Genomic DNA, 72,089 nt, shown 5'->3' on the forward strand with positions numbered 1-72,089 from the left:
TAGGGCTCAGTGAAGCTAGGAGGCCAAAAGAAGCATATACAGTGCTAAAAAGCGGGCACGTTCTGTGCTACCGGGGCTTAGCGGAGAGACGAGAACTATGAGTCGGATTCCTGATTAGTAAGAACATAGCTGGTAACATACAGAAACTCTATAGTATTAACGAGAGGGTGGCAGGTCTTGTGAAACTTAATAAGAGGTACAAAATGAAGGTTGTACAGGTCTACACCCCTACATCCAGCCATGATGACCAGGAAGTCGAAAGCTTCTATGAAGACGTGGAATTGGCGATGGGTAAAGTCAAAACAAAATACCGTATACTGATGGGCGACTTCAATGCCAAGGTAGGCAAGAAGCAGGTTGGAGACAAGGCAGTGGGGGAATATGGCACAGGCACTAGTAATGCAGGGGAGAGTTATTAGTAGAGTTTGCGGAACAGAATAAAATGCGGATAATGAATACCTTCTTCCGCAAGCGAGATAGCCGAAAGTGGACGTGGAGGAGCCCGAACGGCGAGACTAGAAATGAAATAGACCTCATACTCTGCGCTAACCCTGGCATCATACAAGATGTGGACGTGCTCAGCAAGGTGCGCTGCAGTGACTATAGGATGGTAAGAACTCGAATTAGCCTTGACTTGAGGAGGGAACGGAAGAAACTGGTACATAAGAAGTCGATCAATGAGTCAGCGGTAAGAAGGAAAATAGAGGAATTCCAGATCAAGCTACAGAACAGGTATTCGGCCTTGACTCAGGAAGAGGACCTTAGTGTTGAAGCAATGAACAACAATCTTGTGGGCATCATTAAGGAGTGCGCAATAGAGGTCGGTGATAACTCCGTTAGACAGGATACCAGTAAGCTATCGCAGGAGACGAAAGATCTGTTCAAGAAACGCCAATGTATGAAAGCCTCTAACCCTACAGCTAGAACAGAGCTGGCAGAACTTTCGAAGTTAATGAACAAGCGTAAGACAGCCGACATAAGGAAGTATAGTATGGATAGAATTGAACATGCTCTCAGGAACGGAGGAAGCCTAAAAGCAGTGAAGAAGAAACTAGGAATTGGCAAGAATCATATGTATGCGTTAAGAGACAAAGCCGGCAATATCATTACTAATATGAATGAGATAGTTCAAGTGGCTGAGGAGTTCTATAGAGATTTATAGAGTACCAGTGGCACTCACGACGATAATGGAAGAGAGAATAGTCTAGAGGAATTCGAAATCCCACAGGTAACACCGGAAGAAGTAAAGAAAGCCTTGGGAGCTATGCAAAGGGGGAAGGCAGCTGGGGAGGATCAGATAACAGCAGATTTGTCGAAGGATGGTAAGCAGATTGTTCTAGAGAAACTGGCCAGCCTGTATACGCAATGCCTCGTAACTTCGAGCGTACCGGAATCTTGGAAAAACGCTAACATAATCCTAATCCATAAGAAAGGGGATGCCAAGGACTAGAAAAATTAAAGACCGATCAGTTTACTGTCCGTTGCCTACAAAGTATTTACTAAGGCAATTGCAAATAGAATCAGGAACACCTTAGACTTCCGTCAACCAAAGGACCAGGCAGGATTCCGCAAACGCTACTCAACAATAAACCATATTCACACTACCAATCAGGAGGTCGAAAAATGTGCGGGATATAACCAACCTTTACATAGCTTTCATTGATTACGAGAAAGCGTTTGATTCAGTGCAAACCTCAGCAGTCATGGAGGCATTGCGGAATCAGGGTGTAGAAGAGCCCTATGTAAAAATACTGAAAGATATATATAGCGGCTCCACAGCCACCGTAGTCCTCCATAAAGAAAGCAACAAAATCCGAATAAAGAAAGGCGTCAGGCAGGGAGATGCGATCTCTCCGATGCTATTCACAGCGTGTTTACAGGAAGTATTCAGAGACCTGGATTGGGAAGAATTGGGGATAAGAGTTAATGGAGAATACCTTAGTAACTTGCGATTCGCTGATGATATTGCCTTGCTTAGTAACTCAGGGGACCAACTGCAATGCATGCTCACTGACCTGGAGAGGCAAAGCCGAAGGGTGGGTCTAAAAATTAATCAGCAAAAAACTAAAGTAATGTTTAAAAGTCTCGGTAGGGAACAGCAGTTTACACTAGGTAGTGAGGCACTGGAAGCGGTAAGGGAATACATCTACTTAGGACAGGTAGTGACTGCGGATCCGGATCATGAGACTGAAATAATCCGAAGAATAAGAATGGGCTGGGGTGCGTTTGGCAGGTACTCTCAGATCATGAACAGCAAGTTGCCATTATCCCTCAAGAGAAAAGTTTATAACAGCTGTGTCTTACCAGTACTCACGTACGGGGCAGAAACCTGGAGGCTTACGAAAAGGGTTCTACTTAAATTGAGGACGACGCAACGAGCTATGGAAAGAATGATAGGTGTAACGTTAAGGGATAAGAAAAGAGCAGATTGAGTGATGGAACAAACGCGAGTTAATGATATCTTGGTTGAAATCAAGAAAAAGAAATGGGCATGGGCAGGACACGTAATGAGGAGGGAAGATAACCGATGGTCATTAAGAGTTACGGAATGGATTCCAAGGGAAGGAAAGCGTAGCAGAGGGCGGCAGAAAGTTAGGTGGGCGGATGAGATTAAGAAGTTTGCAGGGACAACATGGCCACAACTAGTACATGACCGGGGTAGTTGGAAAACTATCGGAGAGGCCTTTGCCCTGCAGTGGGCATAACCAGGCTGATGATGATGATGAATCATTCTTCTCTTGTGCAGCCTCGTGAATTCATTAACTATCATCATCATCATCATCATTATCAGCCTGGTTACGCCCACTGCAGGGCAAAGGCCTCTCCCATACTTCTCCAAATGCCCCGGTCACGTACTAATTGTGGTCATGTTGACCCTCCAAACTTCCTAATCTCATCTGCCCACCTAAATTTCTGTCAGCCCCTGCTACGCTTCCCTTCCCTCGGAATCCAGTCCGTAACCCTTAATGACCATCGGTTAACTTCCCTCCTCATTACATGTCCTGCCCATGCCCATTTGTTTTTCTTTATTTCAACTTAGATGTCAATAACGCGCGTTTGTTCCCTCACCCAATCTGCTCTTTTCTTATCCCTAATGTTACACCTATCATTCTTCTTTCCATAGCTCGTTGCGTCGTCCTCAATTTAAGTAGAACCCTTTTCGTAAGCCTCCAGGTTTCTGCCCCGTACGTGAGTACTGGTAACGCACAGCTGTTACATACCTTTCTCTTGAGGGATAATGGCATCCTGCTGTTCATGATCTGCGAATGCCTGCCAATTGCACCCCAGCCCATTCTTATTCTTCTGATTATTTCACTCTCATGATCCGGATCAGCAGTCACTACCTGTCCTAAGTAAATGTCTTCCCTTACCACTTCCAGTGCCTCGCTACCTATCGTAAACTGCTGTTCCCTTCCGAGACTGTTAAACATTAGTTTTCTGCAGATTAATTTTTAGACCCACTCTTCCGCTTTGCCTCTCCACGTGAGTGAGCATGCATTGCAATTGGTCCCCTGAGTTACAAAGCAAGGCAATATCATCAGCGAAGTGCAAGTCACTAAGGTATTCTCCATTTACTCTTATCCCCAATTCTTCCCAATCCAGGTCTCTGAATACCTCCTGTAAACATGCTGTGAATAGCATTGGAGAGATCGTATCTCCCTGCCTGACGCCTTTCTTTATAGGGATTTTGTTGCTTTCTTTATGGAGGGCTACGGTGGCTGTGGAGCCGCTATAGATATCTTTCAGTATTTTTACATACGGCTCGTCTACACCCTGATTCCGCAATGCCTCCACGACTGCTGAGGTTTCGACTGAATCAAACGCTTTCTCATAATCAATGAAAGCTATATATAATGGTTAGTTATATTCCGCACATTTCTCTATCATCTGATTGATAGTGTGAATAAGATCTAATGTTGAGTAGCCTTTACGGAATCCTGCCTGGTCCTTTGGTTGACGGAAGTCTAAGGTGTTCCTGATTCTATTTGCAATTACCATAGTAAATACTTTGTAGGCAAGGGACAGTAAGCTGATCGGTCTAATTTTTCAAGTCCTTGGCGTCCCCTTTTTTATGGATTAGGATTATGTTAGCGTTCTTCCAAGATTCCGGTAGGCTAGAGGTCATGAGGCATTGTGTATACAGGGTGGCCAGTTTTTCTATAACAATCTGCCCACCGTCATTAACTATATTGCAACAGAAATACGATTAACCAGAGCGAAGTGAACACACAGAGCGCTTCGTTCTTGTCTGTTGTCTATCAGTTGCATTTTAGTTAATAATGAATACACACAAACTCATCTAGTTTTCAGTTATTATGTCGGGCTTATAAGCCCTCTTGTGTCCTGGAATATCTGCATGGCTATGTATCCTGTAATTTAATTTCTGGCCATGTGCTTACAAGTCGCGTGTCAATCTCCTGATTTTCCTGACAATCTTGTGTGATGTGCGTGCCCAGACAGCTTCTGGTGATTCCATGCAGGGTGTTGTGCAGGGTGTAATCTGCACTACAAGTGCTGCTTTGATTGCTTTCAGTTCAGCTTTTCTAGCTATAGGATGGCCTGGAATGGTACTCACTTATATGGGGTTTAGTTTTATCTAGTGTCATACAACTGTTACACTGCTATTGCCAGATCAGTGTACATATTATATGTGCCTTATGTTTGCTTACATCTTCATGATTAGCAGCCTCCTCTGTGTGTTTGGCAGTTGCACATAGTCTCCTGGCCTAATTGTTTGCCCCCATATTTCACGGTATGGGCCTGTTGTGTTTCAAGTTCAGGTACTCCCGAGGTTGTATTTCTGAAGGGAGGGGTAGTCGTCTTTGCATCTCACATGCTAGCTGGCATAGTATCTTGGGACGAGGTTCTGAGCTCTTGAGACAAAGAATTTGTGCCGCAGGCTGCAACTGCACTCTGTCTACGTGCTTGTTCGTTAGCTCTTTCTCATAGAGATCTTCAAGCATGGTAAAGTTGGAAAGACCTGTTATTACTACCCGATGCCTGTATTCGATGAGTTGTCTTTTTTGTGTGCTGCTGGTAATTCATACTGTACCATACCTTGGACACAAGCACCGCATCTGCGATTTTCCATAGTATCCACTCGTCCACCCTCATGATTTTGAGATTATTCTTTTCACCAGGTGTGGAAGTTGCGTCCAGGCATTGCATAAATGTTTCACCTACGTGCCGTCATGGGCTTACACTAGCTGAGGATTTGCGGATGTTGACTTGTGGGCATATTTGTCCAGCTATGTGGATCAAAATGTGCAATCTGGGGTAGTTCTTGATTCTGGTCTTTCTTTTTTTTCCGACGTCAATATGAGCTGACTTATCAGGAAGCGAGAGGCCAGAGTGGCCAAGAAAGTCTACAGTGTTGTCGAGGGCTTGTTGCATCATTCTTGATTTCTATAGAAGATAGCTTTCCCATAGACTGTAATACACCATAGGCTGTAGTGTTTCTTGTAGTATGCCCGTGTTGTTGGTGTGTGTGGGCCAAATGTACCTCCAAATCTCACCTGGAATTTTCTGTCTTTCAGAAAGTTACTGTTTAAGTGCTCTACCAGAATTTTTTTTGCTCATCGTTCCTCTTATTAGAGTAACATGTGGCAGTACTGCTGTTAAAAGCCTCTTCACTGTCTTCATTCTTTCATAAGCGGTATTACGCAATGTCCTGCAATAAAGTTTCTGCTGCTTATGGCCCACTCATATCGGCCAGAAGGGACAACTCTTGAAAAAGGTTTTCTTTGTGCTATGTGTGCGACGTAGTATGAGTATTCATGCCTTTACATTTATACATCTGTAGAACCAGCTTCCTGACAGAGTACTTGCTATACCTTATCATGCTTATTTGTGCAGTGCTGTTGAACAATAAATATTGATGCAATGAATATTTACACACTCGAATTATCACGAAAGATGGTTGTTTTACAATTCCGCCCTTTGCTTTCTATTGGTGTTATATTTTGCATAAGCATGCCCCCCTATGCAATAGTATTTTGAAGTTTAAGGGTTCAATAAAAGGTGATGAACTAAATCTAAGTGCAAGAGCTTTTTTTTACCTGTGACTCCCATCGAAATGCAACTTCCATGGCTGGCAAATTAACCCCTAGCCTTGTGTTAGCAGCAGACTGCTATAGCCACAGTGGCAGGTGAACAAATTGAAGAACAATATTTCTGTCAAATTTTTTTTTTCTTGCCTGTATGTAAGTAAAGTTTGGAATAAGCTTGTCATTGCAAAAAAAGCCCAATTTGTGGTCCTTTATTGAATAAACCACATATTGTGTATAGTTGAAATGCACAAATTTGTTCTAAAATACTCGTGTGATATATGTTCTTGCAAGTAGCATGGTATTTCATTACTTATAAAGATAGTAATCGCAGCGGATATCGTTATATGGTTTACACACTAATATATGTGATCTCAAACTTATTAGAAACTTAGTAGAAACATGTAAGGCATGAATGTTTCTGCACACTTGATCAGCTGTGAACGTGCAAGAACTGCTTGTACTGGCTGACTTCACTGCACAGTTTTGATTTACTTTTCTTCAGCGTGTCGTTTTATACTGTTTTATCCCCACAAGAACAGGCCGTTTGCCTGCTTTTCGCATTGTTGCACGAGTTCTACATGATTGTGCAGGAGGGTACGTTGTCACTGTGCCACTATAGCAAGCAATTTACTTAATCTACTAGCTCTAGAGTTAATTACCTTTCAAAGCAAGTGTTAATACAGATGCAGTAAGGATACAAAGTCCGCAACATAGTCAATGTTTATTGGTTTCTGTGCAAGAAAAAAAAATATCCAGAGAAGAGGTGCAACTTAACATGCATGTAATATTTTATTCAAGCCACGGATTTAATGCTATCGTAGCAAGTTCATTACGATAGCCTACACTTTTGCTCTGTCAAATTTAATAAGAGGTAAGATAAGCTTTCAAGATGCATAGGGGAATTCACGCTTGAAAACCGACAAGAAAATGCAACTGAACGGTACCGCGTTCACCGCAACGTTGAAACTTCGGGTACTTTGCTGTCTTGTCATTTGCCTTTGCAGAGGTTGAAATAATTCAAGCTGCGCCGTAAGCGCGATTTTTGCATGCTACTCAACAAAAAATTGTGACGACCTCGTCGTCTGCTGGGGATCGAACACCTCCTAGCACTGACAACTCGCAAAGGCGTACGAAGCAAACGTGAAAATGCAGTTTATTTGCTGCGTAGCGTGTCAACAAACGTACATATATGGGAGAATCGAATATGCGGTACAAGTTATTTATTCTCCCTTCGCGTACGTACCGAATTCGACGGTCCACGTCTCCGCGCATTCCACTTGTCGTGCGAGACGCCATTTTCCAAAACAAACCAGAGGAATAGCTCCGTTGACAGCTCTCCGCGCAATTTCGACGGAAAATTGCAGCGATCGGTGCGACTGTGCGACCAACCGGTTGGTCGCAGCCGAAAATCGGGGGTCGGCACTGCGACCGCGATTTCCATCGCAAACGACGGAAATCGCACTTCCGGTGCGACGAAATTCGCATCATGTGAAACAGGCTATATGCCGAACAAAACTGAATTTTCTTGTGAATAGCCACAGGCTGCCCCATTCCGAAAGGAATAAAAGATGGCTGCTGCCGACCGCTCAGGCACTGGCTATTCGCACCTGCCGGAGAGCATGGGTTTATTTGCGTGTACTAAAACTTTTTCCGTGGCCGTGTAACGTTTTCGAGCACTTTCGGCACTATTACGACCTCGTTCTGCCAAATCTTCTTTGCTGAGGATCCGTTCTGTAACTGAGCCAGTTGTCGGTGAAAAACGTTTATTGCCGGTGGGACGCTGGTATATACAGGAACAGGAGCGTGACGTCACAGGCCATGCTGTCGCGTCACTGGCAGCTCTGCCACACCTTCCCTTTTTTTAATATAAACAAGTAGTTCGTCTCGAAGGCAATGGGTACAGACAGGGCTTGCGACGCTTCCGTGTGCTTTGTCGTAGCTCTGGGAAAGTAGGTTCGACGTTTGAGACATCAGACTCTAGAGGATCGTGTGGTTGTGGGGCCACGTCGCGTAGATACTCTCGGGTCCGCCTGATCTCCCGGCCGTCTTCCGTTTTCAGGATCGCTGAACGTGGTGCTTCCGCTAGCCTTAGGCAGACAGCAGGCGCCCAGGTCCTGTGAAGAGTGTCGTACGCTGTTACCTGTTGCCCCTGCGATAGGGGCGGCAGCTGTCTGGAGCCGCGGTTGTAGTAGATTATCTGGCGCTGACGGATTTCCTGCAGACTGCGGTGAACAGCTTTGCAGGGCACCGTCTCTGGCACCAGGTGGGTTGTGGGTACTGGGAGCAGTGTTCTCGTCAGTCGTCCCATGAGTCTCTGCGCAGGGGACTTCAGCACTGCATCTCTGGGGGCATTGCGCCACTCAGGTAAAGCCATTTGGAAGTGCGGTGTCCTATACGAGCACTTCTTCAGTAGTTTCTTAGCCTCTTGGACATCCCTTTCAGCCATTCCGTTAGAGCGCGGCGCGGGTAATAAGGGCTCGAAATTATGTGTGCGATACCTAATGTGCTCAGAAACTCTTTGAATTCCGGCCTGTGCAAAGGTGGGCCGTTATCACTGCACAGCTTTAAGGGAAGCCCATGAACAGCAAAAATATCTGCACACCATGATTTCACTAGTTTTGCAGCGACGTTTTGGAATTCACATATCTCAAAAAAGAAGGAATAGAAGTCCACGATTATGGCAAACTGTTGGCTGCCATAAGAGAACAAGTCCAGTCCTACAGTTTCCCAGGGTAAACTAGGCACTCCGTGACACAAAAGCGGCATCTTCGGGTTCCGCGATTGATGCGTTTGGCAGATGTTGCAAGCTCTACAGTACTGTTCAATATCCGCGGACATGCTGGGCCAGAACATAACGCTTCTCGCTCATTCTTTGATTTTGTCTGCTCCCAAATGTGCGGCATGGAGGAGGCTCAATATTTCTGCTCTCTTCGAGTGTGGTACGATTACCTTATTGCTGCGGAACAGTAGACCATCCTAGGTATGTAAGTCCTCCCGGTATGACCAGTAGGGGCGCACGGCTTCCGGGATATCACGTTTATTGTCCGGCCAGCTTGTTTCCGCATATTCTCGTAGCTTGAGCAGGGTTGGATCGCTATCGGTTGCTGCAAGGAGGTCTTCGATGCGTGTTTTAAAAGCAGAAACAAAATCGAGCACATTTACTTGAAACTGTTCGGTCTCTTCAGCCATGCACACTTTGCTCGGAAGTCATGACAAAGCATCTGCGAGAAATAGCTCCTTGCCCGGTTTGCAGATAACAGTGATGGGATAGCGCTGCAAGATAAGCCTCATGCATTGCAAACGAAGGGGGCACTAGTGCAGCTGCTTCTTCAAAATCGACACCAAAGGGCGATGATCGGTTTCAACCGTTACTTCTAGCTGACCGTAAATGTAATCGTGGAATTTCGTGCAACCGTGCACAATTGCGAGCGCTTCTTTTTCAATTTGCGCATAGCGCTGTTCTGTGTCTGTGGGAGACCGAGACGAAAAAGCTACAGGACGGCCGTCTTGAGGAAGCACCGCACCTACACCAAATTGGCTCGCGTCGACTGAGAGGGTAACAACCCTGCGGGTGACCACCCGATGCTTGCGTCGGCGGTTACGTAAATTTGATGTAAGTAGATTGGAATAGTTTTACGTTATAAGGCACCCAGGGTACATTAATCAGTAGGCAAGGGAGCACACAGGATGACTTGGAATCACGTCACACACACACGTGGCAAATTACTTGTCTACTTTTCTGCAATTTGAGCATTCGTAGAGTGAAAAGAACTGTTCCAAACCAAGACTATTTGTTCAATTACAGTAATGACAACATATGCCGAATTCACTGAAACGGCACAACAGACTTGCAGAGATTAGTCAAGGCAGCGCATACTGTCGCAATTTTGTCCAGTTGTGCTACTCTGTCTCCACTTCTTACCATCACAAGCTCGATGGGAATAATTGAGAACAAAATTGCATACTTCCGGCGCAACAGCCCAACGACTCTCTCTACATGTATGCGAACATTGGCTATCTTTCGCGTCTTCTCCACCTCCCAGGCTGTGAGCTGTCGCTTCCCTTTTCTGAATGCTGGCACTTCAAGACGTGCACAATGAATCCCTACAGCATCGGCAATAGTGAAACCTCGATCCGCAAGCACAGTGTCTCCTGGTTGAAGGTTGTTCAGAATAGCACAACGCTCGGTCAGGAGCTTGTCACTTGTACGCCCACCCCATCCTTTAGAGATGTAGGTGATGGAACCTTGAGGTGCAATTCCAATAAAATATTTTACAGTATTATGGTGCTTGTATCGTGACCAAGTCTGACAGCGGGGAAGAACTGAAGATGGCCGTTCTATAAACACTTCGAAGCAGTCAATTATCACAGCCACTCTAGTTCCAAATGCTCTACGAAAGCACATGGGCATGGTTAGTTGCAGCTCCTCCCGATCTGGCCACTCCACAAGTTTGCTCAGGCGCATGTGCATGACATCAAGCCAGCGTTCCAAGATCCTTGTCACTGTGGCTTGGCTGACCTAGAATTAAAGAAATGCATCAGTGCCCACAGCTGCAGGTATCATGTTACATTCTAAGAGTCTTTACATCTTTTCAAATGCTGTTTTATGCAATGCATAACAATGAGTATTTTTCTGCAAAACATTGTCGCCTGGTGTCTACTAGCGCCATCACGTCATGGCCGTCAATTGTTACAGTAACATTGGCGCTAACAATCCAGTCTGTCGTCAAATCAACCGGCTGTATCGGCTTCTCGCTTGATGGAAATGGGGGATTTTCGGCACTTTGATGTGTGGCAACCTTCCCCCCCTGAGGTCGCGGCCTTCAGTTTCCCCAGCGTGGGCTGGTAGACTGCAGTGTCGACATCGGAGGTGGCGGTCGACACTGCAGTCTCCCAGCCCACGCCATATAAATACACTATAAATACACTTACACAAAACCTGTAGGTCAGGTCTTGTAGAGGTACTCCAAGTCTTAGCCTTATCAGTGTCACAAGGAACTCCTGAAACTTGGTCAGGCTATTTCTGCCTCCATGTGACACGCTGCCTTCCACAATGTTGAAAATTGCTATCAACATCGCGTAACTTGGGAGGCCTGTGTAGAATTTCACACGTTTGTCGTCTTCCTGTAGCGAAGACTGTGTCATTTTGAGGCAGCTGACTTGTTTCTTCAGCCTTGATAGCTCGAGCCCCAAGTCCCTGTTATCAGATTCCAAAGAATCAATGTACTCTTTTGTGACCTCTGTCTGAGTCTCTAAATCTTGAACAGCTAAGGTGCAAATGGATAAAAAAATGCATCAGGCTATTGCATTTTTCAAGCAGAAGGTTGTACCAAATCACTTTTGTTAGTAATTCTATGAACGCCACTTGGAACAGTGCTTACATGTAACATCGGTGGTTTGTGTATGCAACTCCTTCCCTTGCACGACTTCCACGGTGGGCATGTCAGGTGCTGTAAATGCTGTGGCTGAAGCATCGGAGGTCGCCACAGGCAGGTATTCAGCAGCCTCTTCTGCCTCAGCTGCACAAGCTGTTGGCACTTCTGCTGGTGCAGTGGTTGCATCTGCAAGCATAAAAACATAATGCCACTCATGCATTAAGTTTTACTAGTGTTGAGTACACGTAGTACTACTGTGATATTGTGACACTTCTTGCATACAAAACAGTACCGATGACTGACCAGCTCGTGCAATGATTATATGCCAAAAACTGTTCAATATTTTTGTTCCTTGTATCATTACTATCAACAGCCTGTCATCTCCACTGCGGGACGAAGGCCTTTCCCACAGCTCTCCAACTGGTCCTATCCTGCACCAACCAGACCCACTCTTTACCTGCGAATAAACGAAGTTAATCCTTCCATCTCTAGTCTTCCCTGGCTGCATTTGCTATCCCTTGCACTCCATCCTATTCTAGTTCTACTGTTGATCTCTCTTTCACAGCCTGTCACCAATAACGACATGGCTAAGATATATGCATTCCTTTACAATGTCTAAGGATTCATTTCCTGTGCAAAAATCCTGTTTTTTTCAGACTATCAGTACGTTAGTTTTCTGCATGTAAACTTTTAGACCTACCACTTGGCTACGGTAGTTCATGTCAAGTGTTTTTTGCAGATCTGTCGCCGAGTTTGACAGTCATTAGCAAATCAAAAGTTGTTGAGGTACTGCCCATTAATTATTATGCCTTGTTCTTCGCAGTCCAGGGATTTGAATACTTCTTGTAAACATGCAGTGAAAAGCAGTGGTGACATTGTATTGTCTTATTTGACATCTTCCTTTATTGCTGTTTTGTGAAGATCATGGTGGTCGTGGGATACTTGCAAACATTTTCTAGGATAGCGACATTGTCACGGTGCGGCATTATTCGATTTGGCGAAGCACCGATCAAGGGGCGCCGAAAGGGTCGTAGTAATGACTTGGATATGGCTGAATGTTGAGTAATATTTTCCAAAGCCAGCCTGTTCTTTAGTTCGGTGGAAGTGTGGACCTTATTCTATTTGAAACCGCTTCAGTGAATAGCTTGCAGAGCACTGACACTTCCTTACCTTCAACACCAATATCTGTGTCTTTCTCCACTTCTGAGCAAGCCTTGCTGCCTCGTGGTTCTGAATTGCAAGGTTGCTGTACTTTGTTGAAGCCTGCAGCCAGCCCTGCAGAAGATTCAGCTGGTTTGTCTACCTGAGCTGTACAAGTAGCTGGCACATTTGCCGGTGCAGTGGATGCATCTGCAAGCTCAAAAACAAAATGCCGCACATGTCTCAAGCATTAGAACTGAAGTAATGTTGACTGCACATGACAGTAGTGCTACATTTAGTGACAGACCACTTTTCACATACAGAGGAGTTCAGCTACGAGCAGCGCTGCTGACTCGTCACCTTGCCCAGTGTGCACCAAAGACCAATCAATGTTTCTACTCGTACTGTTAAGCATGGGAGCTGTCTGAATATGCAACATCTATAATTACAACAGTGCATCAACCGAGAAAAGCAGCCCAAAAATGCACAATGGGATTAAATAAACAAGTTTGTTTACCTCCAAGACGAACTTCTGTGTTTCGCAGCTTTCCCAAGCAGGTCTTGGGACCTTGTGGTGCTGAATTGCAAGGCTGCAGTACACTGTCGTGGCCTGCGGTCACACAATGTGGTGCATTCCGGGCCCTCCTGGAGCGCCGCTTATGCCTGGAATGAAACAATGCAGTCATGCAGGAGAAAATCCTGGAGGGGGGGGCGGGGGGTCAGCCTCCACTGTGGCTACCTCGTGCATTCCTTCTACTAAAGCACCCGCCTTGATAAGTTTAAAGCGTGTCAAAGTACACTTACACTTCGCAATTATGTACTTTCATCACAGCAGCTACCAAATCACAACAAAAAATACTTTCATTTATGACAACCATTCCACAATGTTCATAGTGCATTTGTGGCTTTGCTAAAAACTTGCAGCGATGCATAATGCGCAAATATGATCGCGACAGCAATGCTTGAATGTTGTTCGAGGCGTAGGAGAAAGCAAAAGTGAGCAAAAAGGGCATGCCATATCTGCCCTCTGCAAGATCTGTAGGGTTTCTTGTGTACCCTAACTGCAGACTTGGTGCCCAGTCAGGGTTTGTGTCGTCCATTAAATATGATGGCTTTCCTGCAAGTTAAAAAGAAAATACAGGGTTGCATGTCAGCACCGTGTCTTGCAGGAAGATGTTAAGGTCACATAGAAAAGTCCAAGCGACAGCTTTTTACAAAAGACGTCGCAAGCGAGCTTAAACAATTCAGCTAGTGCAAATTAACGTCGCCTACGTCAACAAAACGGCGGTTAGGAAAGCGTGAATATCCGTAGTACCACAAGTTTAACTGCCCTTTTCTAAGCTCCTTGGTGACGCGACAACACACACTTGCTCAAGCCTAAATTGCGTGGAGCTTAAACAATTCAGGTGCGCACGCGGGCAGTGTACTGGCACTCCCAGAATAATTCGGAACGCAACACACGCGGCCGCTCGCCGGCGGAGCGCACGCGTGGAAAAAGTAGTACCGCGGTCTGCGCGTGCGCGGTCTCCCTAGAAAGCAAGATTGGCTCCCTAGTGTATTGAGATTGTGTTGCGTTGCTGCAAAACGGTATCCCTAGATGCCCCTTAACGTTTTGTCAAGTGGGGCTGGGATGTTGGTGTCTGTGACAAGCTGTCTGCGAATGCGCTCGCGTGGGACCATAAGCGCTCGTAACTGCATGTTCGGGTGCTTGGGCGCCTTTTTTTTTGCATTTTTCATATGGGCCGTATTTAACATTTGCTCAGAATATTTATGGTAGGTAACCATGACCAGCGCTGGCAAAGGGTGGCGTTTTCGTCTGATGCAACCCTGATAATATCGGCGGCTCGATTGAAAATGAGATACGAACATATTTAAACAGTGACAGTTAGGCGAATTCCGCCCTATTCCAATCGAGGCAACATGCCGAAAGGAGTGCCGATGAATTTACGGAGAAATACAACTAAGCTCAGTTCACAAGGTAAACCCAATGTGAGATATGCCGCCTCACAGGAAAGTCTATAAGTGACGTCAACCGAATAATCCAAGCATACAGGGATGAAGACGGCCAACTGAAAGATGCAGCACGATAGGGACGACTCCGATGCACGTCGGAAGAGTCCGACCTTCTCATTGTTGCTGCAGCCGTTGCCGATCCTTTTCAGAGCCAGTGAGGAAACAATTAGAAGGCGCATGCGAGAGGCTGGTCTTCGTGGATTTGTCGCGGCACGAAAGCCGCACCTCACGGAGCGCCAAAAACGCCGGTGCCTTGAGTTTGGCAGGGCACATGAGCGCTGAACGACTGAAGAACGGAAGGAAGTCATATTCTCAGATGAATCGACATTTTCATCTAGATGGGACCAACAGCGCCGCTTGTGGAGACCATACAACAGCAGGAATTTTGTTTTCTTTCTGATATTTTAAGCAAAAACTCTTCGGATGCGCAAAAGGTACTTCATCTGAAAAGACCATTATCTATTCCCTTATTTTCGAGTAGATACGGGCCTAGGTACGTTTCCGAGATCTACAGCAGCGGCCGCTGTGCTGTCAACGCTTGGGGAGCAATTAGCAAAGAGGGCCTCGGTCCGCTAATCCGACTGTCCCCATCGTTCACAGCTGAAGCTTACTGCGAAATTCTGGACTACCACCTATTGCCATACGCTGTGGACGGGCCATTTAAAGATGGCTGCTACTTGTTCCAACAAGACCTGAGCCCGGTGCACACCGCCAGAGCTGTGGAAAAACTTCAAGAACGTGGTGTTCGCGTTCTTGACTGGCCTCCGAAAGGTGCAGACTTCAATGTTATGGAGAACGTGTGGGGCATGATGAAGGAAAGATTATCCAAGCTGAATCTGGGAGGGACCAGTGCCGACGAGCTCTGCATGGCTCGTCATAATGCGCGAGTGCAAACGCCTAGGTCAGAGGAGGGACTTCGTATAGATGCGCTCTACGCGTCAATTCCACGCAGCCTACAAGCTGCGCTTCGCGCGGACGGCGCATTCGAGATATTGATATCGGAACATGCCAACCGCTTTAGACGAAACACAGTTACGTTGCGATTCTTTTTGTTTACTGTGGAAAAACTAATCCCAGTTTTCTTCCTGATTTGCTATTTTCTCCTTACTATTTTTTCTTGCATTCAGCTCACACAGCCTACCCTTGATTATCATTGTACCTCTGAGCAAAAGAAAATGAGTACGAAAATGAGTATCTACGCCAACAAACGCCGACACGCGATCAATACGTAAGGATACTCGCTACTAATGGTGCAGATTCCGTGATTGATTGGCGCACAACATATGCGAACCACGTGACGTGGTGCGCCAATAAATGACTGGAGTCGTGAAGAGTTCATTAGAGTGCGCTTTGCATGAAGTGACTTCGTGTGCGTGAAATTGGCCTTGCTGAACGTGCCGCGTTATTTTGTTTTGTAAACTATTTTATTGCCACTATCACAGGCACACTCGTATAAATAATAATAATAATAATACTCGAAATTGTCCTCGTATTACGAAGGTAGCAGTAACACGGATCGGCAGATAATTTAATAAGAACTAATACTTCGTAGGACAGGCTAACACGGTTCAAAAATAGGCAGCGATGCCGTTGTAGCCAAGCCGCCTCACTAGCACGTAATCACGCAAAGCGTTGCCATCTCCCAGACGGGATGCAGACCATGGCGAGGATATGCTGCAAGGAATCCACAAACCTTTATTTATAGATTACGGTACATGCTGTGCTACAGTTCGCCCAGCCCCATTGCACAATGCTAAAGGGCACCCAGCGTTACCTTTTTGGAGCAAGCCAACGCCAATCTAGATGCACTATACACTGTAAACGAAAATAAACCCACCTGGGAGTTTTTAACAGGTGATGTGCCCTAAAACCTCCCCTCCTAAAATATTTACTCCGATGTATCGGAGCAAAACAGCGCCATTCCCTCGTTTCACTCCGCTGGCTAGCTGCAGGAGTATCAAGGCGACATGACGCGATTTTACTCCGCTTCAATATCTTGTTCTCCCGTGAAACTCCGACAGGGAGTTTTAAAAAACTCCCCTCCGCCGAAACTGATTGGTCACGTGGCGCTTCCCATGAGGCTGTGCGCCTTGCCAGCGACCGGGCGCGTTCGGCGGAGCCGGCAGTGCTCATGGCTGACGGTTTGTTTACATCTGTGAAGTGTCGTTCCGTGACAGCGTTTCGTCAATTTTTTTCCAGTATTTCCTTCCAGAAAGTGTTATAGGCATGCCTGAAGCTCACTGTAGCTCAGCTTCAAGTACGTTAGCTCTGATCACTTTGCTGACAACGATGAATGCAAGAGCAACGTTTTCAAGTGCGGAAAAAGGCTTAGGTATACCTCGAAGCTGCTCACTGGCTCGTGATGTCGGCTCAGGTTCTGACTGTGTTTTCGTGCTGCATAACCCTGGCTTGTGTTCTTCAGTACGTGAAATGCGACTTGGATGTCCTTGTGAATACATGGTGACAACGTCCGGTGTAATGTTTGAAAGGACCGCGTAGCAGTGGCAACAGCAGCCACTGTTCGAGCGACGACATCCATGCTAGTCGCGCACGAATGGCGTACCCCAAGTTCGTTGCGGTGCTGTGTTGCCAGTGAGAAAGACCGAAGTGCAAGCAACTGTTTTTATGTATCTGTGAACGGATATACTCGCCCGAAGAAAAAACGCTAGGACATAAGTATGCGTACTGTAAATAAAGCTTCTTATTGAGCAATGTGAATCGAATTGTTAACGCGCATATAGGTTTTGGTCACGTCGTTGCTTCCGATATTGCATTAACATTACGCTCTATCCGAGACGCTGATTTAGACGCATGCCTGCTGGCTCCGAGTTTAAGGATTCACTCGACAGATCAGCAATGTTGCTCCTTTTCACAACCGAGAGAGATTGCTTGGACGCAGAGCAAGTAGTGCGGTGTATAAAATGTATGACTGCGCATTTTTTGGTGTTACGTCGGCTGCTGCGGGTCATGCTCACACGTAGTAATTTCTTGCTACGCTACCACTATATCGCAAAAGTTTAATTTTGCTATGAAGCACACGCACTTACATTTTACTTGCTTACCGTAACTAACGCACTACTTTTTGGCCGCGAACGCCGGCAGTGTGCGAAGTCGCCTCAGCACTCACAGAATAGCATGATAATTTTGAAAAATTACGCCATTAATTTTTTTTCTCTCACTATTCTGAATTAGCAGTTTTGTGCTGATTAAGGTATTATGTTAATTTCAGCGAGGCAGATCTCGTATGAACGAGCCTGTGAGTCATAATTCTGAAAACAGCACAGCTGCTCCCTAGGCGGTTTCGAAGCACACAGTATCGTGGCTATATATACTGGCACCGTTGCTTCTTGAGTATCGCGTGTACGTAGGATCTCTTTCAAATTTCTGCATTGGGTATTTCTGAAATGTTTGTGTATGTCATGATATATGTGCTTTCATTGACTTCTTTCGTCGAATTTGACGCGGTCTCGTGTGCGTATTTCGAAATTTCACCAGCAGCCTCTACATGTAAAGATGTTCACGCAAACTCACGCGATGCCTGTTTTTATACTCCCGTTGCACCTCGAAAAAACTCCGCCCATTGCAAAGCAAAAAATAAAGAAAAGGCAGAAAAATAAACGCCCATAAGTCCACGCAAAAATTCCGCTCGCACGGAGTAAAAATTCTACTCCGATCATACGGAGCATAATAAACTCTGAACCGGGGGGTCGCTAGAGGACAAGCGGTCTACTCCCACCTCGGAGTTATTTCCGTTTACAGTGTAGGGAGCGAAAGTTGCTCGCTAGGGAGACCACGCATGCGCAGATATTGCCTGTATTTATCCGCCGGCGCGCTCCGCCGACGAGCAGCTGCGTGTCGGGCGTTCCGAATTATTCTGGGAGCACTTGTACATTAACGCCACCTACGTCAATAAAAAAAGCGGTTATGCAAGCGTAAACATCGGAGTACCACAAGTTTTAATTGCCCTTTTCAAACTTGCCAAGGTTGACGACTGGGCGTGTTGGTATAGCATATTAGAGGTTGGATTGCGCAACATTTTTACGAGACACACAGAAGAGACACACACCACAGAGCGCTACTTGCAACTGTCGTTTTATTCCCTTGTCAGTGGAATAAATACAGGAAGATACTCAGGGGGGAGGGCGGTAGGGACCAAAAATTAAACAAGAAACAAAAATAGTTTTGACGAACATTGCCATCTACCAATGCCAAGCCGGCTTTGTCACGTGATCGTTTTTGATGCACTCGACATCACACAAAAAGCGGTCTACTCCCGATAGTTGCAAGTAGCGCTCTGTGGTGTGTGTCTCTTCTGTGTGTCTCGTAAAAATGTTGCGCAATCCAACCTCTAATATCCCTTTTCAAAGCTGCTTGGTGACGCGACAGCACACACGTGGTCAAGAATTACTACGTGGAGCTTCAGCAATTCAGCTGCGACCGCGCGCGATTGCAGTGCACATACATTAACGTCGCCTGCATCAATAAAAAATGCGGTCAAGCAAGCGTAAACATCGGAGTACCGCAACTTTCACTGCCCTCTTCCAAGTTGCTTGGTGACGCGACAACACACTCGTGCTCAAGCATAATATACGCGTAGATGCAACGTTTACAATGTAAACTGGCACTTACCAGAAATGAAATGGACACCGCACACTTTGTAGTTGGGAGAATTTTCGTCGATGTCAGCGCGGCGAATGCAGCGGAACCACTCGGCACGACGCCTTTTTGACAATTCTTGCGTCCTGCTGCATTGGTTGTAGATGACCGACGGCACTCCAAAGAACTTAACCTCGTTTTTGTTCTCGCTGTTCTTTTGCCACCGACCTGTTGCTGTATCCATAAACCGCGCAATTTGCCATGATTGTGATTGCTGCAACTCACTCCAACTGCACTGCTGCTTCTCTGCGAACAGACGAGCTTCGCAAAGTGGCCAAAATCATGGCGCACCGGAAGCGGAACCAGCTCGCACCCTTCCCATCAGCCCGTGCGGCAGCGTGGACGTGTCGTTAGTGGATACAACCTATACCTTATTTCGGTACTCACGCTTGTCGAAAATAGGACGAGCGATTGCCGAGAGTGATAACACGGGAGTGTGTTGCTTGCGCCGGCAGGACGCGTAAATGATAACGCCGAGGTGCTCAAGAACTTGACATTTCTGTCTTCTGAGCGACTGAATACGGGCTTTGCACCCACGAATCTGTCTTGAGTGCGACTAGAAGGAATTCTGCGACCGTGTAACATGGTCTGGGAGAGAGCCTGTGTTGTAGCCACCTCTGTGCAAATGGCGTACCATAGCGTCGACTGAGGCCGAGTTGTTCTGGAAACGCGCAGTCACCCGTGTATTTGTGCTCTTAAAGTACAAGAAATTATGCCCGGGAAGGGGGGATGCTTGAAAATTGGTTATTTTCTTCAGATTCTATGGTATTGTGTGGGGGGAAGTCTATTTGCTACGAAATGTATGTAAAAGTGAATTTATCTGTAATGCCGCTTATTCATCACTTACGCACGTTTCGCCTCTACACGCAATATTCCTGTTAGGTCAATATACCAAAATGATACATGCTTGTAATTTACTCTTTTTCAGCTGATGGCATACGGTGGAGCTTCGTACGCCAACAACTGCTGCTTGCGTGGTGTCACAACTTTGGATGAATGCACAAGAAGCCCTTAACGAGCCTTTTTATAGAGCAAAATAAACATTTCATCGTTTCAGGAGACGTCTTGCGTTTTCTTTATGAAATGGCACGGGACATGGTTTCGGTAGAGGCTTGTAAAGATCGTGCGCAATCATTTTTGCAAATAATAAAATGATTCCGCGCAAAGGCCGCGCGTGGTTCAGCAGTAGAAGCTAAAGATAATAAATGCCGCGCCGATCAGTGGAGCCGGCGCGGCGTGTACCAACTGGCGTTCAAAACGCGCGCGCTGAAAACCGACACCCCAAGGTGTTAAAGGGACACTAAAGGTTACCAGAAACTCAAGTTAAAGTGGTAGAGCAATGTTCTAGAACGTCTAAGGCGTCAATATAATCGCGAACAGAGCTTTAGTAACCGAGAAATTGAGGTAAATGCATGACACCATTTGAGACCCCCCCGCGACATTCCGGTACTAGCCCGATGACGAAAGCACTCTTCATAATTTGTGTTACTAATACTGAACTACTCGTATTAAAAATATAATTTCATTTGATTATAAGACGAAAAAAAATGCTACTTGTCTACGTCTATTCGATTCTAAGAAAAAATTGTATTTTGAGGTTACCCTTCAGTAATATGAGTGTTCGAAAGGTTTCGTTTTCGCTCGACTGTGCGCGCTCGACTCTGCGCCGCGCACGCTTTGGAGTTTCAGTAGTTTCGTTATCGCGTCGTGCTGTGAGGGTTCTGCTGCCTCGCGAAACTTTCATTTGGAACAAGCAGCGAGAATGCCACGTCCATGTGATGTCGTGGGAAGCCCTCGTTGCTTTCCCGCTCCGGAGAGCCGGTGTCGAGGCCGCCGTCGTAGTACGCAACGACGCCGGCAGTGCGAGCCCTCAGCAGCAGGTCGCGCTCGTCGGTGTTCAAATCGCTGAAGTTGAGCCCACCATCGCGAGCCTATCTGTCGGTGTCAGGGTCCATTGCGAGGAGCGTCGAAGTTTGCGTCATAGAATGAAGTACCAGCTTATGGGCGTCTTGCGCTAGAGTTTGAGGTATAGTAGCGGCGCCTGGTGGCGGTGCGGGAAACGACATCTGGGTCGTGCCAGCTTGGGTCGTATTGAGCCCTGGCTGTGGCGAAGCACGTTTCTAGGCCGAGTTTTGCGTCGATTCGCACTTTTTTATGCCCTGTTGCAAGTGCGAAAAGGCTCGTCACTTCTCACAGACCACGTCGACCACGCTGCGAGCTCGCCGCAGCCTATAGTTTAACGAAAACGGACTCTCCGTGTGCCGTGGGACGCAATGTGGGACGTAATTCGTTTCTCCTTCCGCTAGCCACCATACTCCCGCTTTCGCTCTGCTGTCGGCTCTGTCTTGGCTCTGTTTCTGGCCGCGCGTTTGCGTTTTGCGCAGAAAAGCCGTAGCGCCGTCTGCGGACGCCGTTCTACTCACCGATGGCGCAACGTCACTATGAGACCATGATGTCAGTACTCCTCGATCGGAGGGCGGGCGATTTGAACTGTGCTAGAGGTACGCGGACGCTTCAGAACGCATTTTCTCTTAAAATAAGTCTCTCCTTGCCACGAAACAAGCGTTTCGAGGTTTCTGTGATGGTATTTCAACAGTCCACGTTGACTTAATAGTAACCTTTAGTGTCCGTTTAATACCATCCGCTTGGTGCGTTACAGTCAATTCGGCCGCTGGGCTGCATGGGAGTGTCCGCTCTTGTTGAAATTTCTTTCTCTATGGCCTCATCTTGAAAGCGATTTGCGATGTGTGCAGAGTATGCGTAGTGCCGGTAGCTTTGTATGCGCTGTGCTTTCGACGTTCGCGCTGAAGCGACAGATCAACGGAGGTCAAGTGGCTCGCGGCTAATGCCGCGATTCCGAACTCCAGCGTTTTCACAGAGTTTCCGCTGTCATTGAGCGAGATGTGTTCATGTTTACTTGTGCGCGCGTGACACCGTGCTGGTTAATTTAGTTAAAACACGTTGACGGTCTAGTTGGTTTGAACCTATGGTATACTATAAAATGGGCAAGCGCGACTGAACGAGTACGTAGAAAGAAGCAGATATGCAAGGACAGCGCTGTATCTGTGTGTCTGTCTACGTCCTCATTGAATCGCGCTAACATATTCTATCATTGTTAATTTAGTTAGTAAGCGAACGTTTACAAGTCTATGCGGCCGATAAAACTACTATCTTTACTTCGTACAGCTACCTAGTAATTTGCTATCGCAATCGGTGCTTTGCCTTTCGGGCGCAACTGCGAATTTTTTTCAGCAAAGTTGAAGAGTCACTGCAAACTGGTACGGCTAATATTCTAGACCTAAATAAACATAATAAAGGCAATCTGATACGTAGCAGCGAAACACTACTGAAGAAATAGATAAGCTGGACGACTCCACATTTTACGGAGGCACTGGTTTGTAGCTGCTCGTTGTTTTTTTCTTTTTTTTTTCTCAGTAGCCTATATTATTCCGAACAGTTAAACCTGTTTTTCTTTCGTAAAGAAACAGCTGCTGCTTCTGAAAAACAGTTATTCAATACTGAGAGCTCTTTAACTGAATAAACATTGTTTTGATCCTTGTCTCCATGCGGGGACACAGCGACGTACTCACCCTTTCTATATTGTCACGGGGAGTGACGTATGAAGAACACAGTAGCAATACTGTGAAAGACGAAACTAACTTTTATTGGGTGAACCTGTGCCCACAAAAACAGGCTACACTTAAAGAACGGCGACGATGGCGAACACAGTCGCCGATCGTCAAAATCTGATCAGCGGGTCAAGCGCGTCGGCTTTTACGGAGCAGTCGTCGAACGTTCCAGAATAGTCGCTGAGACGCGCGTGCCTTCCAGAAATTCCTACACCATTCGTGTCACGCGTTGAAATCAGATAATACAAGATTCGGCGACAACAGGAAGCGGATAGAAGCACCGATAACATTCCAGAAACTTCCAATACATGCAGGCGCGTCCCGCGCTGGGCGATAACATTTGTTAGGCGGCGAAACGGGGTCGCCCGATGAAGAAAAGCAAGTGCACGTGTCAATATGACGCCGGCGACCCATAGGCCGCGCGCGAAAATGTGGAACAACCGGTACCTTTCGGACCTATTGCGCCATCTAGTTCACTGGCGAATAATTAAACTCTGCTTTTAGGATTCCTTTTAATTTCTAGTAGCGCCAATATTTAAGTGTGGTAAAAAGATGGATGTACGCGTGCTAAAGGTGTTAGACGCTCATGTTTCCGGACCATCAAGCGAACGATATCGGCTTGGCAATTACGTTGGACCCTGAGTGGTTGTCCGGATACTCGCAGTTCGACGCCAGATGAATGGAGAATAGTCAGGATCTGGCAATGCCTGCCGTATGCACTCCAACCTATTCTGTCAATTTCCCTCTCATGTTCAATGTCCCCTGTAAGCAGTTGACCTAGATAGACATACTCCTTTAGGGACTCTAGAGGCCGACCACAAATTCTTGTTCCCTTGCCAGGCTATCAAGCATTGCCTTCGTCTTGTGCATAATAATTTTCTACCCTACTCTTACACTTTCTCGGTTAAGTTCCACAATTTGTTGTCGTTCGTCCCGTGCACGCTCTATAGGACAATCTCATCTGGAAACCTAGGTTTGTTCAAACATTCGCTCTTGATCCTCACTCCTAACCTTCCCTGTCTAATTGACGGAATGCTTCTTTTAAATGAGCATGCCATGAATAAATAGGTTTGGAGAGATTGTGTCGCCCTGCCTGACCTCTTTCTTGATAGATAATCTTCCTTTTCTTTCTCATGAAGTATTGAGGTACCTGTAGAAGCTAATACAGTGGCAGCTGCAGCTACCGGTACACGAGCAATATCGCCCCATCAGAACGCTGAGGTCGGGATCGAACTTGCGGCCTCCAGGTCGGCAGCGCAACGCCACAACTTGGCTGCCGCCGCGCAGGTCCGCCGCACAGCTTACGTAGCCATGGAGTGGTGTTGCAGTGTGTATATGACCGGTTGGCCATATCCAGTGACCCATTCGAGTTGACGATTAATTCAGCCTTGCTCTGCTAGTCTCCCGGCTACCTAAGACTTAAGCTACCGCCAGGAAAACCGTTGTTTCGAGTTATATCTCGAAACGGGACGAACACTTTCAACTTTGAATCTGAAATCTTTGAAATTTTTGATATCATGACATTTTTGTTTTATACATTCTTTCTGCTCCGAGTTGGCTAACAATTTTGCCATTTCGCATGCTTCAGTGAAGGCAAGTGTGTGCGCGTAAACAGCTGAGCGATTATTTTGTGCAAGAAATGCGGTCTGCTGCTTGGTTGCGGTAAAATACAGGTGGCGGCTACCTTGGCGTCGGTCTCCCTGATGGACGTGGTGGGTCGACGTCGCCTGCTCACCATATCCTCTATGGTGTGCGTCTTCTCCATGGTGAGCATCGGCGCACTGCACCAGGTGGCCGGCAGTGGAGACGCTTCGCGCGGCATCGTGACCAGCGATCGCATGCCCATCGTTTTCCTGGGACTCTACGTTATCGGTAGGCATGCTGCTCGTTGCCCCGACAGAAGTTAATCGTGCATCCAGTACCCATGTTCTACGACACTACATTTTGTAATATGCAAGTCCACGTGACCTTCTGCGCTGGCCGCTCGCGAAAACAGCGCGCATCAAGCTTGTGGGAAAGCAGAGCAGCCTTGTCGGCTCGCCTTGGCTTGCTCGTCCATTGCGCTCGAGTGCACGGCAGATCAGATGGCGTCCAACACACGACCCGAGCAGAACGGCATAAGCTGCTTTCACGACTAGCCCGAGCGCCACTTCCTTCAGTGACGTCACGCGCGTGGCAGTATTTTTTTTTGCTCTCGCAGTTGATTTGCGCAACTTCTCCTAGGTGGGTTGTTCAGGTCTGTGGTCCCATGCGATCAGATGAGTTTGCTGACGGGCTATTTTCTGTTATGTGATGCTAAGAACTGCAGCTCATAACAAAAATATCGCAACAAGCGGGACAAGGAATTAATGAATCTAACTTTATTTGAATCGGCTCTTCTCTCCCTACGTATGTCAGACGCTTCGGGAAGGGACAAGCACACTGTTGTTGTTTTGTACTCTTTGCGCTTAGCCTCAGCTGACGCGAAGCGCTAACTTTTGTTGCCGCGGCGCGATACAATAAAGAGGCGCCCATTCCGAGAAGTGTACCAAGTCATTTGGCGTGGAACTATTGCATTGCGTTTCTTCTTGTGCACGGCAAAATAAAAAAGTTTTGCACAAGACAGAAGCAACACCGTTGGTTCTAAAACGGATTGAAGTTAATGGCGAAGTGTCTTTTCAGAATTCTGCTGGGTTGAGTGTCGATAGGTTTTTAGCGTTGCTTGGAATTTTACCTCAACTCTGCCTTCGTCCACTTCGAAGAAGAATTTTGCGTGCAGATAAAGGGCAAATGCATAGGTTCCTGTGTTGCTCCTATCTTGTGCAAAATTTTTAATCGGAATTTGACAGAGCGGTGAATGAAGGGATCGACCGTGACCAGGTTGTTGCTGTGTTTCGTTATGTTCACGATTTTCTTGCACTTTGAAAAAGGCGAAGCAGCTCCCAGTAGCACGACGCCATCGCAGGCATGCTACGCATCTTTTAGCGCCTTGGCGAAGGGTTGACTTTTACTGATGAACTAACAAAGGATAACAACATCCCGTTAAAAAGAATTATAGGGTCTTACGTGCCAAAACCACTTTCTGATTATGAGGAAGGCCGTAGCGGAGAACTCCGGAAATTTCGACCACCTGGGGTTCTTTAACGTGCACCTAAATCTAAGTACCACGGGTGTTCTCGCATTTCGCCCCCATCGAAATGCGGCCGCCGTGGCCGGGATCCGACCCCGCGACCTCGTGGTCAGCAGCCCAACTCCATAGCCACTGAGCAACCACGACGGCTAAATATTCTGTTTTTTGACAACGCTATAACCCTCTATGACAACCACGTGTGCTGACAATATAATCCAAGGTCCCAAAAGAAATTGTTGCCCTACTATTCGGCTCATTCGAAAACGGTGAAGCGGGCTATAGCCACCCACTGCATCAAGTCAGCCTTGAAGAAGTCGTGCACACATAAAATTCAGGAAAGCTTTGACAAACAGATTGTGAGGTTCGAAGAAGCTGGTTTCTCGCAATCAGTAATTTCAGCAGTAGCAGACACCCTATGCTCTCCCCCACCGTTCAATTCATTGAACATGCCCTGGATTCTCCCTGGCAATGTCTTCAAAATTGTGTCATTTCTTCTAAATAATTAATCTCATAATTGATAGAAACGTACGGTTGAAGACATCCAGTGGTAGCCGTATTGAAGATGTCTAAACTATATCTCGACACAGGGCTAGCTACTTCTAGCCTGCTTAAGCTGTATCGAGCTAGTTAGTAAGCGACTTTTGCTTTCTGGGTAAAGTGTAAGCGCGATCTGTCGTTTTAAAACCCCCACTATATTTACTTTGCTGCTTTCTGTGCCAAGTGTTCATTTACTTTTCACAAATAATAGATAGCGAGCGTGTGACCCAGCGCTATCGCTGAAATAGGCTGCAGTTCGCGGCACAATATAGTCATTTAGATTAGCGTAACGGAGTGAAACGCCAACGCAAATATACACGGCGTCATCTAGGCATTTGTTCGAATTAATTTAAGGCGAACGCCTCCTTCGAGAGGTTGTTGTCTTCGGTCGCGGTGCAAACGCATCGTGTCCAAAGCAGCGACCGCCCTTCTGCGTTCTGGCACAGAGGGCGTAACACGTATAGGATTGACTTTGACAGTATCCTTCGAAACGGGTGAATGAAAGAAAAAACTACATACATGCTTTGGCGCCCAATCAATACCTCTACAATAAACATGAACAAACGGTGTCGTTAACTGTGCTGCACGGCTAATCCAGAAGGTACGTCGAAAAAATCTTCGAGGACGCTTAAGCTTCGCCTTTAAGAATGGAATGCGACAGCATTCAAGGTTCCCCGGCTGCACCTGACGCTTCCCGGCAGCTGCAGCTTATGAAACCGCAATGTCTTCCTGGAAACGCTAGCGACGAACGCTATTCACGACGGTTTGCTTCCTGATCAAGGTCTTCTTATGAGGCGCACGATAATGGAAAGCTGCAGATTTATTTTCAGCTACTTGGGTTATTTAACGTGTACGGAATGCACGGTACACGCGCGTTTTCGCATTCTCACCCCGTTGTAATGCGACTGCCGCGATTGGACCTCGAGCTCAGCAGCGCAACACCAAAGCCACTGGGCTATCGCAGTGCGTTGCGTTCCGCGACCAGAAACAAATATTGGCGTACGCAACACTGCTTTGGAACCCCCTAGAAATATAAAAACCAATATATTGCAGTTTCACCCCAATGCTGCATGAACCACTGCACGAACTATTGCACGAACCAAGGTTCGTAGTTTCATCTGCTGAATAAACTGCAGTAAACATTCGCTTACTCCTTCAATTAGCAAGCACTGGGTCACGCGCGCACGTGCAAACAACAGATCTCACTCAATGACCGCGAACATTCGCTGTCACAGCGTTGGCGTGATGAAGGGCGCGAACAGAGCGGACCGAACGCTTCTGCTGCCTCTTCCTTCAAAGCGTCTCCGAAAAATTGCGCTATCTGAGAGCCCCCAGCTTTGCATCCACGGGAAATTATCTCGAAAACAGAGCGAGGGTGGCGCAAGACCGGGCTAGAGCAATGGCCAGAGGAGGAGAAGCGCGCTAAACTAGCGCCTCCCTCTACCGGCTTGCGCGCGTTTTATCACGTGACCTCCTATAGATAATTGACTTGGGGCGCCCACCCAGCCCGGCTCAGCCTCGAACACTTCCTTTAACGCGCACAGCCAGCGCGGGATAGGATCTTATCGCATTTGACTTTATACGTAAGCTCACGGTAACACCGACAGATATATTTCGACGGTTGTGTCCATATAACTGCTATCGCAAAATTCGCAATAAACAGAAAATTTTACTAAGGACGAACAACGCTGCTTCTCGACGTCGTGATACAGCGGTGAACGATATTTCTGGAAAATGTGTTGCTAAATCTCCGCCAAATGACTACGCTCGCATTCGGTGACAGCAGAACGCAGTCGCAAGAAATTGTGGAGGAAATACCGGAGTTCTGGCATCTTCAGGAGCACTAGATTATTCAGTGACGTCGGCAGCTTTATAGTTCTACCTTACATCAAAGCAAACTGCACTCGACAGATATCAAGGGCAGCCGCACCGTTATAGCTAAGCAAATTAAGCACAATTACGCCGCGTCTTCCCACTTCGAGCACGCTCCGACAGCCCAACGATAGATATTTCAAACGTAACCACACTCGGACGAGCAAATTTTGCTTCTGCGAAGTGAACGTAGCGGATATTTCAAGACGCGTGTTAAATTCATGGCTGTTTCATTCGTGAACATTACTTACATGACGTAAAATTAACAGTGAGCAAAACAGTTTTTATTTCAACGCGAGGAAAGAAAACCGAAACTAGCGCAACTGTTTTGCTGAGTTGTGCGGATACAAATGATCCAAAGCCGAAGCCGTCAATAGCATGACGCCATTTTGCAGTTGCGTTGCATATCGCGCGAGTACGTTGTCGTCGAGTGGTGGTTTTTTATTCTATGGAGTGGTTCTGAAAGCGCTGCGTTAGGGGCGACTGCAAGCAGGCGTTGCGCATGTTCCGGTGGGAACTTCCGTCCGTGCTGTGTGATTGCGACGAGGAGGACCGCCGCCAGCAGCGGCGTGTCGCCGATTTCGTCTTTGCCGACATCGAGCAAGTGCAGCTCGCCGGACCGTCACAAGCGCCCGAAGTGTTGCGGTTTGCACTGCGTCTTTCATTGTGGTATGGGAGATCGCAACGCAGAGACGACCAGATGCATACGAAAGACTACCAGCGGAGAGTGACCTGTGCCATATTAACGTGACAGCATTAAGGAGCTCGTGTCGCAGAAAAGCCGGTGTCGTCGGCGTCCGCGGCGTTGGCCGTGAGCTATAAATCCCGGCAGGCACTTCATGAATAAAAAACAACTTGCAAGATGGGCTGGTTGGGAATCGAACCAGGGTCCCCGGAGTGTGAGACGGAGACGCTACCACTCAGCCACGAGTTCGATGCTTCTCTAGCGAAAGCGCCTCTAGTGAATGCGGTGTTGCCTTAGAAACGAGCCGTAGAAAGTTATACTGCAGTGTATATCGGTAATTATGAACATGTAACTTACAGAAGTCGCAGTTACACGAGTAGCGAAGTGCTTTTCCGCTACATTTCTTCTGCGCTTTCCGCACACGCAGAGCCATCTTGCGGCAAACACAGAAGACCCCTTCCTCTCAATGTACGGCGCTGCCCCGACAGGTGGCGCGCCACGCGCGCATTGGGGTTGTGCGGGGACAGGTGCGAGGCGCGTCGCGGCCCGGACTCCCTCTCCCCTGACGACGTTTCTCCTTGCTCCCTCACGGGTGCTGGCGTGCATCGTTTCCCCCTCCGAGACACCGAGTTCTTTCAAAGCCACCTAGAAAAACAGGAAGACCTCCGCACGCCGGTGTGACGTCACGCTAGTCGGATGAGCCGGACAGTCGACGCTATCGGCGTCTCTGCGCCTAGGTTCGTTGCGCTTGCAGGGTGTCTCTTTGCGCGTCGCGGATACTATGGCATGGGAAAATTAGTGCTGTCCTTAAAGTGCCAGCACCTTATAAATGCATATGCTTCGGTTCGAAAACAAGACACGTATAGCTGACGCAAAAAATAAGGGGGAGCCGCTGGTTCACCGCAGTCAACACCACCATAGAAAGCAACATTATTTCATACCTTCCTTAGATTACTTGCCTGGCGACATTTCTTTTTTGCGTGTATCGCAACACGACCTGCCTTATTGTGCTTGTGATGTTTGGTCGGGACTAAGACAAGCAAACTGCATGCAGCTTAGTCACTTTAACCTTAGACGGAAAGAAAGAAAGAGGAAAACTGCATATTGAAGACACAGAATATACTTTATTCACAAATGATAAGAACTGCATTCAGAAACAAACATTTTAAATCTTCCATATACAATTATCATTCTCACTCTTGCATTGCGTAAAACAGTCCTCGCTGGACACACGAATATCGAGGTTCATTTTATTGTTAAAATTTTATTATTATAGGGTCACACACAACTAATTCTCAAATAGAATAAGCTTCCGTCTTTGTTGTACCATTTCTTGTGGTTATTTTATTTCCACCCGCCTTGTTTGCAGGCCTTATTAGTCTTCATAAGATACTGAGATAATGGTGAAAAGTAAGTAAAAAACGAGAGGCCTACTCTCAGTCCTAAAGGAAAACATGCAATTAATGGATTGCGGTAGCATGGAGAGTTCGAATCATAAACAGGTAGCACAATGCACTCAAATAACATTTGAATTGGCCAAAATGCAGGGTTTAAATTTTGATAATGTAGGCAAATAAGTCCTAGCTACGCCACAGGTTTCTTTTTACAAGGGTTCTGTCAACACAAACATACGTAGATGTTCAACAAAACAGAGCTTCATGAATAAAAAATAAATAATGAGAAACATCTCAGGCCTTCAAGGTCTGCAATTTTCGGTCGTTCTTGGCGCTGCGTAATTTGTCGTTTTCTGTGCGGCACAAGTTGTTCAGCAGTGTATTCGCTGCAGCACTTACAACATGCCCCATTACCTCCTGTGCAGGATGACCGAAATCACACACATCGACATCCTCAAAGTCATGAAGGGTAGCGAACACAAGGCCGACAAGAGTATCTTTCTGCCTAGGAAGGCTGAAAAATCGTACGGCATATTCTGGTGTCCTGAGCTTGTCCAATATAATTTCAGTAAAGAGCACAGCATTAACTACAACTGCTCGTGGAAACTTCAGGCCACCCCTTGTCATCTTCGTGATTAATGCATTCTCAGGGTCATCTAGATCGACGTCTTGCATCACAAGGCTTTCAGTGCAAGATGCGCATGTCAGCTTTTTTAGAGCTGCATGGGCACAATAGCCGGCAACATAGGTTAGTGCCGGTAGGCTTGACGTTTTTTTCTCAATGTCGGAGTCGGTCACAGTGACTTGAAACTGGCCGTTTCCTGAATGTACACTTGTCTCCAACGTGTTCGCGCTCGGTGGTAGTAGAATGTCCAAATCTGGCAGGTCCAGAACCTTCTGCAAACGCAATTTGTTTTCAGATTCATATATCTGCCTTATAGACACGTGGTAATTGGCACCAGACAATTGCCGGTACTTTCCAAAGCGATCCTCTAAGCTATCAGTTTGAAATTTGCCCAAAAGAACATACTCGAAATGAAGCTCTTTGAGACAGTATATGGCAAGTTCGTGCAAGGCATGGGTAGTGTGGCTGAAAGCCATGTGCGTTTCACGTGTCAAGCGGCCATTGTCATGTTCGAGGCTTCTCCAGTGATCAAGCCATTGAACTATTCTCTCTAAGAATTCTAGTTGAGGACATGACGATGAAACTATTGGACCTTGCAAATGATCTCGCAACCGCTGTCCTTTTCTTGGCGTCTTGACGTTAACAATGTTCCACCAAGTCAAAATGGTGTCGACATATTGAGAGGTTTCCTTTGCATGCTGGAACGTTGCAACACTGAGAGCAGCAACAGTAGATGAGTTAAAAATCTTTAAGGCCAGTTTAACGTTCTGCCGTTCCATGTTTGAGGGGTTCAGTGCCTTCAAAGTGAGCGTTGGTGCTAGCTTCAAGAGCTCATGCTTTTCAGCTTCGTGCAGCTGGCATAATACCTTGAAAGATGCTGTAAGCATCTTTGGTTCAGCCTCATCACTCTTCGGTTCAGGAAAGTACATGCATTTGCCAATGTTTCTTTGATTCAGCCAGTTATTTTTTATACACTTTAGTATGTGAACTGGGTCCACCACAAAAAACAGGGGTCGTGATGGGTCAGCAGGATGCTGGTAAACAATGCTGACACTTGCCGGCTTAGCGAAGTAGGACATGGCTTTTCTGTTTATGGAGTTCTCAATGTCGGAGTCGGTCACAGTGACTTGAAACTGGCCGTTTCCTGAATGTACACTTGTCTCCAACGTGTTCGCGCTCGGTGGTAGTAGAATGTCCAAATCTGGCAGGTCCAGAACCTTCTGCAAACGCAATTTGTTTTCAGATTCATATGTCTGCCTTATAGACACGTGTCCGAGATCACTGCGATTATTCTAAAACCAGATGCCTCTAGATCAAGAACAATCTTCCGAAGGAAGTCGTGCAGCGCCTTAGCATCGATTTGTGCCACAGGAAAGATGTGGCACAAATCGATGCTAAGGCGCTGCACTTTGGGGATCACTTTGAAGCACATCCTTGTTTGAAGAAAGCAGGCTCTGTATCATAAATACGTGGGCAGTTTTTGCTGCAGTCGATGAATTTACCGCAGCACCAGTAACCAACCCAGCCTTGTAATAAAAAAAAATGATTGAAGGTGAATCTCATCAATCATTAACGTTACAGTCTTTTCATGCTCTTTATATGTGCTTACAATACGCTTTGCATAGGAAAGAAAGCTACATTCTTGCTGCTCCGTTTCAGGGCGTACATCGTACGATGAACACAGTCTTCTGATCGTATCAGGATGCGGCATCTTAAGCTTCATCGAACTTCTCAAGAATCTATATGCATGAGGTGAAATTGTGAACAAAAGGCTAGCAAAAACCAATAAATCGGGGGGGATATCGGCCAGCATCATTCAAAACAAGATCAACTTGACTCTTCAAGAATTTAAGCACTTCCAAATGCCATTCTTGCAACTCGCATGCGAAATTTTTTCCACTTACTTCCTCTAGCAAAGTCGAAACCAATGTGAGTAGATGACGGGCCTTTTCAGAACGCTCAGTGCTGATATCCTTACGTGTCTGTTCAATCATGTGTAGCACACTTTTCAAATCTCTCAAGTCGCACAGCTTTCAAGAACTAAAACATCACCACACTTCCTCACACCCGTTTCACCAAAAAATACTCCGACGCGCAGGTCTGTGGACACGATCACCGAAGTACGGACTGCAGGAGCAGATTGAAGTGACAAGCCCCAAAAGAAAACCTTGGAGCCCTTGTAAAAACTGTCCAGAAGTCCGAACACTGTAAGCTTGGCAAGGCCTTCAGCAAGAAGTAGGTAAAGGCAAGGCGCAGAAGACCAGGACTTAGGAAGAAGAACACAAACGACAAGACGGGCGCCACTCACAACTAAGTTTATTTTCGCAACAAGCCTGCCTTATGTAGGTCATTCACGCCGAGTCACGCACAACCTTTAGAAGGAAAAATAAGACAGCAATCTATTGACCATTCAGGAATGTTATCTGCGCAGCTATCGACAGAGCAAACAAGAACCACACGTGGATCAGCACAGGAGCCAACTGATCTAGTACAGCCTTTTTCAACGCCAACGGGGACAAAAAACCAGACATAAAAAGTACCGTCTACAGTTCACTACCAACCAATCTAACCACAACATAACACACTTCAAACGCCTAAGACCCAGTCAGTGATAAAACCCGCACGACGATGGGAATAATGACCAACGAATAACACGGAAATAACATGAAAAATGCGTCTAAGAACAGTGTCTGCGTCAAAACTAAAATCTCTAATAGTCACTCACCTAAAATTTGATAGAAAATGTAACCGCGCGAAAAAAGAACCACGCGACAAACAATGAAATGGACAGAAGTGATGATGAACGATAAAGGTCTAAGAACAGCGTCTGCGCCAAAAAACAACAAAGGCCTAAGAGCCACTAGAAAATCGTCAGCAAAATAAAAACTAGTTAAATAAAAGGATGACAGACGGTAAAACAAATGAAATCACTCTAACAAGAGGCCTAAATGAAACCTTCTAAAAAAGTCGTCTCCTTGTCACTAAGCATAATGGACGGTCTGCTGACGCATGCGTTCCCCTCTTTTTTTGATGAAAAAGGCTTCCACAATTTCCCGCTCATACCTGTCTTTTCCATACTTCAAAAATTCATACTCTTCTCACCATGGCAAGCAATTCTTGGCGCTGGGATCCTTGTTCGAGGCTGAACTTCGGTCCTTTTTCCAAAAAGCGCTCTACTTGTCTAGGCAGAGCTGCGTCTCCTAGAACGGTGACCTGGCCGGTGCTTGCATCGTGAGACTTTTTTGACCGGGATATTAGGCTCACTAACGCTCGATGCCAAAGAAACTCAGTGGACGTTGCTGCCAGACGCTTCAACTGCTGCAACCGCCTGTTTTCGCTATCTGGTTCTTTCCCGAGAACAACAAGCACACGCAGCCAATCTTGAAACAATCTAACTTGCCTCCAATACTCGGACTTGAGTATCGAGAACAACAAGCACACGCAGCCAATCTTGAAACAATGTAACTTGCCTCCAATACTCGGACTTGAGTATCGAGAACAACAAGCACACGCAGCCAATCTTGAAACAATCTAACTTGCCTCCAATACTCGGACTTGAGTATCGAGAACAACAAGCACACGCAGCCAATCTTGAAACAATCTAACTTGCCTCCAATACTCGGACTTGAGTATCGAGAACAACAAGCACACGCAGCCAATCTTGAAACAATGTAACTTGCCTCCAATACTCGGACTTGAGTATCGAGAACAACAAGCACACGCAGCCAATCTTGAAACAATCTAACTTGCCTCCAATACTCGGACTTGAGTATCGAGAACAACAAGCACACGCAGCCAATCTTGAAACAATCTAACTTGCCTCCAATACTCGGACTTGAGTATCGAGAACAACAAGCACACGCAGCCAATCTTGAAACAATCTAACTTGCCTCCAATACTCGGACTTGAGTATCGAGAACAACAAGCACACGCAGCCAATCTTGAAACAATCTAACTTGCCTCCAATACTCGGACTTGAGTATCGAGAACAACAAGCACACGCAGCCAATCTTGAAACAATCTAACTTGCCTCCAATACTCGGACTTGAGTATCGAGAACAACAAGCACACGCAGCCAATCTTGAAACAATCTAACTTGCCTCCAATACTCGGACTTGAGTATCGAGAACAACAAGCACACGCAGCCAATCTTGAAACAATCTAACTTGCCTCCAATACTCGGACTTGAGTATTCTCGGACTTGAGCGGGTATTGGAGGCAAGTTAGATTGTTTCAAGATTGGCTGCGTGTGCTTGTTGTTCTCGGGAAAGAACCAGATAGCGAAAACAGGCGGTTGCAGCAGATGAAGCGTCTGGCAGCAACGTCCACTGAGTTTCTTTGGCATCGAGCGTTAGTGAGCCTAATATCCAGGTCAAAAAAGTCTCACGATGCAAGCACCGGCCAGGTCACCGTTCTAGGAGACGCAGCTCTGCCTAGACAAGTAGAGCGCTTTTTGGAAAAAGGACCGAAGTTCAGCCTCGAACAAGGATCCCAGCGCCAAGAATTGCTTGCCATGGTGAGAAGAGTGGCTAGCCGCGGAAAGAACCAAGAAGAAAAAGAAAGAATTGTAAGTGACGGTGTTTCCTGCCTGATGGCGAGTGGTGCATCCATTCCGCCGAGAAAGCCTCGCCTCCAGAGGATTTCACAGGATCTGAAGGACAACGACCTTGTGGTGCTACAGGCCGATAAGTAGGGCGGCTTTGCTGTTATGCCGACTGGTGTTTTTCGAGAGAAGGCCTTGGTTGCGATAAAGAAGAACTTCAAACAGGTGGCGTTCAAGGTTCGGAAGCAAAAAAGTCAGGCTCTTCAACTTTTGGGAGAAATGAATTTGGAAAACCTGCACAAGATGGCAAAGGAAGAAAAAGGGAGGTTTCTTGAGATCTTCTTCACTGTGAAGACACACAAGCCTGAATGTCCGCTGCGCACCATTGTTTCAGAAAGGGGAACATGGCAACGTCTGGTTAGCCGGTACCTTCAGACACATCTACGAAACGTGGTGAGCGACGACCCTTTCCTGGTGCGTAGTTCTCTGGAGGTGCTGAAAGATCTGGACAACCTGCCGCCTCGTCAATACAATGCGTTCTCCATAGACATTGAAGATCTCTTCTATTCGGTCCCTCACCAAGGTCTCTTAGCGGCGGTCAGGGACAAGATCCAATCAAATGGTGAAGTCCGCTTCCAGAGTGCGGCAGGTGTAAGCGTGGACAATTTCATTTCCTTATTAGAGTTCTACCTGAACTCAACCGCCATTTTGTTTGAAGGCAAGTTTTATGTGCAGAAGAAAGGGATATGCATCGGTTCTTCTGTAGCTCCAGTCCTTTGCGATATCTTCCTATCTGTTGTAGGAACTGACATCAGTAATAATCTTTGTGATCCTCATGTAGTGTCCATTTACAGATATGTTGATGATTTCTTGGTCATTTTGAAGGACGTCCCTGAGCACGGATTAGTTTCTACCGTTGAGAGAACCATGACTATCTTCTTGAACCACAGTCAGGGTCTCAGGTTTACTAAGGAAGTTCCGAGCTGTGGTCAACTCCAGTTCTTGGATATAAGGCTAGTGTTTCCAAAGAAAGGCCTTTGTTGGATGTACAATCCGCGTTCTTTGAAAGGCCTGCTTCCGTTTGAGAGCGCCCATTCCAAGATTGTAAAGCGTGCAATCGCTACAAATTCTCTGCAAGCGGCTTTAACTAAGTCTTGCATCCATTTGGTGTCAAGTAGCTTTAGCACTCAAGTGCAACGACTACAACAGGCAGGCTTCCCGCCATGACTGATTTCAGCTGTCTGCGAAACGATGCTCCAAAAACTAAAGCACCCGCCTCTTATCAGGGAGCCAGTTTCACGCAGTTCTGTTGCGGTAATTCCGTACATTCATAAGGTATCGCACAACATAAAGAAAGTGGCAAGTAGGCATAACGTTCAGGTTGTTTTCTCGGCGCCTTGCAAGCTGTCTAAGCTTTGTGCCATGAACGGAGAGAAACGCCCGGCCTGTTCAATCCAGCATCAGAAGTTCACTGAATGCAGGACACGTGTAGTCTACCGAATACCCCTAAGCTTTGGGCGCAGCTATATCGGACAAACAGGTCGATGTTTCAATGAGCGGGCAATGGAACATTGTCGTAATCTGCGCAACAAGGAAGGGAGTTTCCTTGCAGAGCATTGCAGAGACTGCTCTAATTGCCGGCCTCAGTTTGACAAAACCAAATTTTTGAAGTATGGAAAAGACAGGTATGAGCGGGAAATTGTGGAAGCCTTTTTCATCAAAAAAGAGGGGAACGCATCCGTCAGCAGACCGTCCATTATGCTTAGTGACAAGGAGACGACTTTTTTAGAAGGTTTCATTTAGGCCTCTTGTTAGAGTGATTTCATTTGTTTTACCGTCTGTCATCCTTTTATTTAACTAGTTTTTATTTTGCTGACGATTTTCTAGTGGCTCTTAGGCCTTTGTTGTTTTTTGACGAGTGACTTAGGTGAGTGACTATTACAGATTTTAGTTTTGACGCAGACACTGTTCTTAGACGCATTTTTCATGTTATTTCCGTGTTATTCGTTGGTCATTATTCCCATCGTCGTGCGGGGTTTATCACTGACTGGGTCTTAGGCGTTTGAAGTGTGTTATGTTGTGGTTAGATTGGTTGGTAGTGAAGTGTAGACGGTACTTTTTATGTCTGATTTTTTGTCCCCGTTGGCGTTGAAAAAGGCTGTACTAGATCAGTTGGCTCCTGTGCTGATCCACGTGTGGTTCTTGTTTGCTCTGTCGATAGCTGCGCAGATAACATTCCTGAATGGTCGATAGATTGCTGTCTTATTTTTCCTTCTAAAGGTTGTGCGTGACTCGGCGTGAATGACCTACATAAGGCAGGCTTGTTGCGAAAATAAACTTAGTTGTGAGTGGCGCCCGTCTTGTCGTTTGTGTCTTCTTCCTAAGTCCTGGTCTTCTGCGCCTTGCCTTTACCTACTTCAAGCATGAACCAACTAGCCCAAGCAAGAGTTTTACTTGCCTTCAGCAAGTCCGCAAAGCTACCAACCAGATTTTTGGCGTTCTCTTCTGCTCGGATTTGCTGAGAAAGCATTATTGCTTTTTGCAAATATGTGGCTTCCAAGCGCGCTCTTTTGGCAGCCAGCGCTTCTCGAACGCACATTTGCGGACGCGATAAATAGGCAGGGCAATTGTGAAACAAGCTCGGAACTGCAGTTTTCTTCAGACGGATGTTTTTCATGGCAACTTCGACCACTTTTCCTGTCTTGACGTCCGTGTAGGATGTCGTCTTCAAGTAATCCGATGGCAAGAAATGCTTTTCACAGAGCTGAAATAATAAAAAAAACAAGCCGTTACAGGTATGAAGCTCGACGAAAACGTTGAATTTACAAACGCGTTGACAGGTGCAGAGACCCATCTATTGTGCACGCGTGCACGAATGCATTGCGCACTATGCTGACGAAACCTATTCGTCTGGAAACCCAGAATAACAATAGAGAGAAGAAATACTTACCACTGTGTACTTCGTTGGCGAGAAGTCCTTCCGAGGAACTGCTCTCGTCCATGCTTCCCGAGTGGCTCGGTCAGATGGGAACTTGTGCACTCGGACACTTTGTCCTCCGTCATAATTGGACTTGCAGTTTGGTGCGCAACAACAGCCAGGCATCGTTGCGCTTCCGTGTACGACGAACCACGCACAATCGAAGAAAAGCAATCGCGTTTACGGTGCAGCATGCCCCACCAAAGCCACCAAGCAAATGCTCCACGCGTTGCCGCTCTAGCGTTGCAGCCACGGAGAAAATTTGTTTTCAGAACGCGCGCCGCGTTCTAGAAACACAGCGCTCCCCCATCCACCGCTACCATCCGACTCTCGTGACGTATTGACAGGGGAGAGGAGGTGATGCGGAGGCCTTACATTTTTTTCTAGGTGGCTTTGGTTCTTTGGTTCGTTCCGCTTGCTCAGGCGCACGTTTCGTTGCCGCGCCGAACGCTGCGTTGCTCGACGCTCACCGCGTCCTATGCGGGGCGCCTCGTAAGTGATCGCTGCGCCGTAGCCCATTGTCTTACACCCCTTGGCGGGTCAACGGGAACGCTGTCGTGTTTTTCTCTTAACCTCTCAGGTAAGCATATCAGCTTTTGTTCCGAGTTTACAAACGGCGCGTACTCGGCCCTTCCGGTACGGCTACATTTTGCGCCACGTTTCTCTTGGCAGTTCACAGACGTTTCATAGGCATACGTGCGCGTGTGTATGCGAAAATACTGCTGGCAGACGGAAGCCTCAGGAGAGCATCTGAAATTATAGCAAAGCTGTACTGCCATAGATAAACACCGTTCTTAACGACTCCAATGACGAGTGGCCTTCGCATCGAAAAATCCGTAGAATATCAAGGACTGCGTAACTTGAAGTGTAAATACAGTACTAGCACCAGTGTAACTTTCGCTGGCGAAGACAGGTTATCGAAAAAACAGCTTGTGTATCCCGAAAATTTACTAGCGCTTTAGGTATATTACCGCGAATAATAGAAACGCTACAACGCTGTATGGCAGTGTCAGGCGATGTGGCAGCACAGATATTTTCGTAGCGGTAAGTCGGCTGCATGCACGAGCGAACAGACACAACGCTTTAAAAGCGCTGAAATAGAACAAATTTAATGTGCATTTGGCTGCAAGTCGGAAACACATTAGCGCACAATATAAGCCGATGTATAATGTTATTATTTTTTATGTAATCTTTATTTTCACGGTTGTAAATATTTAAAAGCACGAATTTGCTGCAACCTTTATATAGTAAATCCTACTAGGCTTACAAAACCTGGCTGTGTTATGTAGAGAATTTGTGGCATTCCTACTGGATTTTCTATTTCGAGTCCAGTGTTTTATGAAAAAGAAGGTCTTTTTATTTGTAGTCTGATGTTAGTGCAGATATTTGGCAAGCAGAAATGAGTTGATTGCAAAGTTGTACCTCCCGGTGAGCTGCATTTGAACCCAAGTTTATCCTGTCTTGGCTATTGTAATGTGCATATAGGTTGTATTCTCATGACGTCACCAACACGCTGTGAGTACAGCTGGCAACCATGGCAGCGCCCTCCGCCCCAGCGTCCGCCATCATCTTGGCCACTTGTCGCGTCCGTATCACCGTGTGTTAGCTGTGTGCCGTGCTCGATTTGTGGTTTAGTCGGCGGATGCTCTTTGGATTACAAATTCTTGGTGTGTACTAGCAGTCACCGCAGGAGCTTTTACGAACGCAAAGACGCTGCGGAGTCATGGGCGATGAGCCTGCAATCAGATATGCGCAAGGCTTAGAGGAAGCAGCAAAGAAGCGCTACGTAGAAAAAGTGAAGCTTTGCGGCGGTGTTGACCCACTGCTGCTGGACACGGACGAGCTGTGCTTTGATGTCGAGCTTGTGCCAAAGGTAGAGGTCTCCGACATCAAGGATTATTTAGTTCACGCGACTAGCTACATTGCACATGAGCAACTGAAAGCAAAAAAGTCGCTCGAAGCGCACAACTACCTGACCAGCGGTTTCGTTCAGGAGCCGCAGCTGAAGAAGGTGTACGACGTGATCATCGTACGTGGAAAGGTAAGAGTTCGTTGTACGTTTAGAATCTCGACAAGCGGTCTCAAAGTCTCTGTGCTAATGCTGACTAACTCCATACGCGCACGGAGCGGCGTCACGATGGGAGGCTGATGGCGAGGCAGGCGTGGCGACACAGCAGTAAATAGTGTGCAGTATTTAAAGTGGTTAAACGAGAGGATAGTCATAAGACTGGATGGTTCAAGGACGCGTCAGGGCTGCGTACGAGCCTGCGTCGGCGGCTGAAAGCCGAGATTTGAAACCTAGCTCGCCGTCGCTTCACAGAAGCGATCGCGTGCTCGTTGCATGGCTGCCGAGAAAAGTATGCACACGCGGATTCACGCGCGCGCGGAGGAACAGAAGTCCAAGGGTTCGCGCAAACGCTGGCTACAGCAGACACGGCGTACACGGATCCCCACAGTACCGCGCAGCAGTGTGTGTTTTAAGGTTCTGATGGAATGGATTGATTAGGTGTTGGAATCGTTTTGTTCGCCAATGTAAACCGCAACTCGTGAACTTGAGATTAGATCTCGCTATGTGGTGAGGGCGCTTTTCGCGGCGATGAGCAGTATGGACAGCGCGCAACATAGCTTGTTTGAACGAGCATTCACTGTAGAACTGAAAGTAAGCAACACTTCACTAAGCATATCGTTGTCAAAGACCATGAATGTGTAAAGTTGTACGGCGTAGCCCACTACATGGAGCGAGCGATGTGTCGCGGGATAGATTTAAATCATCGTAATTCTGAATGTTTATGAGATACTGTACCCATATGGTTTAAGCAGGCTAACCCAGTTCGAAGAAGTTTCACCATTCTAAACAATTATATTCATTGCATTTACAGGTAAACCATTCTCAGGCACTTTCCACACAACCACTGGAGCCATGGAGTATTATTAAAGAAGACGGAATGGTGAAGGCAGCACACTGTACGTGCATGGCGGGCCTTGGTGAGGCCTGTTCTCACATAGGTGCAGTTATTCTTTAATTGGAGGCAGCAGCTTCATTTCGAGAGAGCCAGGCCTGCAAAAACAAGACGAACAAATGGTTGCCACCTTATATGACCAATGTGGCCTGCGCACCAATTGCTGAGATTGACTTTTCTTCATCCAATGCGAAAAGACGGCGTCTCAGTGAAAAACAGCAACCTTCTGCGAAGAAAAGTAAAGCTCGGATCGAGAGGCCATCAAAAGAAGAATGGGCTGCCTTCCTGACCAGCGTAAAGAATACTGGAGTGCAGTCTGCAGCGCTCTCACTCACAAAGGGCTTTTGCGACGACTTCATTCCATTGTCTCAAAAGTATTCTACAGCTGTTCTTGGGGAGCTGACCCGTGACAAACCAGCAACATGGGACAGCATTAAAGAGGAGTGCCAGATGTTTGCACAAGCATTCACTGTAGAACCAAAGGTAAGCAACACATTGTTTTTGACATTATGTGAACAAAAAAGCTTCGTGTGCTTAACAAGCTGTAGCGTAGTGGTACTCGTACGATAGCGTAGTAGTATGCAATTTTGGTGCGCCTGAAGTGTGAAAGCCGCATTTTCAAAAAAAGTACAGTTTACTGGTAGGTTAAGGTTTCCATAAGGCACGCAAGCAGCATGGAATTTATGCATTCCTTCAGGCAGTATTTTGCTAAAGTATTTACTTTGTAAATCTTGGCATAAGGGCTTGTGCCTGTTAGGCAAAATTAGAATGGCAATGTACTTGTATTTTGCATGTCAGTGGTCAACGCGAGTGATGCCAGTTCATAAACTTCTCGCATTGCAACACCTTCACTGTTTGAGTGGCCTTTGTTTTGAACATGCAGGTATGTCGCGCTGTAGAGGCAGCAACAAGGGAGCAGTCAGCATCTTCTGTTTGGTTTACATTCCGAGCAGGAAGGGTGACTTCATCGACCGTGTATGCGGCCTGCCGAACACCCCTCTACAAGCCGTCCATAAGCCTCATCAAGAGGATGTGCTATCCTGAAGAGCAGAAGTTCTTTTCAGCAGCAACCAATAGGGGGAAACAAAAAGAAGTAGTAGCCAGGCAGGCTTACATCTCGGCAAGGACTGGGACGCACAAGAAATTTGTGTGTCATAGCTCTGGCCTACACATTTCTGCAGAAGCACCCTAACTAGCCGCCAGTCCAGATGGCTTGGTTTCATGTCAATGCTGTCACGATGGTGTGCTAGAAATTAAGTGTCCCTATTCAGCAGTCTGTGTGGGCGATGTGCTGAAGCAGAAACGTGGCTGCTTGGAGCTGTGTGATGACGGTGCACGACTGAAGAGAAGCCATGCATACTTCTACCAAGTACAACTGCAACTCTACGTGTGTCAGCGGCAGTACTGCGATTTCGTTCTGTGGACACCATCAGACATTCTGATAGAACGCATCGCTATTGATTCGTCTTTCTGCAAAGAAATGACACAGAAGTCCAAAGCGTTCTTTGAACAGGTTTTGCTCCCGCAGCTTTTATTTAAACACTAGACTACCTTGCCACAGCAAGAAAGAATGCTTACAGGTGAAGAAAGTTCAGCAGACAGTGAATGCTACTGTTACTGCGGTGGTGCTGAATACGGTGAAATGGTTAAGTGCAGTGGCCGACAGTGTTCTGGCAAATGGTTCCATTTTGCATGTGCAAATCTTAAGCGTCCCCCAAAGGCCAAGGCATGGTTCTGCCTAGCTTGTAAGCCTTTCAAGAAAAAGCAGCAGCCTTGATCATGGGCGCTATAACATCATTTCTATTCCAATTTTGCCATCAGCCCTCCACGATTGGTCAAAACTTTTTTTTGACCACCCCCACTTCACCTGTCTGTCACGTGATGTCACGAAAACCGCGACATCTCCTCATCTGATATGACGTGTAGACACTGATTATGCCCGATTTGACTGATCAAAAGAAAAAGTTATTTCTCATTCGACGCCTTTTCACCATTAGCCCTCGACTATTGGTCAAAAGATTTCGGGCTGCACCCACTTCAGCTGCCTGTCACACGATGTCACAAAACTGCAAGAACTCACTGTGTCAAAGTGATGTGTACATGTTAAAAATGCATTAATATGCCGAACAAAACTGAATTTTCTTGTCAATAGCCACAGGCTGCCCCATTCCGAAAGGAATAAAAGATGGCTGCTGCCGATCGCTCAGGCACTGGCTATTCGCACCTGCCGGAGAGCATGGGTTTATTTGCGTGTACTAAAACTTTTTCCGTGGCCGTGTAACGTTTTCAAGCACTTTCAGCACTATTACCACCTCGTTCTGCCAAATCTTCTTTGCTGAGGATCCGTTCTGTAACTGAGCCAGTTGTCGGTGAAAAACGTTTATTGCCGGTGGGACGCTGGTATATACAGGAACAGGAGCGTGACGTCACAGGTCATGATGTCGCGTCACTGGCAGCTCTGCCACACCTTCCCTTTTTTTTTAATATAAATAAGTAGTTCGTCTCTCAGGCAATGGGTACAGACAGGGCTTGCGACGCTTCCGCATGCTTTGTCGTAGCTCTGGGAAAGTAGGTTCGACGTTTGAGACATCAGACTCTAGAGGATCGTGTGGTTGTGGGGCCACGTCGCGTAGATACTCTCGGGTCCGCCTGATCTCCCGGCCGTCTTCCGTTTTCAGGATCGCTGAACGTGGTGCTTCCGCTAGCCTTAGGAAGACAGCAGGTGCCCAGGTCCTGTGAAGAGTGTCGTACGCTGTTACCTGTTGCCCCTGCGATAGGGGCGGCAGCTGTCTGGAGCCGCGGTTGTAGTAGATTTTCTGGCGGTGACGGATTTCCTGCAGACTGCGGTGAACAGCTTTGCAGGGCGCCGTCTCTGGCACCAGGTGGGTTGTGGGTACTGGGAGCAGTGTTCTCGTCAGTCGTCCCATGAGTCTCTGCGCAGGGGACTTCAGCACTGCATCTCTGGGGGCATTGCGCCACTCAAGTAAAGCCATTTGGAAGTGCGGTGTCCTATACGAGCACTTCTTCAGTAGTTTATTAGCCTCTTGGACATCCCTTTCAGCCATTGCGTTACAGAGCGGCGCGGGTAATAAGGGCTCGAAATTATGTGTGCGATACCTAATGTGCTCAGAAACTCTTTGAATTCCGCGCTGTGCAAAGGTGGGCCGTTATCACTGCACAGCTCTAAGGGAAGCCCATGAACAGCAAAAATATCTGCACACCATGATTTCACTAGTTTTGCAGTGACGTTTTGGAATTCACATATCTCAAAAAAGAAGGAATAGAAGTCCACGATTATGGCAAACTGTTGGCTGCCATAAGAGAACAAGTCCAGTCCTACAGTTTCCCAGGGTAAACTAGGCACTTCGTGACACAAAAGCGGCATCTTTGGGTTCCGTGACTGATGCATTTGGCAGATGTTGCAAGCTCTACAGTACTGTTCAATATCCGCGGACATGCTGGGCCAGAACATAACGCTTCTCGCTCATTCTTTGATTTTGTCTGCTCCCAAATGTGCGGCATGGAGGAGGCTCAATATTTCTGCTCTCTTCGAGTGTGGTACGATTACCTTTTTGCTGCGGAACAGTAGGCCATCCTGAATGTGTAAGTCCTCCCGGTATGACCAGTAGGGGCGCATGGCTTCCAGGATATCACGTTTATTGTCCAGCCAGCTTGTTTCCGCATATTCTCGTAGCTTGAGCAGGGTTGGATCGCTATCGGTTGCTGTAAGGAGGTCTTCGTTGCGTGTTTTAGAAGCAGAAACAAAATCGAGCACATTTACTTGAAACTGTTCGGTCTCTTCAGCCATGCACACTTTGCTCGGAAATCATGACAAAGCATCCGCAAGAAATAGCTCCTTGCCCGGTTTGTAGACAACATTGATGGGATAGCGCTGCAAGGTGAGCCTCAGGTATTGCAAACGAAGGGGGCACTAACAAAAAAACATACGTTTACTGCGCAGCCACCGATAGCATCTGTGAAATGTATCCCCCTTCACACGTGCCAGCCGCCGTACCTAAGTCCGCTGCCGCCGAGGTGAATGATTCCTCATAGCTATCTGCCGTACACCAAAACGTCAAAAGCCTATCAATACTATTCACTAATGCACGAAGTGTACTCAACAAACGCATAGCTTTATCATCAGCCATTGATTCCTGTTCTGCTGACATTGTTATCACCACGGAAACGTGGCTGTCAGCAAAAATAAGCAGCAGTGAAATACTGGATTGCGAAAACACTTATAGTTTATACCGATATGACCGCGACATTCGATCAGGAGGGGGAGTTCTTATCGGTGTCAAAGATGCTCTTGTTTCTCACATCATTCCGATTACATCGTCATTAGAACTTGTGTGTGTACGGGTCGTCATTTCCAATCGCGAGTTTATTTTCTCTGCCTGTTATAGACCACCCGCTGCCCCTATTTCGTTTCGCCATGAATTTCATGATGTGATTAATAACCTCATTGTTAGATACCCCACATCACCCTTGTTTATACTAGGGGACTTGAATTTTCCCAATGTTGTGTGGTCAAAGGATGACGTAGTTGTGAAACGGAGTTGTCCTCAATTTTTAGAATTTTTGGACCTGTGCCGCGATTTTAACCTTATTCAACTTGTGCACTACCCCACGCGCACTACACTGACTTCTGCCAATATCCTGGATCTCATTCTTACCACTGCCCCCAACTTGGTTTCACCTCTAACGTTCCTCCAAGGTATAAGCGACCATGTAATGATCCATTTCACTCTTAACGCGCATGTTACTACTAAAAAAAGCTCAAAGATTATACTAGATTACAACAGAGCTGATGCCTCGTCAATAACAGCCGAATTTGAGTCTTTCATTACGAACTACTTAATGAACTTTTCGCAACGAACAGTTGATGAAAACTGGTCTCTCTATAAAAACAAACTTCTATCGATAATTGACCGCTACGTACCTAAAAGAAGAGTGCCTTCTAACTCCCGATCACCATGGTGTAATAATACACTAAAGCGCCTGCGCAACAAGAAAAAACGGGTGTTTCGCCGCGCTAAAACTACAAATCATCCTGATCATTGGTCTCGGTATCACCGCATTGCCAGTGAATATTGTTCGGCAATAGCCAGTGCCAAAAACACATTCCTAAATAATACTCTGCCTTCGTTTCTGGTTTCTAACCCACGGAAGTTTTGGTCTGTTGTTGCAGGTACTAAAAAGAATGTTCTTCAATTAATTCAATCAGACGTGCCAGTTCCAACTCACGAGTGCTGCGAAATTCTGAATAATACCTTCTCGTCATTTTGTCAGCGATCAGTACAGCCAAATTTTCCATTCTTATCGTCCTCAAGTTTTCCGCCTATGGATCCTATCTCGCTTGACTGGATTGGCATCGGCAAACTTATCAGAAATCAAAACATTTCTTCACCCTGTGGTCCCGACTTCATTAATTCAAAAATGCTAAAGTGTACTGAAGTTTTTTCAAGTGTTATTTTATCAAAGATTTTTGACCAGTCCCTACAGCTTTCTACCCTGCCCAAAGACTGGAAGGTGGGAAAGGTGGTTCCGGTCCATAAATCAGGTGACACTCATTCCTCCAATAATTATCGACCAATTTCATTGACATGCGTTCTAAGTAAAATATTAGAGCACATAATTTATTCACACCTCATTAATTTCCTCGAGATGAATTCTTTCTTTACCAACGCACAACATGGATTTAGAAAATTCTTTTCCTGCGAAACCCAACTCTTGTCTTTTACCAGTGACTTGTTTATTAATGTAGATCAGCAATTTGACACTGACTGTATATTTCTGGACTTCTCGCGAGCTTTTGATTCTGTTTCTCATGATTTACTTATTTTCAACTTTCTCTTCTTAATATTGACCCAAACGTATTTGCATGGATTAAGGATTTTCTCTCTAACAGGACCCAGTATGTAACCGCTAATGATTATACCTCTAGACCTTGTTCAGTTACCTCCGGTGTACCGCAATGATCCGTACTGGGGCCCCTGCTTTTTCTCATCTATATTAATGACCATCCTGACTGTATCTCTAACTCAATCATAAGGCTGTTCGCGGACGACTGCGTCATCTACCACAAAATAACTAACCTTAATGATTCCAGTAAGCTTCAAGATGATCTGGTTAGTGTATCAAATTGGTGTAACAAATGGCAAATGCAGCTTAACACAAATAAATGCAAACATATGCGTGTCTCCTGCCGCTCTACCCCTTCTGATCCGCCCCCCTATTCTATTAATGGTACTGTCCTGTCAGTTGTTAACTCTTATAAGTATCTTGGCCTGCATATTACTAGCAATCTTTCGTGGAACATGCATGTTGAATATATCACTAACAATGCTAACCGAACATTAGGTTATCTAAGACGTAACTTTGCATCCGCTCCGACCTCACTAAAGCTTACCATGTTCAAAACACTCGTCCGTCCAAAATTAGAATATGCGTGTGCCATATGGGACCCTGCTCATTCCAATCTCATTAATTCACTTGAAAGCATTCAGAACCGTGCGGCCCGCTTTATCCTCTCTAATTATTCACGTCATTCTAGCGTAACATCCATGAAAAAAACATTAGATCTACCTGACCTTTCACTACGTCGCAAGCATTCTCGCCTTTGTCTTTTTCATAAAATATACTACCTCAATCCTTTCCTGAAAGAAAATCTCTTCACCAGACCCAGTTACATCTCATCTCGCATCGATCATCAACACAAAGTTGAAGTGCCATCTAGCCGCACTAATTTATACCATTCTTCATTCTTACCAAGAACCGCCACTGCATGGAACCGCCTTCCCGCCTCCTTAGTCACCATTGTGACAGCACCAATTTCAAGCTTGCTGTTCAAATTGCCTTATAGTTCCTTCATTATTTTTTATTTTTCTCTCGTTCTGCAAATAATGTACTCTACCACTCCTTTCTGTTGTGCCTGCCGGCCTTGAAAGTATGTACAATAAATAAATAAATAAATAGTGCAGCTGCTTCTTGAAAATCGACACCAAAGGGCGATGATCGGTTTCAACCGTTACTTCTGGCTGACCGTAAATGTAATCGTGGAATTTCGTGCAACCGTGCACAATTGCGAGCGTTTCTTTTTCAATTTGCGCATAGCGCTGTTCTGTGTCTGTGGGAGACCGAGACGAAAAAGCGACAGGGCGGCCTTCTTGAGGAAGCACCGCACCTACACCAAATTGGCTCGCGTTGACTGAGAGGGTAACAACCCTGCGGGTGACCACCCGATGCTTGCGTCGGCGGTTACGTAAATTTGACGTCAGTAGATTGGAATAGTTTTACGTTATAAGGCACCCAGGGTACATTAATCAGTAGGCAAGGGAGCACACAGGATGACTTGGAATCACGTCACACACACACGTGGCAAATTACTTGTCTACTTTTCTGCAATTTGAGCATTCGTAGAGTGAAAAGAACTGTTCCAAACCAAGACTATTTGTTCAATTACAGTAATGACAACATGTCGAATTCACTGAAACGGCACAACAGACTTGCAGAGATTAGTCAATGCAGCGCATACTGTCACAATTTTGTCCAGTTGTGCTACTGTGTCTCCACTTCTTACCATCACAAGCTCGATAGGAATAATCAAGGACAAAATTGCATACTTCCTGCGCAACAGCCCAACGACTCTCTCTACATGTACGCGAACATTGGCTATCTTTCGCGTCTTCTCCACCTCCCAGGCTGTGAGCTGTCGCTTCCCTTTTGTGAATGCTGGCACTTCAAGATGTGCACAATGAATCCCTACAGCATCGGCAATAGTGAAACCTCGATCAGCAAGCACAGTGTCTTCTGGTTGAAGGTTGTTCAGAATACCACAACGCTCGGTCAGGAGCTTGACTTGTACGCCCACCCCATCCTTTAGATATGTAGGTGATGGAACCCTGAGGTGCAATTCCAATAAGATATTTTACAGTATTATGGTGCTTGTATCGTGACCAGGTCTGACAGCGGGGAAGAACTGAAGATGGCCGTTCTAGAAACACTTCGAAGCAGTCAATTATCACAGCCACTCTAGTTCCAAATGCTCTACGAAAGCACATGGGCATGGTTAGTTGCAGCTCCTCCCGATCTGGTCGCTCCACAAGTTTGCTCAGGCGTATGTGCATGACATCAAGCCAGCGTTCCAAGATCCATGTCACTGTGGCTTGGCTGACCTAGAATAAAAAAATGCATCAGTGCCCACAGTTGGAGGTATCATGTTACATTGTAAAAGTCTTTGCATCTTTTAAAATGCTGTTTTATGCAATGCATAACAATGAGTATTTTTCTGCAAAACATTGTCGCCTGGTGTCTACTAGCGCCATCACGTCGTGGCCATCAATTGGTACAGTAACATCGGCGCTAACAATCTAGTCTGTCGTCAAATCATCCGGCTGTATCGGCTTCTCGTTCGATGGAAATGGGGGATTTTCGGCACTTTGATGTGTGACAACCTTCCCCCCTGAGGTCGCGGCCTTCAGTTTCCCCAGCGTGGGCTGGGAGACTGCAGTGTTGACATCGGAGGTGGCGGTCGACACTGCAGTCTCCCAGCCCACGCCATACAGATACAGTATAAATGCACTTACACAAAACCTGTAGGCCAGGTCTTGTAGAGGTACTCCAAGTCTTAGCCTTATCAGTGTCACAAGGAACTCCTGAAACTTGGTCAGGGCATTTCTGCCTCCATGTGGCACACTGCCTTCCACAATGTTGAAAATTGCTATCAACATCGCATAATTTGGGAGGCCTGTGTAGAATTTCACACGTCTCTCGTCTTCCTGTAGCGAAAACTGTGTCATTTTGAGGCAGCTGACTTGTTTCTTCAGCCTTGATAGCTCGAGCCGCAAGTCCCTGTTATCAGATTCCAAAGAATCAATGTACTCTTTTGTGACCTCTGTCTGAGTCTCTGCATCTTGAACACCTAAGGTACAAATGGACAAAAAACATGCATCAGGCTATTGCATTTTTCAAGTAGAAGGTTGTACCAAATCACTTTTGTTAGCAATTCTATGAACGCCACTTGGAACAGCGCTTACATGTAACATCGGTGGTTTGTGTATGCAAGTCCTTCACTTGCACAACTTCCACGGTGCGCATGTCAGGTGCTGCAAATGTTGTGGCTGACGCATCGGAGGTCGCCACAGGCAGGTCTGTGAACACTTCTTGCATACAAAACAGTACCGATGACTGACCAGCTCGTGCAATGATTATATGCCAAAAACTGTTCAATATTTTTGTTCCTTGTATCATCACTATGTCAAGGGATTAGTGGTGGGGTAATCGCACTCTTCGAACCGGAGGGGATGGGGCGACAACAAACCCACCCCGCGTGCGTTTAGTGAGGGTTCGACTGCTGACCGGCGATAAGGTCCACGCCTGATCGACCGTGAACCAGAGGCATGAGACGGAGGGCGATGTGCAACACACACATTCAATTTAATAAAACAAAATCATGCGCGAGACATAATGAAAGAAAAAGAACATACAACTACAAGTAGTGGGTCCTAGCTCGCGGAAGGCGTGCGGGTCACACAACACACGCCCTGACGCCACTCGCGCAACACTAAGCCCACCACGTGGGAATAACAAAAACAAAACAACAAAATAACAAAAAACAAATAACAAAAAATCCGCGACACAAATGAAAAATATACGCGACAATAAATACGGCAACACTACACTAACAGAACATACAAAAATAAACACGCGATGGATAAATAAATGAAAGATTAAACGCGATTAAAAAAAATAAAGTCCGGCGGAAAGTTCTGAGAGCGGGCTGGAACACGAGGTTTAACTGTGGCGTGCTTGCCGAGATCCCGGTCTGAAGAGCGTCGGGCTGCTGGTACCTCGCTGCCGAAGATCCTGACGGACTTGCACCGTCTGTCGGTCGAACGGCGAAGACTTCGGCCTGGAGGTTTCAGCCTGCCGACCACATCTTCAGCTGTCTCCCGGTGCACGACCACCCTCCTCCGTCTTCCAAGCCACTCTGCCGGCTCGCCGAGCCGCCTCGTCCCTCCGCCGCGCTCAGGCGACACACGCGACCAAACAGGTCGTGCGAGCTCGGGACAATGGGAAGCTCTCTTCCCCATCGCCGTTCAAGCGGCGTTGCTGCTGCTGCGGCAATGGCGGCCATCTTGAGAGGGGCGCGGTCATGCACTCTGTGACACCACCCCGACGACGAGAATGTTATTCTAATAACATTCAAACTAACACATAGTCATGCACGCGCACCTTAAGGAGACCGCACTCCCCACGCACTCAAAGGTCACGCGCACAATCACGTCGTCGTGTGGGTCACGGTTCGTGAAGTCCTCCGCACAAGGCACTTCGCCGTGCACATCGCCGCCTCGCTCTCAGCCCGTCAGTGCACTCCGCAACACAACTACACGCAAAAAAGAACAGAAAACTAGCGATAAAATAATGGTCCCGAGAATCCACAGATTCGAAATACATGCGATACGGCATTGTCCCCTTGGGCCCTGTGACTGGCGCAAACCACGGCCGAGCCGGTACGCGCACTCTACAGGCAACACGTATCACACACACAAAAGAAAACATAAACAAAAAAAATCAGAGATCAGCGTATTGAAGGCAGAAAATGAAAGAACAAACGCAGTGAAACATAAAAAAGAATGTAGCGTGGAACTATTACCAAAACTAAGTTATCGATACATGCCGGCTTCCCTTCTCAATACCTGCTTCTTTTCAGCCGTACTCGCTGGGGTCGCATTCCTGCCGTCCCTCGAGCTTTCCCGACGCAAAGGTGGGGGGACGCACTAGCCGCTCCACAGCGACATATCACCTCGCGCCCCGGTTGCCTGCTTTTGGCTTGATGATTGGGGTACACCGAACCCTGCCCGGTCCCCACCCACGCGAAGCGCCTGACTAACCGGGTGCCACGAAGGACGCGGCTCAGTGGCACCTGCCGAAGATAAACTGCATATCTCGCTCGCGCTCTCTTTCGCGGCGACGAGCAACGCTCTGGGACCGCCAGGCTCTGCCGACGCCTCTGTGACCTCTGCGTCGTTTTGCGCGGCCTCTTCCTAACCCTCCGGAGTCTGCCAGGGGTCCGCACCTCGCGCCCCCGCGGTGTGTGGTAACTCGCCAGCCTCCGCCGCGCCACACACTTCGCCGCCTCTCTCGACTTGCGATGTCGGCACCATTTGCCTGCGCGGCGGCTGACGTTTTTCGTGGCCAGCCTCTGACCATCGTCACCCACCACACCGCCTGATTCCCGAAGCAACGGCCTCTCGTTCGCTTCGAGGGCCCCGGCACCGAAGGGCTTAGGCGCGAGGGCGGATACGGGCTGGGCACGAACCTGCGCAAGGTTCACTCCAGAGGGATGAGGTTGGTCAGCGGCGGCGGTCGAGCCTTGCAGGCACTCTATGTTACGAATGATCTCGACACGGTCCTTCCTCGCGCGCAACAGCGCAATTTCCCTCTCTAACTCGAGGACGCGCTGGGAAGACCGTGCCGCATCGCACTCCTCCGCCTCGCGTTGTCGCAGCTCTCGCGCTTTCCTGCGCTCGCGACGATCCGCCTCCTCTTTGGAGCGCATGTCGCGCAAAAATTCCCGGAGCGCTGGCCCCTCAAGGCCCATCTGCCTCCCGACGGCCACGATGCGCTCCAATTCATCGAGCAGTGCATCAGCCATATCTCGGCCTTCTCCCGCTCTCGGCCGCACGCGTCTGTTCCGCCCGCTATGCCTCGTGGTCACGGAAGATCGCGGTCAGCGAGTCCTGTCGCGGACGCCAGTTGTCAAGGGATTAGTGGTGGGGTAATCGCACTCTCCGAACCGGAGGGGATGGGGCGACAACAAACCCACCCCGCGTGCGTTTAGTGAGGGTTCGACTGCTGACCGGCGATAAGGTCCACGCCTGATCGACCGTGAACCAGAGGCATGAGACGGAGGGCGATGTGCAACACACACATTCAATTTAATAAAACAAAATCATGCGCGAGACATAATGAAAGAAAAAGAACATACAAGTACAAGTAGTGGGTCCTAGGTCGCGGAAGGCGTGCGGGTCACACAACACACGCCCTGACGCCACTCGCGCGACACTAAGCCCACCACGTGGGAACCATTAACACTCGCGAAATAACAAAAAATCCGCGACACAAATGAAAAATATACGCGACAATAAATACGGCAACACTACACTAACAGAACATACAAAAATAAACACGCGATGGACAAATAAATGAAAGATTAAACGCGATTAAAAAAAATACAGTCCGGCGGAAAGTTCTGAGAGCGGGCTGGAACACGAGGCTTAACTGTGGCGTGCTTGCCGAGATCCCGGTCTGAAGGGCGTCGGGCTGCTGGTACCTCGCTGCCGAAGATCCTGACGGACTTGCACCGTCTGTCGGTCGAACGGCGAAGACTTCGGCCTGGAGGTTTCAGCCTGCCGACCACATCTTCAGCTGTCTCCCGGTGCACGACCACCCTCCTCCGTCTTCCAAGCCACTCTGCCGGCTCGCCGAGCCGCCTCGTCCCTCCGCCGCGCTCAGGCGACACACGTGACCAAACAGGTCGTGCGAGCTCGGGACAATGGGAAGCTCTCTTCCCCATCGCCGTTTAAGCGGCGTTGCTGCTGCTGCGGCAATGGCGGCCATCTTGAGAGGGGCGCGGTCATGCACTCTGTGACACACTATCAACAGCCTGTCATCTCCACTGCGGGACGAAGGCCTTTCCCACAGCTCTCCAACTGGTCCTATCCTGCACCAACCAGACCCACTCTTTACCTGCGAATAAACGAAGTTAATCCTTCCATCTTTAGTCTTCCCTGGCTGCATTTGCTATCCCTTGCACTCCATCCTATTCTAGTTCTACTGTTGATCTCTCTTTCACAGCCTATCGCCAGTAACGACATGGCCAAGATATATGCATTCCTTTACGATGTCTAAGGATTCATTTCCTGTGCAAAAATCCTGTTCTTTTTCCAGATTATCTGTACCTTAGTTTTCTGCATCTAAACTTTTAGACCTACCACTTGGCTACGGTAGTTAATGTCAAGTGTTTTTTGCAGATCTGTCACCGAGTTTGACAGTCATTAGCAAATCACAAGTTGTTGAGGCACTCCCCATTAATTATTATGCCTTGTTCTTCGCAGTCCAGGGATTTGAATACTTCTTGTAAACATGCAGTGAAAAGCAGTGGTGACATTGAGTTATCTGACAACTTCCTTCATTGCTGTTTTGTGAAGATTATGGTGGTCGTGGGATTCTTGCAAACATTTTCTAGGATAGCGACATTGTCACGGTGCGGCATTATTCGATTTGGCGAAGCATAGATCAAGGGGCGCCGAAAGGGTCGTAGTAATGACTTGGATATGGCTGAATGTTGAGTAATATTTTCCAAAGCCAGCCTGTTCTTTAGGTCAGTGGAAGTGTGGACCTTATTCTTTTTGAAACTGGTTCAGTGAATAGCTTGCAGAGCACTGACACTTGCTTACCTTCAACACCAATATCTGTGTCTTTATCCACTTTTGAGCAAGCCTTGCTGCCTTGTGGTTCTGAATAGCAAGGTTGCTGTACTTTGTTGAAGCCTGCAGCCAGCCCTGCAGAAGATTCAGCAGGCTTGTCTACCTCAGCTGTACAAGTAGCTGGCACATTTGCCGGTGCAGTGGATGCATCTGCAAGCACAAAAACAGAATGCCGCACATGTCTCGAGCATTAAAACTGAAGCAATGTTGACTGCACATGACATTAGTGCTACATTTAGTGACAGACCACTTTTCACATACAGAGGAGTTCAGCTACGAACAGCGCTGCTGACTCGTCACCTTGCCCAATGTGCACCAAAGACCAATCAATGTTTTTACTCGTACTGTTAAGCATGGGAGCTGTCTCAATATGCAACATCTAAAATTAGAACAGTGCATAAACCGAGAAAAGCAGCCCAAAAATGCACAATGGGAATAAATAAACAAGTTTGTTTACCTCCAAGACAAACTTCTGTGTTTCTCAGCTTTCCGAAGCAGGTCTTGGGACCTTGTGGTGCTGAATTGCAAGGCTGCAGTACACTGTCGTGGCCTGCGGTCACACAATGTGGTGCATTCCGGGCCCTCCTGGAGCGCCGCTTATGCCTGGAATGAAACAATGCAGTCATGCAGGAGAAAATCCTGGGGGGGGGGAGGGGTTAGCCTCCACTGTGGCTACCTCGTGCATTCCTTTTACTAAAGCACCCGTCTTGATAAGTTTAAAGCGTGTCAAATTACACTTACACTTCGCAATTATGTACTTTCATCACAGCAGCTACCGAATCACAACAAAAAATACTTTCATTTATGACAACCATTCCACAATGTTCATAGTGCATTTGTGGTTTGCTAAAAACTTGCAGCGATGCATAATGCGCAAATATTATCGCGACAGCAATGCTTTAATGTTAAGAGGAAGCTTTAGCTCGGGTGCTCCTATCTAAATACATGTAAAAAGAGAATTCGTTTTTCTCGGCAACCACAGCACCAAATTTGACGGGGTTTGTTGCATTTAAAAGAAAAACTTATAATCTAGTGACTGTTGGTTTCACATTTTCGATTTAGGTCGTCAATTTTTTATTAAAAATTGGCGAAAATCGCAAATTTTCAGAAAACGAAACTATCAAGTTTACAACTCTGTAACTCAGCAAGAATAGGTGATATCGCAATTTTGTGAATTGTACCTAATAGCACGTCTAAAGCGGACAAATTTGACATCTTATACATGAATCTCAAAAAATTTATTGATATGTAATTACAACTTTTGCAGAACCCTCGTAAACAACGTAACAAACTCACGTAAGATGTCAAATGACATATGAAATTTGTCCGCTTTGAATGATCTAATGGATGCCGTTTACAGAACCACGATATCTGTTCTTGATGCAGAGCTATTAGTTTGTAAACTTCGTGCTTCTATTTTTTTCAAACTTCTGAAATTTTGTAAATCTTTTTAACAAAATTCAAACCCTAAATCGAAATTCCGCTTCCAACAGTCACTAGAATTTAACTTTCTCTCTCAAAACCAACAAATTTCATTAAAATTGGTCCAGGGGTTATCTCAGAAAAACGTTTTTTCGTTTTTACATGTATTTGAATAGGCCGCGTCGGAGTTGGGCCCGAGCTAAAGCTTCCTCTTAATGTAATTTAGGAGAAAGCAAAAGTGAGCAAAAAGAGCATGCCATACCTGCCCTCTGCAAGATCTGTAGGGTTTGTTGTGTACCCTAAGTGCAGACTTGGTGCCCAGTCAGGGTTTGTCTCGTCCATTAAGTGTGATGGCTTTCCTGCAAGTTAAGAAAAATACAGGCTTGCATGTCAGCACCGTGTCTTGCAGAAAGATGTCAAGGCCACATAGAAAAGTCCTAGCGGCAGCGTTTTACAAAAGACGTCGCAAGCGAGCTTAAACAATTCAGCGGCGCACGTGCACGCTGACAGTGCAAATTAACGTCGCCTACGTCAACAAAACGGCGGTAGGAAAGCGTGAATATCCGTAGTACTACAAGTTTAACTGCCCTTTTCTAAGCTCCATGGTGACGCGACAACACACACTTGCTCAAGCCTAAAATGCGTGGAGCTTAAACAATTCAGGTGCGCACGCGGGCAGTGTACATTAACGCCGCCTACATCAATAAAAAAAGCGGTTATGCAAGCGTAAACATCGGAGTACCACAAGTTTTAATTGCCCTTTTCAAAGCTGCTTGGTGACGCGACAGCACACACGTGGTCAAGAATTACTACGTGGAGCTTCAGCAATTCAGCTGCGACCGCACGCGATTGCAGTGCACATACATTAACGTCGCCTGCATCAATAAAAAATGCGGTTAAGCAAGCGTAACCATAGGAGTACCGCAACTTTAACTGCCCTGTTCCAAGTTGCTTGGTGACGCGACAACAAACACACTCGTGCTCAAGCATAATATACGCGTAAATGCAACGTTTACAATGTAAACTGGCACTTACCAGAAATGAAATGGACACCGCACACTTTGTAGTTGGGAGAATTTTCGTCGATGTCAGCGCGGCGAATGCAGCGGAACCACTCGACACGACGCCTTTTTGACAATTCTTGCGTCCTGCTGCATTGGTTGTAGATGACCGACGGCACTCCAAAGAACTTAACCTCGTTTTTGTTCTCGCTGTTCTTTCGCCACGACCTGTTGCTGCATCCATAAACCGCGCAATTTGCCATGATTGTGATTGCTGCAACTCACTCCAACTGCACTGCTGCTTCTCTGCGCACAGACGAGCTTCGCTGGTTTCGCAGTGGCCAAAATCATGGCCGACCGGAAGGGGAACCAGCTCGCGCCCTTCCCATCAGCCCGTGCGGCATCGTGGGCGTGTCGTTAGTGAATACAACCTATAACAATCTTAAGTATATACAGCTGTAGTTGGCTTAGTCGCTGTAGCGTATTTTGTAAAAGTAGAAGGCTATGATTATTTTACTGTTTTCATGCAGAAATACCTTTTTTCTTGTACCAAGAAACGCTCACAGCATTGAATGAAATGAAGTGTGGTGTATTTTTCTACTAATTTAATAAAGGAAATTTCGTCTACAGTGTATCAGAGATTAGTTTACTTTCTTTTACTAAACAATGCGTTATCTCCTCTGCTACTGCTGTTGTTCTGTGTATCTTTGTAATTTTGAAATGTGCTTTATTTTAGGTACTCAAGAAATGGCAACATCCAGAAGAAGACGCCATCTTATCCAGCACGTTATGGGTGAGACAGATCGTAGCAGGCACTTTCGCATATCTCATTAGCATAATATGCTATTTGTTGTAATTTTTGTGTCCACTTTCCTGGCCTTCATTCATTTCAGCATTATTGTGCAAAGGGTAATACTTTTACATCGAGATAGAATAATTGTCCAAAGGAGAGACATGGCTGGAGACGACGACACACATAAGCCTCTTTTGTCCGTATCTCAATGTTGCGCAGTTACTCTGTCGTTATCTACCAACAAGCCCAAGTTCTTCATCAGCTACATTTACTAATTCTCCGTTATGACAATTTCATTGATACAACATTGAAAGTACAGAGGTACACAGGAAGACAGAGACTTGAAATGATGAAGAGCCGTAGAACAAGGAGCATCGCTGGAGCCAATGATTCGAGAAAGAGAAGGAGATAAGTTTTCTTGTCAAAACATTGGCTCCAGTAAAATTTCTTGTTCTATCACTATTTACGTTTAAAAGACAGCATTATTGCTCTTGCTGAAGTGTTATGCATTATGGAATAAAAATTAGCAGGGTGAAATGTCAGGAATTTGAAATTTCTTATGTATTTTAATGCTACAGCGAAAGCCAGAAAAACAAGATGTAGAGAACCACATTGTTATTTGTCACTACCCAGTTTGGCCAGTTTCATTCAGAGCTTGCACTTTGTTGCATTAACGACCATTGGAATTCATTAATTGAATTAGCTTCGTGATCTACTTATGTTTAGAGATGTTGAACTTGTTTTACTGCAGCTTAACATAGTGCGTGTAAAAAATATACAATGATATTTTAAGAGGCTTGCAGTTGACTAGCAGATCACTTATGGTATGAGCTCCGGTTTCCACTGAGCTTCCATGCACAAATCGGCTGCACATTCTTTTTTTTTCATTGCTTGGATTTTCATAAGCATAAGCACCATTTCTTCTTTGTCGACGTTCTAGTTGTGTTGTAGGACCTAACTGTTTACATTTATTTGTATTGGTATCCATGTTACACAGACAGCTGAATTTTTCTTGTAAATTGTGACATGGTAGGACTAAGAGCATTTGTGCAAATTTGCTGCAGGTACACTCTGGCGGCTCCCGCCCCTGCATCCTACCACCACCGTGTCCTGACTACATCCACTAGGGAGTTCGAAGCCTTTGGCGGCTCCTGCCACTGCGTCCTGCTACCACCGTGTCCTGACTACATCCACTAGGGAGTTGGCAGCCTTCGTGATGCCAAGCAAGCTGGGAGCCGACAGAAAGATTAAGGTAAATACATGTAATTAAGTGGCAACTTTTTGAGTGAAGTGGCTTGTAGCCACTCAGCAATGAAACAATTAACTTCAAAGCAGTTTAGACTCCCTGCTATCGGTGCAGGAATGCTCAAGTCCATGCATGTTGCCTTAGCCGCCAAGAGGCTATGTGGATTAGACGAAACGCGATGCAAATTTTGAAACTAGTAGGAGACTACTTGTACAATTTTTTTTCTTGCTTAACACAAAACTGCTTTGATAAAGCTTTAGCAATTTAAAAACAATACAGTGTACTCTCATACATGGTATTGGGCATAAATTTACTAGGACTGCCTCAATAGTAAGTATGCCGATAAACTTACACCAAAACTGACTTTTTTTGCTAGTTCATCCTCACCTCTGTGCACTGCTGCATAATTTATCTTCCTGAAACCAGTTTTTGCATGAAGCACAAGTCCTAAATACGTGGATTACATAAATTTGCAGGTTTTTCCTGTAAGCAAGTTCTGTGAAAATAAAGTTAATAAGCCATTTTTTCCATTTTAATGACCCATAATAAACTGAGCAGTGGCTAATAAGCAGTTCAATTTTTGGTGTAAGGCCTCTCTTTATTGTCCTGAAAAATTTGGCCCCCTTAATGAGGGAACCAATTTTTTGGCTATGCCTTTTATGATGCATAGTTTGGTGCGTTACACAAAATCTCACTTAGTGCTTGCGCTAGTAAAAAAAACTTTTTAAGTTAAGTATTTCTTGAAATTAACATTTGTCCTATATTGAAGGGCCTCCAGTTTTTCAAAAAGAAATTTCAAGTGGTCGTGTGCCAGGTCGGGACAGCTCGCATGGAATAGCCTACTTACACAAATAGGGAGCCATACCCTCCGTGGTTGCTCAGTGGCTATGATGTTGGGCTGCTGAGCGCGAGGTCGCGGGATCGAACCCCGGCCACGGCGGCCGCATTTCGATGGGGGCGAAATGCGAGAACACCGGTGTACTTAAATTTAGGTGCACATTAAAGAACCCCAGGTGGTCGAACTTTCCGGAGTCCTGCACTACGGCGTGCCCCATAATCGGTAAGTGGTTTTGGCACGTAAAACCCCATAATTTAATTCTTTTAGGGAGGGCCATGTACACTTGACTTTATGTTAAGATACTATTATTGATCTACAAAAGACAAAATGAAACATTCCGTCCTATAAGCAGCTCTTCACATTCATTTACACTTTTGCACATTTGTATACTTCGAGTCTGGTGACTTGTGTCTGTTTTCGTTATGTGCTATGTGCCGATGGTAAACCTCAGGGTTGCCCTATGGTGCAGAATATTTTTGTGCTTATATATTTGGATCTGTGTTTTTCAGGTTGCCTTGAAACTTCACGCAAGCCATGCCACACACGCCACACACTCGGGCCAGGCCTCTTGCGAACGACGTATAACCAGGCTCAACGCATGAGTGTCGAGTGAGTCCGGAGATCAAGGCAACCAGCGTGCAACCTTTGGTGACCCATCTACATGTTCCACCTAGTTCACAGCTGTACCTCAGCCTATCCAAACAGCATCACCAGCTGTAGTCACTCATCGAACCATGGATGAATGTTGGGGTGGAGTGACTTGAAGAGATATTCTATTTGTCTCTTCAACTTCTTCGCAAATACTTGTGTTAATATAATTCATATGTGTCTTTAGTACAAAGTTTTTAATGGTTCCTTTCTATTAAAATTCTAAACCATCGATTCCTGCTATTATAATGTATGTCTGTCTTTATGCCTAGTTTTTCGTAGTTCTTTTGTGCTTGTGTATCTAATTGATATATTCATAGTTCTTGTTATACAGAAGGCTAAAATGCAAACTTATGGCATTTTTTTTATTCCTTTTGATAATCTACAGCACTGTAAAGTGTTCCAGAAATGTAACCTAACGTGGGGCTCTGGTGCAGGAAAAATTTAAGAGCAATATAGAGTACTTATTTCAAACACCCATTATCTCAAGAATAGTCAAGAATATAGGAGCACAGAAACGAAAATATTAAACTAGACAAACATGAGTTCCCCTCATAAGTCTGATAATAATGTGACTTCCTTTCACTGCAAAGATACCAGTAATACTCGCATACAAGGTTCGAGACACGAAAGCTATGGTGCTCTTGGCATTTCTCTGCCTATTTGCCACACTGACGAATGTCAAATGCATCGTAGGTTTTCATGCACACATTGGTTGTGTTACACTTTTGAGTATTGCATTTCTCTAACACAAAGGTTTACAGCAGTGCTTTAAATAGCAAATGCCTTTCCTAATTTATTAGTGCAAGAGTAACAATACAGATCATGTAAAAATTATTTTACAGACTATATGTCCATGGATGTATGCTTCTGATGACAGCAGTGACGTGGTCGCGGGATGAATGTCTTTATTTCAGATTTAAATATTGGCTTCCAGGTATGGATTAGTCTCCTACACTGAGTAGTCTAGGTCAGAGCCCATTTACTAGAGAAAGTGAATTAAACTAGGAATTATAGATATCAAAAGATCTTGTTTAGGATACTAATGTGACAATCGGCAAGGTTTTTTGGGCATTTATTTCCAAATTTGTGAGTATATATTTTATGACTGGTTTCATTATTGCGAGAACAAATATTTGTTTATTGTCACACTAGAGTTGGCTACCCCCATTTGTATACAACCCCTTTACAGGCTATAATTCAGTGTTACCCTATTTACTCGCATAATGATCGCACTTTTTTCTCAAAAAAATTGACTCAAATTCAGGGGTGCGATCATTACGCGGTTTAAATTTCCCGCAGAAAGAAAATCTACGGCATTTGCTACGGAGCGACAACAGGTCAACAAATAGGCGGCTGCCGCTGTATGTAGTGCGGGACAAAAAAAAATGGCGGCCGGCAGAGGATGCCGAACGTGCCGAACGCGATTTTTTTTTCTTCTCGTAAGTACATTACGTGCATTCAAACAGTTTCTTCCGTATCAGTAATGAATAATATCGGCAAGTTTGCGGAAATAACATAGCCATGTCCACTTTGAGGGGACAGAAACAGTAGGGAGCGCTTAGCTGCCAGTGACATAGGAACACATGGCGGGCATGCTGCGGAAACTGCGGCATTTGTCTTCACCACTATCCTAATATGGCACGTTTCTGCTAAAGGTGGGCGAATATCTTAGCTGCGTTGCAAACGTCGGCGAATGAATAGGGTACACTTCTGACGTATCAGTGTACACGTGGCTGCTATCATTGCCGCTCGCGATTTGTTGCGTGCCCACGAGTGCAGACGAGAAGAATCGAAAGACGCCTTTTTTGTTGTTTTTGTTGACCACAACCATTATAAAGCCTGCACATAATAGAGACAAGCTTGGGTGTAGCTGTTTTTTGTCATAGAAGTGCGGAAAGTTATGAAAGGAATGAAATGGGGCATCTGCTTAAGAATGTTTGGTGCGTGCAGACCGCTTGGTTTGTCTTGAAGAGTCGTTCGCATAGCAGTCGACAGATGGTAAGCGCGATCATTATTAGCTAGACTTGGCACATGACATATCGCTGCGGCATGTTCGTGCAGAAATTACACGGGAAATAAACAAATCGAATTTTGACGACAAAATTTAGGGGCGCGATCATTACGCGAGTAAATACGGTAATAGGCTGTTTTTGGTTTTGCGCACTCAATGTTAAGGGATGCAAATGGTGACATACAACAGAATGCGAAAATGACTCAAGAATGCAAGCAGGACGTGGGGCTTTTTAGGCAGATGCGTGTGTGTGCTATTTATAAAGCTCCCCATGGTATGCCTGAAGGCATTTTCTAACACTTTGGTAGAATACACTGACACCCACTTATTAAGGGAAAATACTCCTCGAAACAACTTTTTTATATATTTGTACTAGAAATTTGAATATACTGTCATTCATAAAGTGTTTTATTAGATTTGAATTGTCATTGATTTTTGTGTAGCTGCTGTTTTTTAGTTATGTCCTACACAGTGGCAAAATATTTTTGTGGACACTTTCTTGTGTATAAAAATTTCAGAAATAGCTTCATGCTGTATCTTATTTAGCTAGTTGTATACTGCAAAGTGGTGATACCTATACAAACGGCTTGTACAATCACTGGAACTATGCAAAAAAATATTAGGCTACTTTAAATCATTTTACAGATTGCAATTTCAATTAGATATCAGCATTTTGCATATCTTGAAGAGTACGTGTGCCAAATTTCGTTAGTATAGGACAATTATAAGTGCGTAGGGTTATTCTCGTGCTATTGTGAGAAAAAATTTTTGAAGTATATTCAATATTTTTTTTTGCACAATAGCATGAGAAGTATGCAAGATTAGTAGGCAGGCCTGTCTGTCTGCTTACTAATCTTGCATAGTTCTAGTAACTTTACATGCTCTTTGAATAGACATCGGCACTTTACATTCTACAAAGAGCTGAGTTAGCTACAGCACACTGCTTTTTGTGAAAATTTAGTACACTAGAAAATGCCTGCAAATATCAGTATGTATTTTGCCATTGTGTAGGACATAACTCAAGAAGCAGCTAACAAAACTAATGGAATATCTGAAATCTGCATGAAGAACTCTACAATTGGCTCTCTTTTCAAACCTCTAGTACAAATAATAAAAATATTTCAAGTAATATTCAATCAGCAAAACATGCCCCTTGCTGTGACCTACAACATAGCGACGCAAAGTTGAAGGCAAGTCCTTTTGTCGAAGCGACTGGGCTGTCTTCCCAGGGGCTGCTGTTAAACACTGAATTTTCCTGCATTTGCCTGAAGTGCAATACTAAAACGTTTGTGAATGTGCAATTGGTATTGGCATACCAACAGAAAAAAAGAACAGTTCTGTGAAATGCAGAATCGACTATAACTTTGTTCGACATTTACATTTTGACTGCATATCTTTGTTTTGTGTTTTGTACTGAGTGTTTCAGCACTGACTGCCGCTAAAAATTGAACATAACTGCTTCATGACAATGCGACAATTTTCGCTAACAGAAATTTATAGCAGTGGCAGGCGTTGTAATTAGAGTACTCAATAACGTCTAGTTTGTAAGAACTCAGACTAGCACCAGTTCTGAGATACACAACCCCAAAAAAGCAATGATCAAATAGGTTTATCTTCCAGACAGAATTGTCCCACAAGGCTAACAAAATGTTTTGTGGCAAAGTAATATCTGCAACAGCAAAGCATGATGCACCAAGTATGGCGATAAATATTTCAGAGCTGTCAGTCTGAGGACTCCTACAAACTAACAATACCTTCAGCACTGACTAGCCTCAGTAATGGGATGTCAGCCATTTTGCTGAAATTAATAAAACTTCAATTATCGTGATCTCTTTTACGAAGAAATTTGCAATTATGATGCAGTTCTGATCTCTGTCACTTTTGTAAATATTTTCAATTATTTTTTCGGACTACAATTTTTGGTACTAGAGGTATTCATTTACAGAAAGAGCTAGTACATGGCATTTAATAATAAAGGTACTGGTCATTGTAGACTTTCTGTCTTCAGCATTTGTTCTGTTGCACAGCTGTTTCTTGAAATCTGAAATCATGTACCCGCCTCCTTATGTTAGCAAGAAGCAGAGAAATCTCTCAGTATGTTTTGTTTAAAATACAGCTGATCAACCCGATAGTTAGGCTGTTTGCTAATTATAAATTATAAAGATAATAGTGCAGGACCATAAAAACAGATTGATGCTGACTCACAACTATGCCCAGCTACATCCACGCAGCTGTGCCATACAATGTGCATGTGTTCAGAAGAGCCAAATGCCCCAGAGAAAAAGCAACAGTAACTCATTGTTTGTCATCTTGTATAAGCAGATAAGCTACGGGCTAGGTGTTAAGTTACGGCTAGGTGTGTGATAAGCTACGGGCTAGGTGTAATTTATGCTCAGTAAATACATAAATCAGTCATGTGAGGTGTCTTACTTTAGGTTGAAAGTTCGAAATTCTTGTAATCTTGCTTGTTTTTATTTTCTTGCCTTTGTGAGCATGGGTGACTTGGTTGCCTTCACACATATTCTCAAAAGTGTTTCTTCATCACTGGGAATAACGAAATATAATTTACATATAAAATTTACAGTTACTAATTTGGTAGGCTTCGAGCTTAATTCTCTTATCTGTTATATGTTTATCTACCAAGTAGTCTTATCGTTCATTGAAACATATCCACGCAATGCACAGTGGGCACCCAAATTATAAATATCTGTTCTTGCTTTCTACCCTGCTCTAGTGTTTTCTAAACCTAGCATTGGTGCAATGGCCTGTCTGCACCTGCAGAAAAGTAGCAAAGTGGCTAAAGTTAAAGGTCAACAACATAATAAAGATACGAAGCATAAATATAAGTTCGCGATTGTCCCCCATAACCAGTTTCGTTTAGAAAAAAATTGACATCCTGCTGTGGTGTGAGAGTTGCTTTGGGCACCAAGGGGACTACGTAGCACCTATGCTAGTGTACACAACAAAGCAAAAAAAAAAATCACTCCAGATTGGAGCGGCAGTAAAAATTTAAGCGCAGGTGTTTTATTTCACGCACCATTAATGTGGCTGATCATCTGCTCCTGTTGTGTGGGAACGCATACATTGGGAAGACAATCCTTCGCGCCAATGTTACCTTAGCGGGACACCAGAGAAAGGTAGAAAGCGAGAACAGGTATTCACACTTGGTTGCCCACACTGTATTATCGTGTTTCACTCTACAAAAGACTACTGTGGTAGATAATCATAATGACAAAAAAAAAGAATTAAAAGGGGTATGTGTCAGTCATCCGTCCGTGACCTCCAGTGTTTATAGAAACACTTCTTTCTGTATATGTGCCAAGCCTTAGGGAGGCTTTACGTAACTCAGTCATGCTTGCTAAGTTAAAGATTGGAATAAGGACAATCACAAGCCCATTGTATGAGTGATTTGTAAATGTGGCACCTAATGTAACTTATTCATGTATGTGCTGAGGATAGATTACAGCCAGTGCATGATGTGCTCTTGCAGGATGACTTGTGATGAGTAAAAGAAGCCTTCCTCACATCTTCCTCGTTGTTTCTTTTGGATCTTTGTGCACTATGTGTGTTGTTACAGATGCGTGCATGCAGCTAGGTATAGTTTGTGTTCTGCTTCCTCCCTTGTCCTCATCATTCATGCGCTATCTTTGCCATAACAAAATACAGCTATCTGTGCTACTACTGAATTTGTCAACGTGTTTGCATTACGGAAAGTTTTCTATTAGCGGTTATTTCTACCTGTGAAATTGTCTGTGTCAGCTATTATACTTAGTCTTGGAAAAGTAGGTTTGTCAACATAAATAAATGATCAGTATAACTGTTGCTGTATTTATTTTTGTAATTTTGTCAGTTATGAAGTTTTTATACGCTTGCATGTTCTATGACAGAATAAAATTGATGCACAACTTTTTAATGTGGTGTTTTTCAGATCAATTTTCAACTCACGCTAACACGCAGAAATTGTGTGGGAAAAAGTGCCAACAACAGTACCATAAGGTAAGACAGCTGCTTTTACTGTTAGATTGGATTATCAATTGCCAGCCAGTTGTTTTCAGCAAGCATAGTATAATGCATAGATTATGTAATGTAAGTTGTAATATTGTTTTTATTGCACTTCATTATCTGGGTCTCCTTTATACATAAATGCAGCCTTTCTTGTTATGTGTAGCTTACTTGCTTAGAATGTTAAGTCGTAAGTCTTTAGAACAGGGAAATAGGTTGAACTTATAAATCTTTTGACATATTACAAGAGACTTGTGCGGTGGTGAATTAAACTTCTACATGAGTTACATACTATTTTGGGGTCTCATTATGGTTCTGAGTGGCATTGCAGTGTCGTATATGCAGCTGCAGGCTACATATTGGATATTTATTTAAGACTGTTTTGCTTGGTTGGCTATTGATTCCAGTTTAATAGTAATCAGAACTGTCTTGCTTTCATTGTGATTCTGTGCTGATTGATACATTTGAATTTTCCAGAAGACAATAACAAAGATTGATGAAATATTAACTTTTTTCTGTCTAACCTGTCATGTGCGTTTTGGCAAGTTTACTGTGGATTCTTTGTTATCTTATGTTGTTTTTTCACAGTAGTCTTCTTGAGAACTAGCCGTAGTCGTGTGTACTTACAGCAAGAGTTGTTGACACATTTTGAAAAGCGGCTCGACACTGCCATCCAAGAGTGAAACGACTTACATGGATTAGTTACTTTATTTGCAAGAGACCGGCACCACGCACTAAGGGTAACTTGACACACACTGCTGGAGTCATCAGACTCGTCTAGAATAGTTACCTGAATCATTCTTGCAGTGTTCATTTGACACTTTACCTTGAGTCATCTGACTCATCTAGAATTGTTAACGGACTCCCTCAGCACTAGTCTTGTAACCCTTTTGAGAGGGTATAGGCGACTACTACAACAGAGTATGCATGACTTGTGTGCGGAGTCGCGTAAACACCTTGCATCGAGCACAGATAGTCTCGGGACTCTGCCAAAAGAGAGTTCGGGTGTCTCCCACAAAGTGTGTCGTATACGTGACAAGTCCAGACTCTTCAAAAAAAGTAAGGCATACTCTTTTTTTTTCTTAGTGTGTACTTTACAAATGTTCTGACGCATCTTACATTGAGAAATTCAATTAGTTCAGCAACGCATATACGCACCACACGGGGAGGGCCTGCGTGGGTATGATTGTCCTCTAACGGACAACGCCGCCGACAGCGGAATTTTTGCGACACGGGGCCTGTAGCGCTCTGGCGTTAAAACAGCACCCGTCATGAGCACGCCGCTGTCGAAGCCCCATTGCGCATAGCAGCTACGAGCATTAGCGGGCAACAAACGAGCCGCACCGTAGTGCCGGCCGACGACTTGTCAGCTACGAAGCAGGCGGCTCTCACTTCCATGGTGGCCGCCGTTGAACGATAAATCCTGAAAATAGCGTTCGCACGTAATATGTCCGGCACCGTTTACGTACAGCGCATGCGCAGCATGGAGCACGCAACGCCAACTCCTTGCGTTTGCTGCTAGAGTGTACTAAAGCTTTCTCATGTGGTCATCGCTGAAAATAGGTTCGTTCGCTGTGCAAATAAATTGCTCGCTGTTTTGTGCTATTAAAAGTGCAGTAATGAAATATCGATGGAGTGTTCACGGTGGAGTATTGTGCTGAGTGGTCTCAGCGTGTTTCGTCCCTGCATTTAGCAGCCCTTTATTATCACTGCGTGTCTCCCGCAGTGACGATAGGCGGACTTTGTTCATGTGCCTCGTACGCGGGCAACATTGCAGGCTACTCCGTCGGCCTCGGTCCCGTGGTGTGGATCCTGGGAGCCGAGCTGGTACCCTGTCGGAACCGCGGCCTCTACCTGGGTGCTGCTACTGCTTTCAACTGGGTCTGCGCACTGGTCGTCACCTGGCTGTTCAACATCTTGCGAGAGACGTACCACTTCTCTGGCATGGGCTGGTTTTTCAGCTCCGTGACTTTTGTCGGTGCTATGCTGGTGAACTTCTTCCTTCCGGAGACCCAGGGACACAGCCTCGAGCAGATTCTACTGCGGCAATTCCGCGAGCGCGATGACACGTCCATGCAGTCGACCAGGCTTTAGGTCTAAAGGGTGCACATCTATATGTCGACGATACCGAACCAAACAATCTTTATACCTTAAGGATGGCTGCTAAATTTCTACCTGGTAGCGTGTTTCGATATCAACGTTCCTCCTGTTCCGTTCACTCCTTCCGTATGACAGGATTTAGTGTGATATGGGCGCTTAAACTAAGACGGTCTGCTGCGATCTAAACAAGACATTGTGTCTCGCTTAAAAGCGGTATGGGTCTGGAGAGTCCAATTTAATGATTTAAAGTTTTGACGAACATCGCGCAGTGTGGTACTGGGATTTACTCTGTAGCGTAATAAAATGCACGCAAAGATTATCATTGAGTGCTCTGCTAAATGATTACACATTCATGTAATGTCTAAAATTATTTATAGAAGCGAGTGAATAAGGTACGTCCGCACTAGTGGAAGAAACGGGCGCGGCATGCCGCAGCTGGCAGGACGTGCCAGCATTGGCATTTACACACTTACGGGCGTGTTCACCACCGCGGCGAGTGCGTCATGTGACAGCTAGTTTCACTGCAGCTGTGACCAGCGATGCTGCTAGAGGGGGTTCCGCGTCGGCCGCTCATCATTGGTCTTCTCGATCGACAGCGAGAGACCTGCCGCGACATATCGCTGAAATTCGTTCGCACCACGGCAAAAAAAAAATGAACAAGAACTTTCCACTTGGGAATTGACACATCGTGCGTTGTATTTTCGGTAATATTATTTCTCCTTTCTTTCTTTATTAGAACATAAAACATACAGTTAAATATATTGTCAACCCCCCAAAGCAATGATGCTTTTGAGCGGGACTGGGCAGCGCTCTTGCCCAAGTGGCACACTCTTGTGCTCTAAGAACAAAGGAAACAATAGGAAGAGAGAAAATTAAAAAGTACAGTAGTAAAATTAAATTTTTTGTATGTGCCACAAACAGTAACCTGTAGTCCGCGAAAGCACCAATGCTTTTATGCGTCTTGAAGGGGCAGCGCGAAAAAACGAAGACAGAAGGCAGGAACACACAGGACAGCGCTGAACTCACCTTCAAGATGTTCAACCAGTACCAACTCGCCCAAATGTCGATCCTTCTGCTTTTATGCGGACCACTGTGTATTTGCTTTCAACAGGATTTGCCTTCAACAAGGCATAATACAAGTACACAATTTCAATCCCTCCTCCCTTCGATTCCCTCACCCTTTTCCTCCATCGCTCGGCTAATTTCAAGTATTTGTTCCTGCACAAGCAATAGTTTAAGCAAAGACATATTACAGGAGCAAAATATATGTACAGCACAACCCTCTATTTCATCATATACAGTTGTCAATGTGTTGCAAAACTAGTAGTCGCCAGTCACCATTAGAAAGTCAAAAGAGCACAATACACATAGAAAGAACACAATCTGTTTTATACAACTGTTAGCGAAAGTTCATCAGAAGATGTCCTGCCAAATGGTTTGCTTCTGCTATGCCCAGCCACTTGAGAGAACCACGTGACGTACAAAATCTTTTATTTTCCTGAATGACGATACTTGGGAACTTTATTTTATTGATGTAGAACGGTACATAGATGATCTCGTTTTTTTACCGTAGTTCGTGAATGCTTTAGCCCGAACGAATGTCTCAGTTTTGCGCAGATCACGGGTTTTTACGTGTTTTGTTTTAAAGGATTCATCAGAATAATGCTTCGTAAATATCACGGAGAGAAAAAGTTGTTTAACATCAAATGTACCATGTTCTGCCATCAGCTCACTGTGGCCGATGGAGTTCCTGTTTGTTCTGTATGCTGTGTTATTCGTTATTTTTTCATTATTTTATTTAACACGTTTAGCCTATATGGCGAACAAGTCCGTAGATCGTAATGCCATACCGTAATACAGTTTCACCTAGAGCCTTATGTGTGAGCTTTCTTAACCCAACGTCACATACTGATCTGATTTTGTACGTGACTGCACATACTGCTGAGAGTCTTTTAGTTACATGTTGTATGTGATGGACAAATGAGAAATATTCATCGAAAATAACACCAAGGTACTTTATTTTTGTGGAATACTGCATACTTTGGCAAGAGCATCCAATGCAGTATTCACTATGCAGGTATGCATGTTCAGTTAGCTGCACTTTTTTGTACGGGCTGTGAAAGCAGATTAGCTGTGTTTTAGCTTTGTTCACAAATACGTAGTTGTTTTCAAACCATACCATTATTTTGTATATATCGTCCTGTAACAAAGTAAGGCATTCATTAATATTTTCATGGGGTAATATCTTCATGGGGTAATATTAAAGCAGTATCATACGCAAATTGATATAACTTTGAGTGCAGCGCTAAATGGGCTAAATCCTTCACATACAAATTAAAGAGTAGTGGGCCTTGTACGGTTCCTTGTGGAACTCCATGCTTTATGTGTATTAACTCGCTGTCTATATTTTGAATTCGAACGACCTGATGACGATTTTTGAAGTAGTCTTTAAAAACCTCTATGAAAGGCCCGCGGAATCCTAGTTGAGCAAATTTTTCAAGGAGTATGTTGTGATCTAAAGTGTCGAAAGCTTTCTTCAGATCTAAAAAAAAGCCGAATTACTATCTTATTTTTATCTATTTCACTGTTAACTACGGCTGCAAAGTCCTCTAGTAGTGTGATTGTGTTTCTCTTGCAACGAAACCCATACAGTGAATTAGACAACAGATGAAACTTTTCGCAAAAGGAAACCATGTTCTTGTGTAAAAGCTTTTCTAGAACACATGACAATGTCGGCGAGATCGCTATAGGTCTATAGTTTTCGCACTGTTGCCTTTTACGATTTTTGTAAATTGGTCTAATTAAAGCTATTTTTATTGCGTTGGGAATCTGACCCCTCCTAAATACTTCTGAGTAAATATATAGCAGCACACTCATCAAACAAGGGAAGTTGAAAAATATCTCACTAAATCTAATCCCATCGTATCCTGGCATTCTAGTAATGGAAAATGACCTTATTACATCCCA

At 45.5% G+C, this 72,089-nt stretch overlaps 1 protein-coding gene and 2 long non-coding RNA genes across 3 annotated transcripts; 1 reads left to right on the forward strand and 2 right to left on the reverse strand.

The window, feature by feature from the left end:
* Nucleotides 1-6,501: 6,501 nt before the first annotated feature.
* LOC140215897 (uncharacterized) lies at nucleotides 6,502-24,685 on the reverse strand. Its single transcript, XM_072286242.1, has 5 exons — nucleotides 24,535-24,685; nucleotides 12,596-12,775; nucleotides 11,432-11,611; nucleotides 10,983-11,317; nucleotides 6,502-10,569 (listed from the first exon to the last, which is right to left on the reverse strand). The coding sequence occupies exons 1-5, from the start codon at nucleotides 24,683-24,685 to the stop codon at nucleotides 9,877-9,879; spliced, it is 1,539 nt and encodes a 512-aa protein (XP_072142343.1). The 3' UTR covers nucleotides 6,502-9,876.
* Nucleotides 24,686-37,890: 13,205 nt separating this feature from the next.
* Nucleotides 37,891-38,997, reverse strand: LOC140216247 (uncharacterized). The gene is made up of 2 exons (XR_011892954.1): nucleotides 38,579-38,997; nucleotides 37,891-38,392 (listed from the first exon to the last, which is right to left on the reverse strand). It is a non-coding gene; the product is annotated as an uncharacterized lncRNA (long non-coding RNA).
* Nucleotides 38,998-66,955: 27,958 nt separating this feature from the next.
* On the forward strand, nucleotides 66,956-69,444 carry LOC140216248 (uncharacterized). Its single transcript, XR_011892955.1, has 2 exons — nucleotides 66,956-67,016; nucleotides 68,800-69,444. It is a non-coding gene; the product is annotated as an uncharacterized lncRNA (long non-coding RNA).
* The last annotated feature ends 2,645 nt before the right edge of the window (nucleotides 69,445-72,089 follow it).

Source organism: Dermacentor andersoni, chromosome 2, assembly GCF_023375885.2.
Source record: "Dermacentor andersoni chromosome 2, qqDerAnde1_hic_scaffold, whole genome shotgun sequence".
In the NCBI taxonomy this organism is placed as follows: Eukaryota; Metazoa; Arthropoda; class Arachnida; order Ixodida; family Ixodidae; genus Dermacentor; species Dermacentor andersoni.

Bases quoted from the DNA above. Each gene is read 5' to 3' on its own strand.
- LOC140215897 (XM_072286242.1), bottom strand. From the start codon at position 24,685: ATGCCGCGCGAAGCGTCTCCACTGCCGGCCACCTGGTGCAGTGCGCCG. The intron at 12,776-24,534 runs GTATTTTACCGC...TTGAGCTTGCAG, and splicing joins CGCCAAGGTAGCCGCCACCT to ATGCATCCACTGCACCGGCA. The intron at 10,570-10,982 runs GTAAGTGTATTT...CTTTAATTCTAG, and splicing joins ACCTGACCTACAGGTTTTGT to GTCAGCCAAGCCACAGTGAC.